The 72,089-nt window shown below is 32.1% G+C and overlaps 3 protein-coding genes across 3 annotated transcripts; all 3 read right to left on the bottom strand.

Annotated features, from left to right (window-relative positions):
- Positions 1-6,170: 6,170 nt before the first annotated feature.
- LOC139859777 (protein FAR1-RELATED SEQUENCE 5-like) lies at positions 6,171-18,889 on the bottom strand. Its single transcript, XM_071848550.1, has 7 exons — positions 18,784-18,889; positions 18,200-18,259; positions 7,886-8,786; positions 7,538-7,796; positions 7,130-7,452; positions 6,924-6,981; positions 6,171-6,761 (listed from the first exon to the last, which is right to left on the bottom strand). The coding sequence occupies exons 1-7, from the start codon at positions 18,887-18,889 to the stop codon at positions 6,171-6,173; spliced, it is 2,298 nt and encodes a 765-aa protein (XP_071704651.1).
- Positions 18,890-21,565: 2,676 nt separating this feature from the next.
- On the bottom strand, positions 21,566-24,297 carry LOC139857175 (V-type proton ATPase subunit c1-like). Its single transcript, XM_071845909.1, has 3 exons — positions 24,106-24,297; positions 23,229-23,514; positions 21,566-21,883 (listed from the first exon to the last, which is right to left on the bottom strand). Exons 1-3 carry the CDS (start codon positions 24,185-24,187, stop codon positions 21,751-21,753), a joined length of 501 nt encoding a protein of 166 aa, XP_071702010.1. The 5' UTR covers positions 24,188-24,297; the 3' UTR covers positions 21,566-21,750.
- Positions 24,298-65,600: 41,303 nt separating this feature from the next.
- Positions 65,601-69,762, bottom strand: LOC139857647 (alkaline/neutral invertase A, mitochondrial-like). The gene is made up of 6 exons (XM_071846466.1): positions 68,975-69,762; positions 67,939-68,098; positions 67,617-67,828; positions 66,905-67,398; positions 66,269-66,317; positions 65,601-66,182 (listed from the first exon to the last, which is right to left on the bottom strand). The coding sequence occupies exons 1-6, from the start codon at positions 69,620-69,622 to the stop codon at positions 65,850-65,852; spliced, it is 1,896 nt and encodes a 631-aa protein (XP_071702567.1). The 5' UTR covers positions 69,623-69,762; the 3' UTR covers positions 65,601-65,849.
- Between the last annotated feature and the right edge of the window lie 2,327 nt (positions 69,763-72,089).

A 72,089-nucleotide genomic window follows, 5' to 3' on the forward strand; every position in this document is an offset into this window, starting at 1 on the left:
AACGAATAAAACTAAAAAGGTAAAATCGAATATTTAAGTAAAAATGATTGTACAAGGGTAAAAACTGTAACAAAATAAAACTAAAAGGTAAAATTTTGAATATTAATCAACTCCAATTTATCACATTAACACATTTCTCATTTTCATTATTTCATCTGACACTCGAAATGTTTCCTTTTAGCGATTAGAAAAACGAAATCCTAGCTTCCACGATAAACCCAAAATCGAAGAAAGTACAATGGCCGAAGATAATAGAACCATCGATTTCAAAGTATACAGTAAGTAATCTATCACTGAATCATGTATTTTACATTATTTTTTATCGAAGTATAAAACCCTAAAATATAACGATTTCTTATTATCTAGCAGCAAGAAAGAAGGCAAACTTAAAGCTCAAATTCAACACGAGGAAAAGTAAGTTTATATATACAGTTTATTTAATGCATTATACTTGAAAATATTTAAAAATATCATGAATCATCTTATTTTTTGTTATTGTTGTTGTATAACATTTAGTAAATGTAATGTTTTATCTGGTCCTGAGATTAATAGTAACGAAATAACTTGTTTCAGTTATTTATTTATTTTTTTTTTAAATATATGTTGTATATGTAAAGTTTTTCAAAAAAAATGTTAAATTAGAGTTTTAAGGTAAGTAATTTAATATTTGTTGCATGCAGACACTATTGAAATGGTTGAAGATACAAATTCAATGGATCAACATACAGGTTTAAAACAATTACATATGTTGAATATTATAAATTGAATATATCTTATGCATTATACTCGAAATAGTTTAAAAATACTATGAATCGCATGTATGTCGAGTAATATAGGTACAGACGATCTTTCTCAAAAAGCACTTAAAAACCAAACTGGAGATTCATCATCTCGTGTTAAATATAGGAGAAAAATTCTTCAGGAAATAAAGGAAAAAATTTATTTAAACAGAGGTAAAGTTTATATTCTATGTTATTATATCATTCACTGAAAGTAATATTATATTATTTTGTAAGATAATTTATTTTAAATGTCAAATACCATAATGAAATGATGAAAATCAAAAAAGATTCAAAAGAAAGTTTGGTGCAAATAAAATTTATGCAAAAACATTCATTATATGTAATTTTTTACAAAAAAAAAAAGAGGAAAATGTCTAAATCTACTTTTATTAGATGAATCAAAACAGTGTGAAAGCAAAAAATAGTGAATGATATGATAAACACCCATGAATGTTTACATTATAGATGTCTCAAACTAATTAGATTAAGTATTATTATGAACTTATAGTTTGTTAAAAGTAGAAAATAACATGTATATTAAGCATTACTAGTTTATTACTTGTTGCATGCAGAAGGTATGAATATAGAACCTCTACAAGTTGAACAACAAGAGAATCAAGAAGAAGAACCAGGTACATTTTTCTATTATTTATAATTAATAAAAATATCATGATTCATTTATATATATACATTTTATTGTTATGGGTCGACACAAATATATATGTTGAATGTCATTAAGTTTGTTAAATATTATAAAGTTGCAGAAAACACAAATGCTCATACTGAAGAGGCAGCAAACAGTGATAGAACAGTGACAATATATGAAAATAATGAACAGGAATCAAATGAAGGTAGTACTTATAAATGTATATAAACATTTCGCATTACATATATGATACAAAAATAATGAAAACTTTTTGTTGATTATAATGATAATTGATTTCTAACAATGTTATAATATTTATATTATAGATGTGATCATCATTGGAGAAAATCTTCAAACTGATGCAAAGACAAAAACAAGGTTTATCAAAAGATTATATGAAGAGAAAATACTGGGTAAACGAAAGAAATCAATTCCTAGAAAGAAAGCAGTCAAAGCAAAGCAGGGGTCAAAGGTAAAACGTGAACAAAGCAAAAAAGCAATAAAGAAACGGAAGAGTAACAAGAAAGAACAACCTGTGGAATCAAATGAATCCCCTGAAGAAGGTGAAACAACTAGTAAGAAAAGGAAAAGAAACAATGAAGAAGAACCTGTTACAAAGAAAAGAAAATTGAAAAAAGGCAAAAATATTCAAAAGCAACGGAATAAAACAGATGTTGCAGATGGGTTCACCAAATTGTATCACAGAAACACGCCAAAAAACTTATACCAAGCAACAAGGTTGCGTCAAGAGAACGAATCAATTCTATAACAAAAATTGGCTTTGGTAAATTGTTAGAGATGCAGTTTGATGAAATTCCAAGGAAGCTTGCATTTTTCTGTCTTTCTATGTACAACCCTGATACAAGCTGCATAGAACTACCTGCTGGAAACATACAAATAACAAGAAAAAGTATACACGAATTGTATGGTATTCCAATAGGTGGAGATAAAGTTGAAGCTCGTGTAAGGGCACAAATAGGGGGAGAAATGAATGTAAAGTGGAGAAGCATATATGAAAAAGGAATGTAAATCAAAAACAGACACTAGAAAAGTTAAAGAGCAGCTCTGATAGTGATCTAATATTTGTTTTGGATTTCATGGTACTTTTTGCATCATCGATGATCGAGCAAACAAAATGTGGCACAGTATACACAAAGTTCCTAGGCGTTTTAAACGATGAAAGTGACATACCAAAACTTGATTGGTGTGATTACCTGCTTACATGTTTGAATGAAACTGTTCGAGAATGGAAAGAAATAAACAATCCCGATGGAGCATTCAATGGATCAATCTCCACAATTGTTGTAAGTCTAATAACTATTATATATATTATCTATTACATGTAATATGTGTTATACATAATGCGTGTGTAAAAATTTATATCTTAATTATTAACATGAGATTAATAAAAAAAAATGAAGCTTCATTATGTCCAATCAACAATTCTTGATGGAACATATGTATCACCTAAAAGATCAACAATTTATGAATGGTCATCAATAAAGTTGAAGGATAGAGAAACTGCAGAAGTTAGAAAATGTGTGTTTGGTGATGTTATTGTAGTTCAAAGAGAAAAGGAGGCGAAGAAAACAAAGAACCTCGAGTTTGGATCTGAGAAAGTAAGAAAAATGTTTATTATAATACTTATGATGGATGATGGATGATGGATGTTTTAAATCTTATGAAATTTGCAATTTATTATTATTACATGTGTTGAAATTTGCAATTTATTATTATTATATGTGTTGAATATTTATTATTATTGCCAAAATGGTGGATTTAAACAATAATAACACATGGGGTGATGATGATATTAACAATTAAATATCTTATATATGCTGGAATATGTGAACTACCTTGTAAAAAATCTAAAAGATGTGAAGGATTATGGTCAAATCCTAAGTGAAGGTTTGGGACATTATCCAGAAAACAAAATTATTGAAGAAATTTCAAAAGTTCTTAAAGATTATTTTAAAGGGATGGACATCTCAGATGATGATTTTTCACCTAGTGTTTCTCATAATAATGATGGAAAAGAATTTAATTCAACACAACCTATTCCATTTCATTTACATGATGAAGTCTCTCAAACGAATGAAGAGAGGGATTTAGAGAATGAACATGTGAATAAAGTGAATAGAGAAAGTGTGGAAAAAATTGTGAAATCAAGAGGAGGAAAAAAAGCTGCAAATGAAAATGAGGATCAAGATGTGAGTGAAACTGATAAGCAGAGGAAAGAAAGTAATAAAAGTGGAAAGAAAGCTGAAAAGGAAGTTGAAGCGATTGAAGGCGTTGAAGCGAATGAAGAAGATGTGGAAGAAAATGTAGAATTATCAGGAGGTAAACAAATTGTAGTTGAAAATGAAAAACAAGTTGTGGATGTCAATGAAAAGGGGAGGGAAGAAAATGATGAAGGTGAACGAACAATTGAAGAAGTAATAATGAACGTAGTGAATGAAATGGAAGAAATGGGCAATAATGAAGAATCGGGTGAGGAGGATACACGAGAGCAGGAAAAAACTGAAGAAAAATTAACAAAGAGACAGAGAGAAATAAATTTGGCTGCTGTATACCGATCACCATACATAAAAAGACAAGTAGACGTTGGGGCAGGATTTACTAAGGCAGAGTATAAAATTCTAAGATACATCAAGTCTTTCAAGCTAAGTGCATGGTAAAAATACTTGGGAAATTTTAATAATTTGAATTTTAAATACCTTAAATATGTATAAATATTTAATTATACTGATGTTGTTTCAGGGAACAAGTATTTGGAAGTGAGAAGGTGAACGGGCATTGCTTCAGCATGTGTATGGCTAGTTTGATATATCGAGCTAAGTTGTTTGCCTCTATTGTTGATGTTTGGTCATCAATATTGAATGAGGAAGAAAAGACAGCTGATCTGACCAAGCTACAAAGATTTTATTTGACAACTTCAATATTTGTAAGTTTATAAAAATAATATTCATTTATATAATTTATAACAAGGAAAAAAAAATGCATTGAGTAAAAATTGTGATTAAATTTTATGTTAACGTATAGGCAGAGGGAATGCTTGAGAATCAATCAGAGGAAAACCAAAATAAATTCAATTCAAGTGTTGATGATATTCTGAAATATTGGCCCAAGGCAGCAAAATTTGAAAATTATGATCTGGTATGAAATAACAAATATTTTGCTAACTAGCTAAATTAAATATACAATAATATTTTATAAAATCATGTATGATATTGCAGGTCTTCTTTTCGATATGTGTTGAAGATCATTACTATATTATAGTATTCAACATGAAGAACGGAAAGATTGAACTTATCGATAATGTAAAAGCTGACCTTCAATTCAAGGACCAGTATGGAAACGTTCCAGAAAATGTGGTATGTAGAATTTTTAAATAATATTACATATGCTGAATGATATTAAAAGTAAATAAACTTTATTATTATAACAAAAATTTTAATCAATTTTTATTATTACAACGATTTAATATATTGATTTGTACAACTTATAGGAGCTTTACTTCAAATTATTTAAAAAAGGTTGGAAGTATGTACTACAAAAGATTTTTCGGTAAAGACGTTGTGTTAAAGGAAACGAAATGGATGACTGAAGACAATCAAATTGACTGTGGTATTGTTGCTATGAGACACATGAAATGCTACAGAGGAGAAGAGAAGTGGTATTGTGGATAAGTGGATGAATCAAATTTTCAGAAAAAGCAGCTTATGAGCCTGAGATCGCATTATGCACTTAAGATTTTGACACACGATTTGAATGAACTAAAATCAGAGTTTTTGCAGAAAATGAAGAGTTATGAAGAAACAACAAGTGATAAAATCAAGAAGCAGACTGTGGATAAGGCGAAGGCACAAGCACTGAACAAGATTGATAAATGGCATAAGAGAAAATAGAATGTATTCTATTTCATCATTAGTATGTAAAACAATTTATATTTTGAATTCTGTATTAACCGTATTGTGTGAATCATTTAGCATGATATATTAACAGTATTTTGTAAATCGTTTAACCTGCGTATTATAAGATATTATGTTGATGTTACTTAGTTAATATGGTTCACATTAATATTTTACTAGTTACACGCTTTGTTATATGTAAAGTAAATTACACCAGTTGGTTATTATATACATTAATTGTTTTCTACTTAGCGATTTTGTAATCGTTGACTGAATTACACTAATTGATGCATACAGTATACACATTTGATGTTAAATAAGATGAAGCTAACTACCGTATTGATTAAAAAGTCCAAGGCTAAGTAACATTACATGCATTGAATATTATGTACTAAGTAAACTTAATACATAATAACATTACATACATTGAATATTATGTATTAAGTAAACTTAATACATACTAACATTACATACATTGAATATTGTGTATTAAGTACTTAATACATACTAACATTACATGCATTGCATATTATGTTTTAAGCATGAATTGAACATCAAGTATTAAGCATGATGACATAATAACTGTTGGTATAAGTAAACAAATGAGATGCAATAATACTCGATCTAAAACATAAACACATTTGAGTCTGAAAAACTTAAAACATTCAATGTAAGTAATGGTATGATCTTTAATAACACGCAGTCTAAAACATGTAAAAATTAAGGATAAAAAAACAATAAACAATCAATCTTGAGATTCACCAACTTCTTCATGTTGTTCATCCATCGAGTCATAGTCTTCATCATCTTCATCATCTTCATCAACAAGCTTCATCTTTTGTTTACCAGCATTTCTTTTGTCACAACTTCTCCTATTATGACCAAGAATACCACATTTTTGCATGCCCTCTGCTTCTTACCATTTCTCTCAATAGCAGGTAAGTATCTCTTGTTACTACTCTCACCTTTGTTACTTCTCTCACCTTTGTTATGCACGCCCTTTGGACCATGAACATTAGCAAGAGCAGGCCTAGGGAAACCATACAACTGCTCAGTTGCAGCAAATCTAGAAGGCACTGTATCATCATCCGAATTAAAAAATTCACTAATAAACACATCAAACTTGTCTCTTAACAGCTCAAGTTTTTCAGTATCATCCTTCAAGAAAAAGAGTGCTTTTCTAAATTTATTGAGCAGCTCTTTCTTAACCCTATAAGATGCAACAAACGGATTTAACTCAGAAGCTATGGAATTGAATACTTCAGACGCTCCCTTTGACCATCTCTTCAGAATATATCGATCAGGAATAGCATGAACTTCATTTATATAATAAACAACGAAAACATGACGACACAAACGTCCTTCACGTACAAACAACAAACACGAGCAATCACATTCAAATGTCTTCTCATTAAATTCAACCTGAAAAACAAAAATTGGAATGCAAACATTTAAAAATAATTTAAACAGCAAAACATGCATCAAAGATAATTATATTAAAATAAACATAAAAAGTTGAAAATATTGTATACTTACATGGTAATCCCACTTAGGACGTGGTTAAGGAAACTTTTCTTGAATTACACAAATTAGCTTATCTCCTTCAACTCTAGAATTTGTTTGATAGCTTGAAGAGGAAGATCTGCAGATTTCATCTTGAACAAGTAAAAAAAACACTAGGGGTATATATATATATATCCCTAGCATGTTTCTCAATGCGCTGAGTTGTTGCAAGTTTAACCAATTTGTTCTCCATTTCATATTCAAGAAGACGATTAGTATGTCTTTGCCTTTCCATTGCCGCCTCAAACCCTGAATAAAAAATAACTAAAGTAGAACATATGTTCTTGCATTTACTGAAAAATGCATTCTCACTCTCTGAAAGTGAAGAAGTTCTCATCAAAGCATTCATAGGGGTATCCATGAAGAAGCATGGTACCCACATTTCTTTAATTTTGTACATGTCATTGAACCATCTAACTTCATGCAATTTATAGTCATCAATCAATGATTTCCAACGAGTCTCAAACTTTTCAGGTGTTTGTTGCTGATTCCAGAAAATTAAATTCATACGATCCCGAAAATTAGGAGTATCATACAATTCGTGGTCAACCTAAAAAATATAAAACTAACATAAAAAAGTTGAAAAAAAGGCAAGTAATAAAAATTAAGAAAACAAAAAGTTAAAAACATAAAACCTTATCACGCAGCTTGGAACTTATATGCCACATGCACAATCGGTGTTTTGCATGTTTAAATTTCAAATCAATAGCCTCTTTCATTGCAGGATCATGATCGGTGACAACTAATGAAGGTTCATTCCCAAAAGTTTTCAAGAAACAGTCTAGAAACCAGTTAAACGATTCAATACTTTCACCAGTAAGTAGAGCAGCACCAAAACACACAAGTTTCTTATGATTATCAATTCCAGTAAGAGGAACAAACAGCAGCTTGTACCTGAAATACAATTTAACATAATTAATAATAATATTACACACATTGAATGTTAACAGAATAAATTAATAAAAACAAAAGTAAAGACTTACTTGTTTGTCTTGTAAGTTGCATCAAAAGACACGATATCACCAAACTCTTGATAATTAACTTTAGAGACATAATCAGACCAGAAAACTCCAAGTAAAGTACCATCATTACCACATCTATACTCGCAAGTGAAGTTTGGTAAAACTTCTTGCTTTCGAAGAAGATTCTCTATAAAAATGTGTGCATCACTTTCACCTACATACCGATTCATGTCACGCCTAAAGTTTTGAAAATCAATAGAAGAAGGACCAACCAGACTAAAACCACCATTAAGATCTGAGATAATGTTATAAGCGGTAGCAGCACCAACATTAGATTTAGTATTTAAATCAAACAATATTTGCGCGTCGTCTAAACCAATCCTTCTGTTTATCTTCATTTGCTGTCTATTACCTACAGAAACTAAATTATGATTGTGACCTTCATAGAACTTCCAAATCATCACCTTATCACCAACTAACTTACATCTAAGAGATGCAGAACAACCAGTCTTGATTGTGAAAACTTTACGAATAAGAGGTTTTTTTTCCTTCTTTCTTTTCTTCCTTTTATCAGCTTTAGAAAGTTCAACATTATATTCACCATTACCATCAACATCAACTTCTGAGTCACCTTCAACATCACCTTCCACACCACCTTCAACTGAATCTTTAACAATAGGTAGATTAAAATCTACAATAGAATCATAGGCGAGATGACTAGAAGCATCGGATCTATTACAACAAAAAACCTTGTAAATAACAATCCCAGCTGCATTTCTATTTTGCGAAGATATTTTAGTATCAAATCCACCAGCCTCGCCATAGGACTCATAGAACAATTGACATGCATCATATGATTGAAATAAAGTACCAATAACAGGTTTCAAATGATCAGGAACAACAGATAAATATTCTTGTGAACCTGATGTGTGCAGCAGCGTATACGAAATAGTTTTATTTTTAATACGAAATACTACGAAATATTACACAAGTTATTTATTTATTTATAGAGTGGATATACCTAAACCTTGCTACAACACTTACAGCCAGTGTACCTAATCGTAGAGTAGTGTAGTTTTTAGTAAGTCTGGTTCGTTCCACATGGAGCTAGCTGAGTTTAACGCTATATTTTTAACAACTAAATTTATATAAAATATATATAATTATATATAGTAATATTATTATAAAAGGGGTTTTTTTACCGTTTAATGACCAGTTTGTCGATTTTAAATAAAGCGTAAAGATAAATGACGATAATATAAATGACATAATTTAAATTGCGATAAAGTAAATTGCAGTAATTAAAATGACAGTAAATAAAGGTTCGATGAAATATGAAATAAAAGTATTATGCTTATTTAAACTTCCGTAATCATGATGTTCGACGTGTTGATTTTAATTTATTACCCGGGTTAATTGTCCTTTGTCCTGGTTTATTTGATACCTATTTGGTTTTTGTCCATAATAGTCCATTGGTCATAATTATAAAATGCTCGTTAAATTAACATTATTTCCGAAGTCAACTATTCCAACTAATTAGGGATTCGAACTGTAACAAGGTTTTAATACTTTGTTAATAATTACACCAGGTTATCGACTGCGTGTAATCCAAGGTTTTAATACTTTGTTAACAATTACATCAATTATCCTTGTATGTAATCCACCCCTGTTTTAATGAGATATGAATATTAATTTACCCACTTGATCAGAATGAATAATCAATTACCCAACCCAAATAATTAATTAAATGATCGTAAAAGATGTCGTATAAACGTCACTAAATAGAACATACATAATCATTTTAATAATTATTCGATTAACTAATTTGAAGATAGGATCGACAGGTTCCAATATGTTGTCATTCGATTAGACAATACCCCCTATCTATTAATAGTCAGTAGTCCAATGTCCACAAGTGTCGGTCTTTTGTCCAAACCTTAATTATGGTACAAAATCTAATAACCCCGTCATAATATTTTAGTCTAACATCACGATTACTTTGGCTCAAATAAGCATAATAATAACTTAGTTACGAGACATTAATTTAAAAAGGAAGAACATAGCTTACAGTGGTGATTAATCGCGTAGCGTTGCACGGACAGAATTTTGACTTAAAACCCGTAAAACATTCTTAAAATAACTTTATTATTATTAACTTAAAATTAAAATTAAAAATATAAATATAAATATATATAAAGACAGAGTGAGATTGAGATGAAAAATGGGTACATATTTTGGCCAGAAAACGTTGCATTTATAGGACTTGGGCTGGATTTTTCAGCCATGCGATCGCATGGAATTAACTCTTCCAGGCCATGTGATCGCATGGCCATCTGGGACAGCTCACATTGCTTTGTACTCTAGCTTGTCAACGTTATATTTAAATATATATAATATATAAATAATTTATATAATTATTTAAATATTATATTATATTCTTGTGCATAGTTGACTTGTAATTTTGGGTCCGTTAACTCACGCGTTGATGCTCGGTTTATGTCTCGGTTCTGGTTTCTCGAACGTCCTTTCGTACGCGTAGATATCTTGTATTTTGCGTTTTGCAATTTGTAATTTGCACAAAAAATTATTTTCCTTACCTCCCAAAATCCGCGCAAGTCTTTAACTCACTTTTAGTGGCACTTTCGAGTGCACTATGGCTTTAGTGGCACTTTTTCTTCAATTCTTTAATCTTCATGCTTTGTCTTCACATTTATTTATTTAATCGATTACAACTTAAAAATAGAATAATTACAACTAAAAACTTTACATATTGGGATGATATTGTGACTAAATATATGTTCGTTTAGAGCACTATCAAATATCCCCACACTTGAGTGTTGCTTGTCCTCAAGCAATATATAACTTAAAATTAAATCACACGAATCACTTCTTTATTCTTCACACTTTATACATTAGTGATTTCGATACGGCGATATAAACAATGATAGTAACGATGTGGTTTACAGTCCCACATGACTATAAAAATTTAGATCCTTAAGGAAATTGGATCTTTATGAAAACATTTGATCTTTTGAAAATTCATTCGAGCTTTTACCCTAGATAAGTTTTCCGAAATAAGCCTTCACCGGTGTTTGCAAAATATTTTTGTGGGTTTCAGATTTTAAAATTTTAGCTCAAAACTTGCGGTTTTGTGTCACCCACTTGCTATCCTTGTATTGGAAAAGCAACACGTCCAGTATACTTGCTCCGTATATTACCTTTCGGTAAACTACCGTCCGGTTGTAAAGGAAAGCATTGATCAAGCAACTGTTAAGGCAATGTCTCGTGACATGCTTTTGATTATGGTCTATAACGTGTTGGATGCAATTACTATCCTTTGTAGGAGCAATAGTAAAGATCACCCTATAGTTTTTCGGTCTGGCACAAGGTCCTGTCTTCGACCATGCTATGCAACCACCGTTCTTACGGTTGACACCCGATTTGGTTCAGATGACCTAATGAATTACGGTGAATTCTTAGGATTTTACGTTCAATGGTAATGAACGCATTGAAAATGGGTTTTCAGAAAACAAATCGATTTTAATTTGATCAAAATATTTTCTCGTTCAAGCTCGAGTTTAGATATCATCGAATTCCATGAGTTTGTAATTCTCAGTCTTTAAAGTCAATCTCAAGGATTGAGTAATATCAGTCTTAAAAGCTAATTTTTGATCTTTAAGGAGATTATCCTTTCTGGGGTCTGATTTATTAGTCTTATCAAGCTAATTTGCACGGCACCCTCCCCATTTTACGAGACAGATCCTCTCATGGTTAGGATAAGTCTGACCACTTGGCGACCCTGTTTGATGCTAAGGTCCGTGGATTTCCTGCTGATTTTAGAGATGACTTTTCTAGATTTTTCATCAACCTACAGCTGGTCTGGACGACAACTTTCTGACCTAAATCAAGAAGCGCGTGTCTTTTTCGGGAGACTTTACTTCCTTTTAATGATGGAATTGATTCATCGTGTAGATCCATCTTTCTTTCAAATATATTACAGTAAATCGGGTAAAACTGATTAGTTTAGTCCAAAGCAAAAGTACCTGCAATAATCTTGTACAAATATGTGATATATGTTTTGAAGAACTTGGTAAATTCTTCCCAAACTTAGCTTTTATTTATTTTTTCTTTGCCTTTTTATTTTCCTCTATTCCATTTTAAATGAATTCTAACGTTTTGGGTTGTTTGTTTCTCCATTTATGTTCTCTCCGAGATAACAATAATTTCGGTATTACAACCTAGTTTTATCGTTCATAAATATGTATAAACATGATTTTGAATTCATTTAGTTGAAAATTTTCAAATTTTCACAAAATTTGGCAATTAAACTAAGTGTAAATTCGAGAGAATTTATAACCCTTCCCCACACTTGAGATCATGCAATGCCCTCATTTGCATGAAATCAGACTATAATTATAAATTCATGAGGGTGATTAGTGTAGAAAAGTGATTAAAAATACCGAGTATGCAAACATATTATTTTATATCACATTTGATATTTTGCGTCTTGTCGTCAAAATTAGTAGCTTTTGCTGAACTTAATGTCAGTCTTTGAAAGTGCGATGTTTTACCATGTTTTGTACATAAGATAAACTACAAACATACATAATATTTTTTTTATTATTATTATTATTATTATTATTTTATAAAATCTTTAGTTATTAAAACAATTTAAATGAATAATTTTTTAAAATTTTGTTTCCTTTTACTTTAGGTAGTTTCGGTATGTTTACCTAGTTCGTCCCTCGACAAAATTTAAAATTTATCGTTAAAGCGATTGTTTTAAAAGTAAAGATTTTTGGGTTTTTTTTTTTTTGTATACTTTAGATCAATAAAATTAAAAATAATGATAACAAAATTTTTCGCCCCGCCCTCGGGTAAAGCAATTTCGGTTCCATGACCTAGTCTTCAACTTACGATGAATTTTAGAAATCATTTTTTAAACTTAATGAAATAAAGTAATTTGTTGTTTTTTAAAATCACACAAAAATTAAATTTAAAAATGCATATAAATTTCATATAAACCTACAAAACAAAATAAAATTCAGAATGGGGGGAGAAAACTAGTTCTTTAGTGTCTGCTAGTGGAAAAGACCAAACGGATTCCATTCTCGGAACTACACGAGAACAGAACAACTAATTCTAGACAGCATTTTCTTTTTAGAACATTTGAATCTCCCCACACTTAGGTAGCTGTGGTGTCGAAATTGTGATTAACTTTATCGTCAATTTCTCTTGGACCATAATCAACTTGCATATCTGTGACTTTTGCTTTAAGCCATTGGTCGGATTCCTGTGTAATATCCACAAATTCAACTAGTTTCGTCTTTTCTTTCGGCGATAGATTGGATACTAACTGGTTACATAACTTAAAGTTCCCCTTGGTTCTAGCATCACGAATCCATTTAATAAGTTTCTTCATTGAACTGTTAATAACGGGGTCATTTAATTTCGTACCAACAACGGGGTTCTTTGTTATCAAGTCATCATTAGGCGTTACTTCATCTTCCCCACACTTAGGCGTTTTATTACTGTTAAGCACTACCGTTGGAGTTGGTAAAACAACATGGTTCTTACCAATCGTTTTTGTTGGTTCAACAGTTTTGGTTGGTGGAGATTTAGACTTTCGACTCACAAAGGTGATCGATTTGTCATCATTACTAAGTGTCATTCTACCTTTTCTTACATCAAATAACGCCCCGGTGGACGCTAAGAATGGTCGACCTAAAATTAGAGGAATGTTTGAGTCCTCTTCTATGTCAATGAAAATGAATTCGACTAGAAAGGTTAAATTATCTACTTGAACGGGTAGGTTGTCAGCAATTCCAACTGGGTGCCTAATGGTTTGATCAAAGAGTCGGACACTCATCTCTGTTGGACTTAACTCACCTACTCCTAATCTCTTATATAATGAAAGAGGCATAACACTCACACTCGCACCTAAATCTGCTAGTGCATCATACATGACACAATCACTAAGTAGACAAGGAACAATAAATTCACCCGGATCACCCACCCTGGGTGGAAGTTTTGGTGGAACTGTCTTCACCGGGTTTATCTTTACGGTTTTTATTTCTTGTACTTTCTTATTCATCTTCTTCTTTCCAGAGGTATCACAAATTTTATTACCTATCACTTGCTCATACTCAACTCCTTTTCTTGGAAACGGGATGGGTGGTCTGTATGGTGCCACCACTGGCTTTACATACTCAGTTGGTGGTGGTGTTGTAACTTCTTCATTGTTACTCACATCTAAAACCTTCCCATCTTCTGGAGCTGGTTTTTCAGAATTTGTTGACACCATATTAACATTCTCATTCCGAGGATTTACTTCAGTATTACTTGGTAGCTTTCCTTGTTCCCTCTCACTCATCATGCTAGCAAGAGTACCTACATGTTTTTCTAGATTCAAAATGGAAGCTTGTTGAGTTCTTAGTGACTGATCAAACCTCTCATTTGTTTGGGTTTGAGATATAATAAATTGTATTTGAGATTCCATTAGCTTTGCCATCATTTCTTCTAGATTTGGCTTTTTCTCTTCGGTTTGTTTTGGTGGTTTATACAAGCTAGGTCTTTGTTGATTGAAAGTGTTGTTTTGAGTTGGTTGGTTATTCGAACCTTGTTGGTTGTACGAGTTATTGTTAGGTCCATTTGGATTGTAAAGAATGTTTTGATTTCGATTAAAGTTTGGCCTTGGCGGTTGATAATTATTTTGATAATTATTTCCCGGCCTTTGGTTCATGTAGGAAACATTCTCACGTTGTTCCATCGTTTGCTCAATGTGACAATCTTTCATTAAGTGTGGTCCACCGCATTGCTCACAACTGATTCGTATTGCGTGAATATCTTTATTCATCTTTTCCATTCGTCTCTCAAAAGCATCTATTTTTGCGAAAACGGAGTCAAAGTCATGGCTAGAATCGGCTCTAGCCGCTTTAGATGATCGAAAAATATCTTTTTCTTGATGCCACTCATGTGAGTGGGATGCTGTGTTATCAATGTCTTTGTGAGCTTCGGTTGCTTTTTTCTTCATAATGGAACCACCAGCTGTTATGTCGATGTCTTTTCGTGTAGCAATGTCGCATCCTTGGTAGAATATTTGTACTATTTGATAAGTGTCTAAACCATGTTGCGGACATCCTCTTAACAACTTTTCAAATCTTGTCCACGCCTCATATAGAGTTTCATTTGGCTTTTGTGTGAACGTAACTATTTCTCCTTGAAGTCTCACAGCTTTAGATGCCGGAAAGAATTGTTTAAGAAATTTTTCAACTAAAACATCTCGTGTATCAATCGCCCCTTCAGGTAACGATTCTAACCAATCTTTGGCTTCTCCCTTTAAAGTCCAGGGAAATAACATGAGATAGATTTGTTCATCCTCCACTTCTCGGATTTTAAATAGAGTACAGATCCTATTAAAGGTTCGAAGATGTTCGTTTGGATCTTCTTTTGACGTACCACTATATTGGCATTGATTAGTTACCATGTGTAGGATTTGTCCTTTGATTTCATAATCTGGCGCATTAATATCTGGCTTAATAATGGCGTGACCTTGGCCCGTGCGTGTGGCTCTCATTCGATCTTCCATACTTAGAGGTTCCGTTACTTCCATAATTGAATTTGTTGAATACGAATCACTAGAGAATTCTGATTTAACGGTTTGTGGTTCAGGAGGAATGATAAGTGGTTCTGGATCTTGGAATTGTCCTTGAATATCCTCCGGGTTCTCGGTAGTGAAGTCGGGTTCAAAAAATGGATTATCGGAAATTTGAGTTGGAGTACTTGGTAGACTAGATGACGATTCTAAAGAAAAATCAACGGCGACAATGTTGGCTAGATGTCTTGATCGAGTTACAGGTGGTGAACGTATGAAAGGTGGTGAACGTTTTGCTCGGTGCATTCACTGAATATCCTATTAGTTATAAAAATAAAAATTATATAAGTTATCAAATTAATAGACTTTTCTGATTTTGCCCATGTTTCGAATAGCCAATAGATGCAGCAGGTAGCCAGGACCCTTTAAATCGGAAGCCCACAACTCGCCACTAACAAATCCAACTATTACTACGAACCAGAAAATTTTGGATGTCTATCAATTTAACCGCTTAAAATAATTTTTCGTTGAAATTTAAAGAAATTTTAGAGAAGAAATAGAAAATTCTATGTCCTAAAAACTAGAGCGTCGAGAAATAAGAAAGAAAAAGAGTGCGTCTAAAAAACGTCGAAAAATAAAAATTGAAAAATAAAAGAAAGTAAAGCGTCGAAACTTAAAAGGTATTAAATACTAAATCTAAAAAGTTGCGCCTAAAGGTATTAAAGCTTAAAAGGAAATCTATATCCAAAACGACAATAACTTAAAAGGCACTAAAATATATAAACGGCGTCGCAAAATTCTAAAGCGCCTAAATCTTAATCTAAAGAAAAAGCACTTAAGGGATTTTACGGCAAAGTCTTAAAATCTAGAAATAAAAATTAACTACGGCAAAATACTAATCTTAAAACTAATTACAAATGAAAATTTATAAAATTACGAATTAAATGTTTAAAATATACAAATTATAAAAAGAAACAAAAAAATGATAAAATCACTTATTTTTATAAAAATATTATTTTTATATTATTATTTTATAAAAGTATTAATTTATTATATTAATAAAACTAAATATAAATTAAAAATACAAAATAAATAACAACTAAACTAAATTATTATTAAAATAAACCCTAATTAGGTAATTAATAATAATAATAATTAATTAACTTAACCCTAATTCGGCTGTCTTAGGTTTCAGACGTGTCAGACATCACCATGCGGTCGCATGGATTTGAAGCTTCCGGTTCATGCGATCGCATGGGCCTGAAATAAAGGTTCGATGAAATATGAAATAAAAGTATTATGCTTATTAAAACTTCCGTAATCATGATGTTCGACGTGTTGATTTTAATTTATTACCCGGGTTAATTGTCCTTTATCCTGGTTTATTTGATACCTATTTGGTTTTTGTTCATAATAGTCCATCGGTCATAATTATAAAATGCTCGTCAAATTAACTTTATTTCCGAAGTCAAATATTCCAACTAATTAGGGATTCGAACTGTAACAAGGTTTTAATACTTTGTTAATAATTACACCAGGTTATCGACTGCGTGTAATCCAAGGTTTTAATACTTTGTTAACAATTACATCAATTATCCTTGTATGTAATCCACCCCTGTTTTAATGAGATATGAATATTAATTTACCCACTTGATCAGAATGAATAATCAATTACCCAACCCGAATAATTAATTAAATGATCGTAAAAGATGTCGTATAAACGTCACTAAATAGAACATACATAATCATTTTAATAATTATTAGATTAACTAATTTAAAGATAGGTTCAACAGGTTCCAATGAGTTGTCATTCGATTAGACAATACCCCCTATCTATTAATAGTCAATAGTCCAATGTCCACAAGTGTCAGTCTTTTGTCCAAACCTTAATTATGGTACAAAATCTAATAACCCCGTCTTACTATTTTAGTCTAACATCACGATTACTTTGGCTCAAATAAGCATAATAATAACTTAATTACGAGACATTAATATAAAAAGGAAGAACAGTTGCACGGACAGAATTTCGACTTAAAATCCGTAAAACATTCTTAAAATAACTTTATTATTATTAACTTAAAATTAAAATTAAAAATATAAATATAAATATATATAAAGACAGAGTGAGATTGAGATGAAAAATGGGTACATATTTTGGCCAGAAAACGTTGCATTTATAGGACTTGGGCTGGATTTTTCAGCCATGCGATCGCATGGAATTAACTCTTCCAGGCCATGCGATAGCATGGCCATCTGGGACAGCTCACATTGCTTTGTACTCTAGCTTGTCGACGTTATATTTAAATATATATAATATATAAATAATTTATATAATTATTTAAATATTATATTATATTCTTGTGCATAGTTGACTTGTAATTTTGGGTCCGTTAACTCGCGCGTTGATGCTCGGTTTATGTCCCGGTTCCGGTTTCTCGAACGTCCTTTCGTACGCGTAGATATCTTGTATTTTGCGTTTTGCAATTTGTAATTTGCACAATAAATTATTTTCCTTAACTCCCAAAATCCGCGCAAGTCTTTAACTCACTTTTAGTGGCACTTTTGAGTGCACTATGGCTTTAGTGGCACTTTTTCTTCAATTCTTTAATCTTCGTGCTTTGTCTTCACATTTATTTATTTAAACGATTACAAATTAAAAATAGAATAATTACAACTAAAAACTTTACATATTGGGATGATATTGCGACTAAATATATGTTCGTTTGGAGCACTATCAGAACCATCAACACTTTCTCTAATTATTGAAGATATATCAACTTGTTCAACAATTTCTCCAGAACCTAAAAATACAAAATATTGATCATGCAATGTTATTAGCAATATATTTATTATTGGTGAATAGAAACATATCATAAACCCTTAAAAACAATAAAAAAGAAAAGAAAATTTATAATAATAATAAACATATGTAATGTTCATAAGAAAATCATGTATTTAAATCAGAAAAAAAAACAATTCACATTAAAACGTGCAGGGCATGTAATGTTTTTAGAAAAATATTTATCATTAATGAACAGAAACAATACATAAACCATCAAATAAAATAAAAACAGCAGACAATAGATAATAATATTCATCATATGTAATATTCATAAGAAAATAAAGTATTAAAAGCAGGAAAAACAAAGTCACATTAATACATGCAACGCATGTAATGTTATTAAAAATATTCATTATTAATGCACTGAAACATAACATAAACCCGAAAATAGAAGCAAACAACAGAAAACAGATAATAGATAGTAATATTGATCATACGTAAATAAAATTAAAAAATAATGAATGTAAATCAGAAAACACGTACATTCAGCATCAGACTGTGCAGAATCGAAACCAGATGAAGCAGCGACGGAAGTAGAACCTTCAACACGAGAGGTAGAATCTGAAGCACAAATAGAACTGGAAGTCATCGCAAACCTTGATTACACATAAAAAAGTAAAAACGAATCAGATACGAACGATATAGAACTAAATTGAGCAAAAAAAAAACGAATTAGATGAACATATAAACCGTAACTCAAACGTTTATGATGAAGACGAAATCACTGAAAAATTGTATGAAGATTCGTAATTGAATATTGACGAAGAGAGAACGAAACCCTAATTCAATGATGATCGACGATAAAACAAAATCAATTATATCAGTTAATAAAAGGAAAAAAGAAAAAAAAAATTACGAAATGACAAAATTACCCTTTCAATACAAATAAAGGATGCGGCCAGGAAGCTGGAACAAGAAGAGGAGGTGGAATATTACGGGCTGTTGGATCAAAAATCAAGGGTGGGATCATGAGCTTCCCCCCTAAAAATCACTTCCCTCTTGATTATATCCGTATATATATATATATATATATATATATATATATATATATATATATATATATATATATATATATATATATATATATATATATATATATATATAAAGTATGAATATATGAAAATATATAAGAATGATATAACTAAATAAATTAATATATTTGTTCGATTACAATTATGTGTATTAATATATATATACAAATTATATAGGTTCATGAATCTGAAGCCAACCCTGCATTGTTCAATGTCGTCATATGTATTTTTACTACAAAATACAATATAGTGAGTTCATTTGATTCCCTTTTACTCTTTACATTTTTGAGACTGAGAATACATGCGCTGTTTTTATAACTGTTTTATTAAATGCTTTTTAGATATATTTATTGAACTGAGAATACATGAACTGTTTTTATAAATGATTGACGAAATAGACACAAGTATTCAAAACTACATTCTATGATAGAATTATTTGGATTCAGAGGTTCGATTTCTTTAAAGATTGTATTATCGACCATCGGTGAGATGATTTTGCATTGCACTACGCATTAGCTACCGTTGTAAAATTATTGTTCGATTTCTATAAAGATTGTATTATCGACCATCGGTGAGATGATTTTGCATTGCACTACGCACTAGCTACCGAAATGGTTCGATTTAGTAGTTAGTAACGGTGAGATGATTTTGCATAGCACGACGCATTAGCTACCGTTTTAGCTACCCTCGGTGAGATGATTTTGCATTGCACGACGCATTAGCTACCGTTGTAATATTGTTTATGGTGAAATTTAGTAGTTAGTAACGGTGAGATGATTTTGCATTGCACGACGCATTAGCTACCGTTTTAGCTACCCTCGGTGAGAAATTTTTGCATTGCACGATGCATTAGCTACCGTTGTAAAATTATTTACGGTGAGATGATTTTGCATTGCACGAAGCATTAGCTACCGTTATTGAAATTATATTGTATTAACTACCACGGTGAGATGATTTTGCATTGCACGACGCATTAGCTACCGTTAGTGAGTTTGTTTTGAAAGGTTCCGGTGTTCTTCATATGAATGATTTTATAGCAGGAGTAGACCTGCACAGATTGTTTTCTAAATATAAGTATCTTGTGGTCTATTATATAATTGAAAATGATTGGTTATGATAAACTAATAAACTCACCAACCTTTTGGTTGACACTTTAAAGCATGTTTATTCTCAGGTATTAAAGAATTCTTTCGCTGTGCATTAGCTCATTTTAAGGATATTACTTGAAGTCATTCATGGTATATTTCAAAAGACGTTGCATTCGAGTTGTTGAGTTCAACAAGATTATTATTAGGTCATTGATAGTTTGATATAATATGAAATGGTATGCATGCCTGTTAATTTTCGATGAAATGAAAGTTTGTCTTTTAAAAACGAATGCAATGTTTGTAAAATGTATCATTTAGAGGTCAAATACCTCGCGATGTAATCAACTATTGTGAATCGTTTACAATGTTTATGAACGGGTCATTTCAGTTGGTATCAGAGCGGTAGTCTTAGCGAACCAGGTCTTGCATTAGTGTGTCTAACTAATAGTTGATTAGATGCATTAGTGAGTCTGGACTTCGACTGTGTCTGCATGTCAAAAGTTTTGCTTATCATTTCGTGTCGAAAATTACCTGCTTATCATTCTTAGGGAATCACTTGCTTATCATTCTTAGTCTAGACACATCTTACTGCATTGACTATATGAATAGTGTATAGACAAAATTATGTAGACTTTTCCTGACAGCTTCCGTAGATTCCTCCGTAACTTATGGGATCTTAGTATTCTATATACATATGAAAATTATGTGTTTCTAAGTCCTATAATCTATCTCATATCGAAAATCAATTCCCTGATCGTACGAAATGGATCCTTCAACTAGTTCCAGTTCCTCGGATTCCGACAGCTATTCCGATATGGATTTTCACACGAGCTCCGGCCGCAGTATAACCGGAATGGATCAACTAATTAGTCATCTTCAGTTCTGGATGAATTGGGGATGAGTTCGTAGCCTACTTAATCATTGGAGATAAGAAGAAGGCGATCCTTTCCATCCACCGACTTTCCCTTTTGACGAAGAACCTGAAACACTTACCGGCGAACCTGTTCGAAACACCATTTCCTCTCTCAGAGTATCTCACCACGACTATATCATAACTCAAATTCTAAACCTTATTCATTCGCTCGTTCCTATCGACAATCATCCCGGAATAATAGAAGAAGTCAACGAACTTATAGCATGACTCAAAAAGACTACATAGCAATAACATGTTTCCATCTCTTATTAATCAGGAATGCACATGAACCAAAAATACTACCAATACAAGTTTAGAGTTGTTCATAAGACGGAAAACTAAATGGGGACCAAACAAATTGGAATCAATCTTCAATTTTCAAAATAAGTACATACAAATATATGGCGTGGTTTTCATCTTAGTCTGCTCTAGATTGACCAGCACGGGAAGACAAGATGATACCCACAATGAGACCGTATAGGGCCAGAGCTTCAGCAAAGATGAGAATTAGGATCATTCCGACAAAAAGTTTTGGCTGCTGCGCATTTGCTCTGTGTAACAAATAGTAGAACGTTTTAGTAATTATCAGTGGCAAAATAATTAAACACATAAAGACGTAGATGTAAGAAATGTAATACGGAGTATGACTTTTTGAAGTATCGATGAGACTGTTAAGAAAGCTTAAGCCAATAGTTCTTATAATATCCAATGACCATGATGTCATGGAGACATTGCACGGTAAGATATAGTGAAATCATTAGCACATGCCATTTCTATGTGTAGTTACATACTTCGTAATACTTAATACTGTGAAGCTTAATATACCAACAGAAAAATAAATTTAATGGCTCGAAATAAAAGTTAAATACACATGGTATGTCCACTTACAGGCTTACATCATAGAAGATAAAAATAGTAATAAACAGATTTCATCACAAATAGACCACAAGTCTTCCTGGCTGAAGTAGTAACTTAGGGGTTAAAATTTCCAAATTCATGAAATGTTGAATTAATGACTTTCACACCATGCAAAAAAGTGTACATCCTAATTAAGTTATGCTTTCTTTGATTTATTTATTTTTTCTTCGTAAAAGAGACGGGAATTATGGATATAATTTACTAAAATCACTCGGATTCTTGACCCTTTATGGCCTTTTGTGCTTTGTTTTGTTAGTTTGCTAGTTTTTAGTTTGGGTCTCCTATTTACTTCTTGTAATATAGTTGGCTGTGTTGTTGGGTGCGGTTTTCTTTGGACGTAATTTTCTTTTTAATCTTTCTTTTTAAGAGCAAACACACACATGACACATCCTTTTTGTCCATGAGGGGACTCGAACTCACAATCTCAAGGTTGATGAGTTCCCTTGACACTACTGGGCCAGAAGCCCTTTTGGGTAGTTTACTTTTTCATCTAATGGTAAATGGCAATCTGCAGTTTCCAAAAACACTATTATCATTTAATTAAGAAAATAAGAAGAGAAAAAAAAATAAAAAAAGAACCACATGCTACCTACACATGTATCCCTTAATCAAATCCTTTGTATCTACCGTCTCTATATTTTGTTCATGTAATGCTTAATCCTTGCATTGCTATGTAATCCCTATCGATATATGAAGTTACTCAACGCTGCTCACACATACACAACACAGAAATGTGATAGCATCAATGACCCTAACAATTGAATTTCTACAATGCCACAAATTCCATATTGTGTTCACTAACTACAACATAGATGCACCATATACGGTTTTCTTCTAAAACTCCTAGAAAGATAACAAACCTACTACTATCTTCAATCATATATGTAACCTCATGCAATTCAAACTACAAAATCATTCTGAATTCTGAATATGTTATAATAACACAAATACAAATCAATTAAGAGTTAAAAACAGTACCTAACACCAGCATCACCTACAATCCCGATCGCCATACCAGCCGAAAGACCAGCAAGACCACAAGCCAAACCAGAAGAAAGGTGTGCATATCCATCAAACAAATAATAGGATTTTGCCTTAGGGTTAATACCAGTACTGATAATAACAGCAATGATCAAACCATAAATACCAAGCACACCAGCCATAACAACAGGAACAATAGATTTCATCACCAATTCAGGCCTCATCACTCCCATTGATGCCACACCTACACCACTCTTTGCTGTTCCATATGCAGCTCCCATACCTATAGATATACAAACAGGTATACATACATTTATAATATTACATTAGAGCAAATTTGGGGTACTATTGGTGAATAGTACTCTTTTCAAGCTTAATCGACTAGTACGTTGTGTAGAAACAGTTGTACCCAAAAAACTCATTACTAAACTACAGTGATTTTATTTTTTTATTTTTTTTAACATTTCCCTTTCATTATTCCCCACCATTTTTACTAAAGGCGGGCAAAAAAAGTATTACCATTTTGTTTTTAAACTTATTTTTCTCAAAAAAACGTTATTCTTCCTTCTTATTTAGCTATTTTTACCTTTCTTTTTCCTTACAATTTCCGCTTAACTTTCGACAACAACATTTCGTATATACTAAAATAGAAAGTTGAGATTCGCAGCAACGCGCGATAAGCCCTCTACTAGTTATATTTATATTTATATATATGAATTACAAATTAAACACAGATCATAATTTTCTAACAGATCTCTAATTATTACGTATACAAATTAACAATGAGATATGAATAAGTGGTTAATTAAGATATTAATGAAATAATAATAGTGAATTTAAAATCTAGGGTTTGAAATTGGGATTAAGGAAATACATGAGAAAACGAGAGCAGCAGCGGCACCGAGGAAACCAAAGAAAGGAGCGGTTTCATCACCACTGAAGGTTGAATCTGCCATTGTTGATGGAAATTGGGAGTGAAATTGATGAAATTATGTATCGGGGATTTAGAATCAGTGTGTGTATGTGGTAACGATGTGTATGGATGATTTGGGGATAGTTTATGAAGGTTCCTATCACCTTCTTACACTTGTCGTATTCGTATGCTCATCACGTCGTCAGGATCTATACAAATTTAAAATTTTATTGAAATTTTCTAATATCTTAGACACGCATCAAACAGTTTTTTTTTTTTTTTTTTTTTTTAAATATACATATTATTACTATTAGTATTACTACTATCTATTAGACAAAAATGATGAATAATAACTAGAGGCGTTTTCGTCTTTTCACCCTTTTTTTCCCCCTAAATTTAATTTCACTTACAAAGCCCCCCACCCCCTCCACTTTTCCAAACAATCAAATCGAAACGGAGATGCACATATATTGTTAATTTAAAATAACATTTAAGATTTCACGGATTATACCTTTTAGTTTGACTCAAGTTGCGCTTCAACGACATCATCGTTAGCCACGAAATAATATATAACGACCCTCATTTTTTTTTTCTTTCCATCTATATAATGCCAGAACAAAAGATTTAAGTAAAATGAATAAACTCTAAGTATTAATAAAAGGTCGTTATATAACATACGAAATTAATGAATGTTAAACGAATAATAAATTTTATTCAACAACGTACGCGTAAGAATTTTTATAAAAAAAGAAATTTATGTCATAACATGATTACATATAAAATACTTATATTACTTTTTTTTTAGTTAATATATTATACAATTAACTATATAATAAATACAAGTATATATAAATGTAGTAACATATATAAAACTAATAAAATTATAAAGTAATAATTTAATTAAAAAAAAACCACATTTATTATTTATAATTTTATAAATACCGAATATATATTTATATTTATCAAAATTCGTATTTAATAATAAAATAAAAATAGAAATTAATTTAGTTAACATTTTTAGAACTATGAAATATAAATATTCTATTTTTATAAATAAAATAAAAATATATATATATATATATATATATATATATATATATATATATATATATATATATATATATATATATATATATATATATATATATATATATATATATATAAACACCCAATAATGGACTTCGGCCGATTGTAAAAAAAAAGTATTTTTTATATATAAACTAGATCTAGATCCACTTTTATTTATTTTATTCCTACTTTTAATTTTACTTTTATTTATTTATATTTTGAAATGATGGCATGACTGGCCATAAATACTTTTAATTTTTTTTTACAAGACACTAGTTATTTTTTATAAACTTTTGTATTTTTTTATTTTCTCTTTACCAAAAATTGTAACTATAAATACCATAGCTTAGTTCACAAATTTGTACACCAAAAAACTTGAAGAATTCTCTCTCAAATCTCTGGAAATTTTTTTTTGTAAGTTCTCTATATTTTTTTTATAGTTTTATTTCAGTTTTTATTATGTTTTTATGTTAGCCGATTGTTAAATACAAATTAAATTTAAGTTAATTATAAATAAATAAAATAAATACATGATAATTAGTATAAAGTATCATAATGGTTATAAAAATTATTTTTATGATTTATATATTCGAAAACTATATTAATTTATATTTAAAAACGAATTATTAAATTATCGATAAATACATGTAAATGCATAATAAATATTAAACGAATTTATATAACTGATCTAATAATTTTTGAGTGTCACACATGATGTAAAAACATTTCTGGAACTGAATGTTTGGTTTATTTATCATTTTATATATTTATTTTCTATTTATCATTGTTTCGGTAATTATATGTAAATACATATAAATAGAGATAAATGTTTTTAAATAATGAGAAATATATGTACTGAAGGAAAACAGTTGGAAAACAATTAAAAATGATGTAAAAATTATTTTTAGAATTATTAACTATTTATTTATATTTAATTCCGATTATATACATAAAACAAAAAAAAAATTGAAATAAATAGTTAAGTCAGTAATATAAGTATACAAATAATTTTCCTGAGATTGTAATACTTAAACAAACAAGCAAAAATTATAAAAGTTGATTTTCAAAGTCGAATTATATTTTTTTTATTATTTAATATTAGAAATAATGAAAATTTCGAATTAAATATTTAAATCTGTAACATATATATATATATATATATATATATATATATATATATATATATATATATATATATATATATATATATATATATATATATATATATATATATAATAATTTTCTTGAGTTTAGTACACTTATGGAAGGTCACGAAAAATATAAAATATTTTATTTGAGTTAAATTGGTATTTTATACATAATTAACTATGAATTATTGTAAACCGAGAGCAAAATTTGAAATAAATACTTAAACATCATAACAATGAATTATAAAATTTTCCTATGTTTATATTGATCAGTAGATCCTAAGAAAAATATTAGATGTGATTTAAAACATATTTATCTATTTAATTGTATTTAGCTATTAAAACAATAATAGTAAATAATAATTAATGCATAAAAACTAGTATTAATGTATAGAAAATTTTTATAAAGTTTTAAACATGTTACCTTCTAATAAGAAGTCAATAAAATGTTAGTGAGCATTATTAGACAATTATTAATGCTTATATTGATCTAAAACTTAAATTTAAACTATATATATATATGTATCCTTACATGTATAATAAATATAAGATATAAATTAAAATACTAAACCCTAAACCCTAAACCTTTAATACTACCTCTAATTACTACTACACTAATTTAACCTACTTATCTAATACTACTATTATTACGTATAAGTATAACTTAAACTTTAAACCTAAAACGTATTGGAAGGGTATATTAGACGGGTATAGATCTTGATCTATCTCGGAGGAGTGGACGCTCGAAAGTCTAGGCGGAGAGTTTGGGCTTCCGATTTAAAGGGTCCTGTGGCTCAGAACCCTATGACCTGAAAAGGCCATTCGAATTGAAAGTGTTAGATTGGAAGTTCGTCTAATATGAAAAGCCTTTCCAAAACGAGAAACCTTCTTTAATAAGAAACTTACTAAACATGGAAACTTAGTAAAGGAAACTACACTTAAACATTCATAAATTTATCTTAACAAAGGGCAAAACATCTAAACTATTCTCAACTTATTCTTAAGTTGACTTCTCCGTGCTTCGATCACCTATACTTTCTCTTTAAGGAATACTTTCACTCACCGAATTACTTAGGTGACTTTCATAGCCCCACTCTTATTACTATAGCACTTTTTATACTTACTGGGGTGAGACACATGCTGCTTTTATACATTAAACAACTTAGATACAAGTACGAACTTAAACTGTGCTATGACTAGCTTATGCTACTAAGACCCCACAGTGATATTTTTTAATTGCTTTCAGGATAAGGCATTCTTAATTATTGGAGGTAGGCCTATCGTGTGACGACCCTGTCCTAATCCTCCTGGACGAAGTCGTCAACATTTGGTCCCATTGCGATGATCGACTCCAAGTAATGTCCTTAAAATGAGCAAATGCACAGCGGAAGACTTAATTCGTACCTGAGAAATAACATGCTTAAAAGTGTCAACCAAAAGGTTGGTGATTTCATAGGTTTATCATAATAATCATTTCAATATGTTAATAGACCACAAGATTTCATAAACATAAACATAATACACTCGCAAGTGTATGTAAAGCATTCTAAGTGGTTGAGCACTTGGTAACCATACTTAACATTTAATCACGTCGCATATTCCCTTTATTATGAAATCTCACTACACCGTACCAAGTGTAGTCACCGAAACGAAGTACTATGCAACCGTTGAATACTGGTCGTCTAGTCCGGTTGGGGTTGTCAGGCCCGATAGATCTATCAACAGGATTCGCGTTTACAATACCCATGTAAATAGTAGTTACCAAGCTACAGGGAAGTATGCCAGTGGTACAACTCAACGTAGAATATATTTTTAAGTACTTGTGTCTATTTCGTAAACATTTATAAAAGCAGCGCATGTATTCTCAGCCCAAAATATATATTGCAAAAGCAATTAAAAAGGGAGCAAATGAAACTCACCTAATGTATTTTGTAGTAAAAATACATATGACGACATTGAACATGTGTAGGGTTGGTCTCGGATTCACGAACCTATATCAATTATATATATTAACACATTGTAATCGTACAAGGTTATATATTATTATTATTAATAATATACTTGTTATATTTATATAGGTAGATTTATATTTAATCTATATATTTTATATAACTATTACTTATCATATTAAATTTTAATATAGTAATTACTCATTAAAATATTATTTAATATAATATATAATATTGATCTTAATGTAGTTATGTTTTATATCATAAATATATTTTTATATAGAAAATCTTTATTTGACACATTAATAATACTAATAATAATAATAATATAAATAATACAAACTATGATAAAAATGATGTTAATTCTACTAATAATAATAATGATAATTTTAATAATAAAATTGATAATGTTAATATCAATAAGAATACAAATTTTAACAAAATTATAAATTTAAAAATAATGATACTTTTAGTAATAATAATAATAATTAATAATAATAATAATAATAATAATAATAATAATAATAATAATAATAATAATAATAATAATAATAATAATAATAATAATATTACTGATAATAATAATATCTATAATAATAATTTTATTACTAATGATAATAATATTATTAATAATATTCATAATAATAATGATTATAATAATAATAATAATAATATTAATAATAATAATAACAAAAATAATAAAGATAATAATAATAATAAGTAACTACCTCAAAATAGGCTTAAAAAAAATAAACTACCCGCGATGAGACTCGAACCCACAACCTCTCGTTCCCTATCCAAACGCCCAACCATCTGCTCTACTTCTCATTTACGATTTATTTCGTAATTAAGTCTATATATGTGTATTCGGCCCAATTTATAAAGAATATATGGGACTCGGCCCAATGGAAACAACAGCCCAACAGCAAAGAAGGATGCCGGCCCAACAGCAGAATTTAGGACACTGCCCAAGACAACATAAAATAACAAAAATTTTCGCAGCAAGCAGGGATTGAACCGCTGACCTTTTGTTACATACACATACTCTTAACCACCCTTCTGTTGCCATATTAATTTGAATGATTCACAAACCCAGCGTATTTAATCCATTTAACGTGTCAGTTCGGCCCAATCATCAAATAACGGCCCAATGCTAGTGATAAAGGAATACGTTTACCAGCTCATCATGAGTCATTTTCCATTACTAATCATAACCGACACTTTACAAGACTTTTAAAAAGGTAATGCTTTGTATGAAGAATTAAATGATTGTGTATGTATCTTTTTCTGTTTCACGATTTATTAAACCGAATACAACTCATTATCATCATGTTCGTTGTATAACAGAAATATAAATAAGGAGTAGCAGCAACAAATTCAGTTTATAAGTGATTTAGTGGTGTGCTAAATGGTGGTTGTTCCAGCTGATCAAACGGCAACAAAAGAATCAGAAAAATAAAAACACAAGCGATCAAGGTGGTGGCTATGGTGGTGTTGTGGGTTTGATGGTTATATTTGATCACAGCAATAGCGAAAATAAATAGATAAATAAATAAATGATGAGATGATAATTAGTGACGGGTGTAGAGCTAAAGTGGGTTCCTAAAGTAATGGTGAAGATAGTTTCGGTGGTCATGGTGGTTTGTAGTAGGGTGATGGTGACTTCAAACGGAAAAGAAACGGTAACAGCATGTGTTAGTGGGTTGAGGTGTTCTTGGGTGGTAAGCCAATGAAAAGGGTTTCATTTTGGTTCGATGATTGTTGGGTTGTTGATGGGTCGTGGCAATGGTATAGAGTAGTAGCATCTTGGAACAGAAGGAGGGTGATGAACGTGTTGGTTTTGGGTTTGTGTTTCGATTAATGATGGTGGTGTATCATTCGATTAAGAAAGGTGGTGATGATATCAATCAAAGCAGAAATATGGAGGGTGTTTAGTGGTGATAGAAGATGGCAGTTGGGGTGCTCGGACAGAAACAGTAAGTAAGAAACATAAGATGGCAATAGGGTGTTTGGCTTCGGTTGAAATAGAAAACAGATGGTATGAAGTAGCAACACAATCGTAGGGTGATGATGGTCGTTGTAGGTGGTTGTTCATAGTTGTAGGTGACAAGAATTAGGGGAGAGAGATAAGAGAGATACAGAGAAGGAGATGATGGTTATAGATTTCAAATGGTGGTGTAGATTAGATGAAGGAGTAATTGATGTTGGTTTTTAAATGATTGAATTAGAAATAAAAGGGCAATCGATTGTTGGATACTTGAGGCTGTTATGTTAACCGAATCTCCCAAACAAAAAGAAGAAACAAAAACCTTAAAGCAGATAGTGATATATGTAACAGATATGGTTGAATATATACAGATATTTACAAAATTTAAATAAGGTTTGATAGAGATGTAAAACGAAATCCGTTCTTTATCAAAGTGGTATAATTTATATCATTATTCAATAAATATAATAATACTAATAATATTAATAGTAATAATAATCAATAATAATGATAATAATAATAATAAGAATAATACCAATTTTAATAATAAAGATAATAATATTTATTAGTAATAAGATTAATAATAATATTAATAATAATAATAATATTAATGATAATAATAAGTTGTATCTTAAAATAATAATACATATAATAACTTTTAATAGTTTCAGAAATGAAAATATCGATATTACTGTTGTTAATATGGATAGTGATAATGATAATAATATGACAAATTATGCATATTAAATGTTCATATGTATAAATATTATACATATTAGTATGACTTTCTTCTTATCGTGTCAAAAATATTAAATCGTATCAAGATTTTGGTTTAAAATTAGTCGAAATTTTCCGGGTCGTGACATATCGGGAGTAACGTCCCCGATACACTTGACCGCGATGTCTTTATATTACTTAATAATGATTTAAACATGGTGATAAGGTACTGTCAACTTATCATCGGGGCAACAAAACAAACGTTTATTCTAAAATATCACGAATCAGTACTACTTTTGGATCTGCGTGATCTACTTTTATAACAAATCTTGTGGTCTAAGAACAAACGGTCAATCATATTTGTTAAACCTATGAATTTCACTCAACCTTTTTGGTTGACACTTTTAGCATGTTTGTCTCAGGTACTGAATGATCAGGACCTCTATATCTACTGCTTATGTGATGACTTACTTGGCTAGGATCAAGACTTATCGCATATTTACTTTTCTGCATTTGAACAATTTATAATTCTTGTAACGACATTATTAATCCTTCCGCTGCAATTTGGTTTTATTCATATAGTTATTGTTCTCATTTTATAATATGTTGGTATGTATTATGATATTGAATCACATTTTGCCCAGGCCCTAACTGGGGGTGTGACAAATTGGTATCAGAGCTTAACCAGGCTGTTATAGAGAACCAGGATTGCATTTTATGTGTGCCTTACTTGTTAGCTAGGGTACCTTAGCAATCTAGGAAACTATAACATTTCCTGCCTTAGACTTTAAAGCACTTAGGATTACCTTAGAATGTTAAAGCAAAGAGTTCAACTCTACCTCTCATTCTTTACAATCCTAGCTTAAAAATCTAATCAAAATCTCTATCTTAATGTTAGGATGTCAAGCTATCATCAAATAAACAAAATGACTCTTTTCAAACCAGCTGAGGAAGATACTGAAGGATCTTCTACCGAAAAATCAGTTCGAAGCCCACTTTATAGTCCTCCTTCACCACCAATGAACTATAGCCCAAACACTCATTACAACTCGCGTGGGTCTCCCGAATATTATCCAACCCCGAGAAATGAAAGCAAAGGAAAACATCCTGCCAATTCTGCTGACTCTGACTCTCATCAACCGATGAATACTCCCGAATGGAATGCTCTTTAAGACCTCCCTAACTACGACAGTGACTTCTCAGATTATGAGCTTGAAGAAGAGCCTATTAAAGAATCATCTAAAAACTCATCTCAAAAGAGAAAACAAACCGAACCCGCCGCCACTAGAGAAGCCGGTCCATTATTTTGTAATAACATTGAGCACGTGATGGTGAAGAGTAACCTCCTCAACCTTCAGCGAAGTTGTGATAAGAATAAAGAGTATAGTAGGCGCCATGTTGCTCGGATAGAAATGCGTCTAAACAACCTAGAAAAAGAAAACACAATCTTGAAAGAAATCATCAAAGAGTCCTTCGACTCTCAAACGGAAAGACTAGAAAACTTGTGAAAAATAACATGGACAAAGTGATTGAGACAGTAATGAAAGTGAAGACTGAGGAAAAACGGAATACCCGTTGGGGAAAGCAATCTCTTGCCTACCTCCAAGAACTAGTTGAGTCTAAGATGAAAATAGAGAAAAACCGAATCAATCATCAACTGGCTATCAAGGAATTCAACAACAACTTTGTCAACAGCCGCATCACTAACCTCTACGATAATCTTAAATACCTCCACGAGAAACAAAAGGAGAAAAATGAAAAGATAGAGAAATTTATGAAGGAAGCTGAGAACGAGAAAAAGAAGAACTAAAACCTATCTTTTGTTTTCCTATTTTCCGTTTACCCATCTATGTAAAGGCTTATGTGTAATGACCCGGAAATTTCGGACCAAATTTAAACCTTAAACTCTATATGTTTCCGACACGATAAGCAAAAACCTTAATTTTGAGTCTAGAAAGTTTGAAATTTATATTCGGATAATCAGTTACCCTTTGACCAGTCCCGACGATTCACGAACATTCGTGGTAAATAAATAAAATTTTATAAGTATAAGTTATTATATTATTGTTATTAATAGTATATATCTATATATATATATTATTTATATATTAATCATAAAAACAGGAAGAAAAAAAAAAGAGATGTATGGTTTAGCATAGTTTTCAAACTGTTATTAATAGATTCTTAAAATCTATAATTTTGTACGATATATCAATTAGTCACAGGAACTATCCAAAAGCAGATAGAAATCGTTTTCTCTTTTATTTGTTTTATTCATTTATTTTTGTCTGATTGAGAATTTATACACACGTCCTTTATATAAATGATCGATTTCAGTGTTAATCAATTCAGACAAACTTTCTATCATCAACTATAATCTATATAGTGCAATATCTATAACTATCACCCTCTTTCTCCTCTAAACCATCTAACCTTCCACCACCATCGACATCCTAGCTCACCATCTATTTTGTTTCCAAATCTTGTAAGCAATAATGCTATTCGGTTTCTACTTCTTCGTCTAGGTTGACAAGCAGCCCCGAAAACCCCATCAAAGAACCACCTCAACCGAACTCATCATCTTCAACCATTTACATTTGTGTTTCTTTTGATCACCACACCTTTTGCTACAACTCGATAACCACTTCACCTAAACCACCTTTAACTGTTGCACCATTCGTTTTTCTTTTTGTTTTCAAGACCGTCACAACACACTCACAAAACACACACGTACACAATCACAACCCTCTCCTGTCACCACCATAACCGGCCCATGATTCCCTTTTCTATTATATTTTTTTTCTTCGAAGCATCACACCCTCGCCATCAAGATCAACTCCTATAACAAACTATCACCATAATCATGAAAAACACTATGTTCTATTTCTTTTTCGTGACACATCAATACGATACCACCAACCCCATAAGACATACAACCTTCTGTCGATTGCCACCACCCATAATAACCGCCATCCTCTCCACTTGAATCGGTATCACTTGTTAATTAATGATGTTATCGAACACAGGCTCCTTTCTTCTTTATGTTTAATTCACGAATACAAACACAACCATCAACACCCTTCAAACATCTTTTACTGATGTATTATTTATGCTTCACCTTAAATCAAACCCAAAACATTCACCCTGAAAGCTAATTAATGTTGCTTATTTTTCTTCGTTTCGTTACAGCAACTTTGCTGTTAAATTTCCTGATGCAAACTCATATCTTCGGTTTTCCCTTTTATGGATAATCAACACCAACCAAGCTGCTAATCTCCATCGAATCTTTATTGTTGTGGCCGACAAATACAACAGATAACCCACGCGTTTTTTTTATTTTTATTTTTGTCGGCTGCCTCTTCTTTTTTTTTTTTTATTGATTTCGTAAGGGTTCTTGGATAAAAATTTGACATCTTTAATTGAGTTAATTCAGCTTGGGCTCTATTTTATTAAAGGACTCTAAAGTGGACCGAGTTAATGTTGATGTTATTAAGTGGGCCGTAAAACCTAGGCTGCTGCTGTGTTCTTGTACGTGATAACTATCGGGTCATATAGTTATTAGATGCATACTATCCTAGAAAAACAGACATGGACTGGTGGTTAAGACTGTTGTGTGTTAAGCGAGAGGTCGCGGGTTCGAGCCCGGGCAAGGGCAGCTATTTTTTTTGAGACTCTTTTTATGTGAGGTAGTTTTCAATACCAAAGTTTATTATTATTATTATTATGATTATTATTTTTGTTAGTATTATGATTGTAATTATTAATATAAATATTATACAAGTATTAATTATCACATAATATTATGATTATAGTTACAATTATTATTATTATTATTATTATCGATATTAAGTATTAGGTTATATCATCAAGACTATTATTTTCATTATCTTAGCTAGTAAACTTTACATTTCTATTAAGAATTACTGATGTTAATATTATTATAAGTATTATTTTTATCATTAATCTTATTACTATTAATATAAGAATTATGATTATTAATAATATTACCATTTTGAAATAATACATTATGTTATTTTTTTCAAACATTATTATTTTTATTAGTAATAACAAGTATTACCATTTTTACCGTTACAAATATTAATTTAAGTATTATTACAAATACTAGTTTTGACAAACAAATGATATTGATATATATATATAAAAATATATTTAACATACATAACCTAACCATACAAATGCTTTTTATATACAAAAAGAATATACTAAATGAAATAATTAAAAATATATATATAAGTTAATAATATAAAAGTTAAATCACTAATGGTGAATACATATATTTTTGTTCGATTACAAATATGTATATTAATAAAAATACAAATGATATAGGTTCGTGAATCCGAGGCCAACCTTATACGTGTTCAATGATGTTATATGTATTTTTACTACAAAATACAGTATGGTGAGTATATAGTCCCTTTTAAACTCTAAATATTTTGGGCTGAGAATACATGCACTGTTTTTATAAATGATTTACGTTATGGACACAAGTGATCTAAAATATAAATTCTACGTTGAGTTGTACCATGGCATATCTCTTTATACTTGGTAGCTAATATTTACGTGAGGAGCGTAAACGCGAATCCTGTTGATAGATCTATCGGGCCTGACAACCCCAACCGGGCTGGACGACCAGTTTTAAACGGTTGCACAGTACTTCGTTTCATTACTACACTTGGTACGGTGTAGGGTTTATTTAAGAATATGCTGCTGTGATTTAAATGTTAAGTATGGTTACCAAGTGCTCAACGACTTTTTCATACACGAGGAGTGTATTATGTATAACATGAAATCTTGTGGTCCATAGTTATAACGCTGCTAGCATCAAACCTATATATCTCACCAACTTTATGTTGACGTTTTAAAGCATGTTTATTCTCAGGTACGTATAGAGTCTTCCGCTGTGCATTTGCTCAAATTAAAGATATTATTTGGAGTCGATCATCGCAATGGGACCAGATTGATGATTCCGTCCAGGGGGATAAGGACGGGGTTTGACAGAATGGTATCAGAGCGTTGGTATTAGCGAACCAGGTCTTGCATTAGTGTGTCTAACTGTTAGTTGTTTAGATGCATTAATGGGTCTGGACTTTGACCGTGTCTGCATGTCAAAAGTTTTGCTTATCATTTCTAGTCGGAAATCACCTGCTTACCATCCTTAGAAAATTACCTGTTATTCATTCCTAAGTCTAGACACGTCTTACTGCATCTAGTGCATCGATAGTGTATAGACAAAATTCATATCTTAGCATATCTGTTACTTTGGACTTTAGTTGACATCTTTTCAAAGATTCTCCGTAATTTACGGGATTTTGGTATTATATATACATATGTAAAGTATGTATTGAAGAGTACCAAATCTAACTTCTATAATCTATTTCATACCAAAAATTCATTTTTCCGATTATACAAGATGGATTCCGCATCTAGTTCGAATTCCTCAGATTATGACAGCTATACCGATATGGATTTTCATTCAAGCTCTGAAGGCAGCGTCACCGAAATGGATCAACCAATCTCCCATCATCTATTCTGGATGAATTGGGGGTGGGTTCGTAATATACTAAGTCATTGGAGACATGAAGAGGGTGATCCCTTCCATCCACCAAATTGCCCTCTTGGCGATGAACCTGAAGCACTTACCGGCAAACCTGTTCGAGAAACCATTTTCTCTCTCATTTCTAGAGTATCTCGTCATGATTATATACTATCCCATATTTCAGATCTTGTTCATTCGCTCACTCCAACCACCAATCATCCCGGTGTACTAGCAGAAGTTAACGAACTTCGCGCTCGCGTGACGGCTTTGGAGAATATGGTGCGAAGGTTACAAACACCAGCAGCAGCACCAGCAGCATAATCCGTACCACCATCATCAACACCGACAGTACCCATATCACCCTCAACCACAACCGCGTCGTAAACCTCAACATCACAATTTGTACCTCGGATATCAACATCACACACCTCAATATCACTATCTTTACTTCGAGTATGATCTTCGTTTTACATATCATTCTATATCGATTATCTTCGCTTTACTTATCGTTCTATCTCATTTATCTTCGTTCGACATGGTAATTATGTAATCTTTAATGTTTTAGAGATCATGTAATCAAGTATTAACGATAAATCAAAAAAAAATTTAATATCTTATTGACTCATTAGATCCATGATTACATCTGAAGAAAATATATATACAAGTATATTTTCATAAAGATTGTAATTAAAAATTCTTTCGTACAAACTGTTATTGATGAAAATATTTTAACGGGTAGGTAGTACCCGAGGAATATTTAGATCTCACATTAATAAGTTACCGTGTATATTCTTCGAATCTGATTCAACGGTCATTTGCTATTCTACTTACAATCACCGATATTCGTATCTGTTCACCACCGAATAACCATTTTTATTCAAATTTCATATTTGGATTTTTATCTATCAGAATCCAACAAGTGGCATAATGAAGAAAACATTGGACAAAATAAAAAGTGTTAGAAACAAACAAATTAATTATGAGAAATTCTGTTAGGAATCCACGCTAACTGTTCCTAGTTAACTGTTCCCAGCTAACTGTTAATTCCGTATTACATTTTATCGCAATTTAATTTATTGTCATTTAAGTTTTGTTATTTATTTTACGCACTTTAAATAACGGGACACGTATACAAGGTTTCGACCTATCATATCGACCCATCTATATATATATTTCGGAACAACCATAGACACTCTATATGTGAATGTTGGAGTTGGCTATACAGGGTTGAGGTTGATTTCAGAATATATATATGGTTTGAGTTGTGATCAATACTGAGACCGGTACACGGGTCACGATACGTATTAATTAATTCGAATATTATATATGAATATATTGGACTAGTGGACAACTGGACTATTGGACTGCTAACTTTGGACAATTAAAATGAATTAAAATATTGATTATAACATATGAAACTAAACAATTCTTCAAGTTTGCCACTTGATTTCATCCTAAACCTCATTTGTATCTCGACGTTTACAATCCACGTACAAACCTATCAGGATTCTTGAAAATACCTCAATCGAGAAGTTGAACCGACCGCACTTCATCTACTGAAGAAAAGATCTATACACATGAAAAACTCTTGAACCCAAAGTCATAGTTTAACACGTACCGCGACGAATTCTTTAGCATTTATTAGCAAAAACAACCTTACGATTCCTTTTCAAAGTAGCCAATTTTGTCACAGCTTCAGCAGAACAACTTCGACCTTTCATTCGAGTAAGTCTTATTATAACTTTGATATATACGATTGGTTTTCCTCATCGTTACCGGGGAACCTTTCATACTCCGCCATGTTATCATCAGCATTTAATCATCTAAAAACACAATTCGCCCAAAAACACCTCGGATTGATAATCGACGATTCAGATATGACTGCATTAAATGCAGAGGAAACAGTAAAATTTTAGATGGCCTAAATGGCCAAAAGTTTGATGATAAAGAAGGGAATGTTAGGAACGCTCGATAGAAAATTTAGTGCTGAAAAATGGATTGAGCTAACCGTGAAGGAAACAAAGAACAAATACAAGGAATGAACCTGCCTTCAAATAATGCAAATGATTCAGTGTCTGTTGAAACCATCAGTATGAACCCTACTCCTTATTCTAAACTTTTTCAGATGATATTATTCATCATCATCTTATCTTAGATATTATAAGATATCTTCATATTTTCCGCTATACATATTCTCCATATTTCTAAAGATATTTTCACAACTATTCCTATCTGCAATCATCTATCTCCCCGTAATATCTGCGTTACAACATAAAAGAAACTGTGTTAGTTTCTAAATTCTGAAATCTTCAAGTTTAAAATATGAATGTTTTGAAGCAGTGTTGGGAACTGATGCGTGAATTAGTATAATATAATGAAACTTGATCAACTTCATTATATTACAGTAAGTCATGTTGAGTTTCTAATGGAATGTGATGATTCACAGTACCATCATCATGTGCCAGGTTACACGGCTCTTACATTCTATTAAATTTCCAAACATATTAGAAACATATCATCTTGATAGTTCTAACTTTTCAAGGATAATCTGGTAATTTGACAAATCAAAACCGTGCCATTACCATTTCTTTCTGAGAGCATTAGCTATGTTCATTCCAAATTTCATACCTACAAATTCCGGATCATTGCTTGCTTGACTCGAGGACGGGAAGAGGAAACGAAAGAATAAAACTCCAAAAATAGAAATTGGAGTATAAATCGCAGCAAATAGGAGAGCATTAACTGTGGATGACAATGATTATAGAAGACAGAAGTAGGGACATCGAAGTATAAGGGAAGATATAAAACCCAACAACCACCCAGAAACTACAAACCGTGTATATCAATGCATATAGCAATATAAAGACACGGGAGAACTAGAAATACTATAAACCCAAGAGTATAGTAGAAGTAAATAGTTTCTTCGGGTAGTAGATGAAAGAGAAGGATGACAGATGTGAAGATTAAGAGTATATCAAAAATCAGGAATGGGATGGAGCATATTGGCGAATGTCTTAAAGAAAGAGTTAAGGAGAAAGGATAGGATGTGAGATATGGAAATAAGGAAACGAAGGGGGATGGATTTATAGTGAAATATCCGACAGAGGAATCGAAACAGATGGCCGTATTAAATCAAAGAAGATCCTGATCGCCGAAAAACCGAATCTTATTACGTAAGATCTTCATTAAATCCCTTAAAATCCAGAAATCAATCATAACCACGTCATCGGTTAAAACAATTCCATATTACTCATTTCACTCTTTTATGATAGCTTCACTCGTACGCTTCACATGGTCGAATCGTTTTATCTATATCTTTCAATAATGATAAAACTCTATTATTACCTCATATTTATCATGAAAACATCCCTATTGTTATTTATGACAACCTCTATCAAATTTCGGGGACGAAATTTCTTTAACGGGTGGGTACTGTAATGACCCGGAAATTTCCGACCAAATTTAAACCTTAAACTCTATATGTTTCCGACACGATAAGCAAAAACCTTAATTTTGAGTCTAGAAAGTTTGAAATTTATATTCGAATAATCAGTTACCCTTTGACCAGTCCCGACGATTCACGAACATTCGTGGTAAATAAATAAAATTTTATAAGTATAAGTTATTATATTATTGTTATTAATAGTATATATCTATATATATATTATTTATATATTAATCATAAAAACAGGAAGAAGAAAAAAAGAGATGTATGGTTTAGCATAGTTTTCAAACTGTTATTAATAGATTCTTAAAATCTATAATTTTGTACGATATATCAATTAGTCACAGGAACTATCCAAAAGCAGATAGAAATCGTTTTCTCTTTTATTTGTTTTATTCATTTATTTTTGTCTGATTGAGAATTTATACACACGTCCTTTATATAAATGATCGATTTCAGTGTTAATCAATTCAGAAAAACTTTCTATCATCAACTATAACCTATACAGTGCAATATCTATAACTATCACCCTCTTTCTCCTCTAAACCATCTAACCTTCCACCACCATCGACATCCTAGCTCACCATCTATTTTGTTTCCAAATCTTGTAAGCAATAATGCTATTCGGTTTCTACTTCTTCGTCTAGGTTGACAAGCATCCCCGAAAACCCCATCAAAGAACCACCTCAACCGAACTCATCATCTTCAACCATTTACATTTGTGTTTATTTTGATCACCACACCTTTTGCTACAACTCGATAACCACTTCACCTAAACCACCTTTAACTGTTGCACCATTCGTTTTTCTTTTTGTTTTCAAGACCGTCACAACACACTCACAAAACACACACGTACACAATCACAACCCTCTCCTGTCACCACCATAACCGGCCCATGATTCCCTTTTCTATTATATTTTTTTTCTTCGAAGCATCACACCCTCGCCATCAAGATCAACTCCTATAACAAACTATCACCATAATCATGAAAAACACTATGTTCTATTTCTTTTTCGTGACCCATCAATACGATACCACCAACCCCATAAGACATACAACCTTCTGTCGATTGCCACCACCCATAATAACCGCCATCCTCTCCACTTGAATCGGTATCACTTGTTAATTAATGATGTTATCGAACACAGGCTCCTTTCTTCTTTCTGTTTAATTCACGAATACAAACACAACCATCAACACCCTTCAAACATCTTTTACTGATGTATTATTTATGCTTCACCTTAAATCAAACCCAAAACATTCACTCTGAAAGCTAATTAATGTTGCTTATTTTTCTTCGTTTCGTTACAGCAACTTTGCTGTTAAATTTCCTGATGCAAACTCATATCTTCGGTTTTCCCTTTTATGGATAATCAACACCAACCAAGCTGCTAATCTCCATCGAATCTTTATTGTTGTGGCCGACAAATACAACAGATAACCCACGCGTTTTTTTTATTTTTATTTTTGTCGGCTGCCTCTTCTTTTTTTTTTTTATTGATTTCGTAAGGGTTCTTGGATAAAAATTCGACATCTTTAATTGAGTTAATTCAGCTTGGGCTCTATTTTATTAAAGGACTCTAAAGTGGACCGAGTTAATGTTGATGTTATTAAGTGGGCCGTAAAACCTAGGCTGCTGCTGTGTTCTTGTACGTGATAACTATCGGGTCATATAGTTATTAGATGCATACTATCCTAGAAAAACAGACATGGACTGGTGGTTAAGACTGTTGTGTGTTAAGCGAGAGGTCGCGGGTTCGAGCCCGGGCAAGGGCAGCTATTTTTTTTGAGACTCTTTTTATGTGAGGTAGTTTTCAATACCAAAGTTTATTATTATTATTATTATGATTATTATTTTTGTTAGTATTATGATTGTAATTATTAATATAAATATTATACAAGTATTAATTATCACATAATATTATGATTATAGTTACAATTATTATTATTATTATTATTATTATCGATATTAAGTATTAGGTTATATCATCAAGACTATTATTTTCATTATCTTAGCTAGTAAACTTTACATTTCTATTAAGAATTACTGATGTTAATATTATTATAAGTATTATTTTTATCATTAATCTTATTACTATTAATATAAGAATTAGGATTATTAATAATATTACCATTTTGAAATAATACATTATGTTATTTTTTTCAAACATTATTATTTTTATTAGTAATAACAAGTATTACCATTTTTACCGTTACAAATATTAATTTAAGTATTATTACAAATACTAGTTTTGACAAACAAATGATATTGATATATATATATATAAAAATATATTTAACATACATAACCTAACCATACAAATGCTTTTTATATACAAAAAGAATATACTAAATGAAATAATTAAAAATATATATATAAGTTAATAATATAAAAGTTAAATCACTAATGGTGAATACATATATTTTTGTTCGATTACAAATATGTATATTAATAAAAATACAAATGATATAGGTTCGTGAATCCGAGGCCAACCTTATACGTGTTCAATGATGTTATATGTATTTTTACTACAAAATACAGTATGGTGAGTATATAGTCCCTTTTAAACTCTAAATATTTTGGGCTGAGAATACATGCACTGTTTTTATAAATGATTTACGTTATGGACACAAGTGATCTAAAATATAAATTCTACGTTGAGTTGTACCATGGCATATCTCTTTATACTTGGTAGCTAATATTTACGTGAGGAGCGTAAACGTGAATCCTGTTGATAGATCTATCGGGCCTGACAACCCCAACCGGGCTGGACGACCAGTTTTAAACGGTTGCACAGTACTTCGTTTCGTTACTACACTTGGTACGGTGTAGGGTTTATTTAAGAATATGCTGCTGTGATTTAAATGTTAAGTATGGTTACCAAGTGCTCAACGACTTTTTCATACACGAGGAGTGTATTATGTATAACATGAAATCTTGTGGTCCATAGTTATAACGCTGCTAGCATCAAACCTATATATCTCACCAACTTTATGTTGACGTTTTAAAGCATGTTTATTCTCAGGTACGTATAGAGTCTTCCGCTGTGCATTTGCTCAAATTAAAGATATTATTTGGAGTCGATCATCGCAATGGGACCAGATTGATGATTCCGTCCAGGGGGATAAGGACGGGGTTTGACATTATGCCTAAACTTTTTCCATTCCAAACTCGTGTAATAAAGGCTTATATAATGCCTCGTTTCTAATAATGTTAAGTGTTTATTTAAGCATATTGTCTTATTCACCTATGTGTGTTGTGTAAACGTTATAAATCATGATTGTAAACTTATAACACCTTGATTCTTCAACTAATAATGTATTTATGTATTGAAGATCAATGGCTCACTCAACTCGTGGCAACAACAACAACAACAACAATCTTATACCAAATGTCACTCTTTCTACTGAGCAATTTCAATTGCTGCTAGCGGCCACCCAAGGCAATAACAATAACAATCATAATGTTCCTTCTAAAACTTGCTCCTATAAAGATTTTAAGAACTGTAAACCACCCACTTTTAGTGGAAAAGAAGAAGCCGTAGAACTGGTCCGATGGTTTGAAAAGCTAGAATCAATCTTCCGTGTCTGTAACTGCGGAGATAATGATCGAGTGAAGTTTTCCACAAGTTCACTCACTGGCAATGCTATGACATGGTGGACTGCTCATAACAAATCTGTGGGAATAGATAATGCTAATGCTACCCCATGGGATGAACTCAAAGGCATGATGATCACTAAGTTTTGCCCAAGAAGTCAAGTCCAAAAGCTCGAAGCTGAGTACTGGAACTCAGAGTTAAAGGAACCGATATCAAAAGCTATACCAATCATTTTTTGGAGCTTTCTACCTTATGTCCAGAAATGTTCCCAACTGAAGCTCGCAAGATAGAGCGGTATATCGAGGGTCTACCCGAGGATGTTCAAGGAAATGTGATTTCTGCCGAAAAGGTTACTGTGGATGCTGTGATCCACATGGCACAGAGTTTAATGATGGCTAAACGTAGGAGAGTTTTGGCTAATAAACAAGTCGAAGTTGAAAACGGTGACAATAAGAGGAAATTTGAACCATCTCAGGGTTCAGCTCAAAATGTTAACAAGAAACCGGGGAATGGTACGAGACCCGGTTATCAGGGTACTAGTCCGTTTTGTTCTAAATGTGAAAGGCATCATCCGGGAAAGTGCACTGCTGTGTGTACAATATGTAATAAGATAGGCCATGCTGCAAAGACTTGTAGAACCCTACCTCAGAATAAAGCCATTGTTCCGGCTAGAGCTCCTCCAACATGCTATACTTGTGGTGAAAAGAGGCATATTAGCCCGAATTATCCAAAGAAGAAAGATACTCCAGCTACTGGAGCAAATGCTACTGCCAAAGGTCGTGCTTTTGTGATTACTGCTGCAGAAGCCAGTGATGAGGATGAGGTCATTACCGGTACGTACTTCGTCAATAATTGTTATGCCACTATTTTATTTGATACGGGAGCCGATAAGAGTTATGTGTCAAATGAGTTTTGCACCTTTTTTACTAAAAAGCCCCAAACCCTACAAACCAGACGATTAGTAGAAGTGGCTAATGGGAAGTTAATGAAAGTTGATAAAATATATAAAAACTGCAACCTAATTCTAGCCGATAAGGAATTCAAGATAGACCTTTTGCTGGTCGAGCTAGGTAGTTTCGATGTAGTGGTTGGAATGGATTGGTTAGGTCCATTGAGAGCAGCCATCATGTGTTTCGATAAGACAGTTCAAATTCCGTTAGGAAGTAGAGAAACTCTTATTATCCAAGGCAAACGGAGTTGTTCCAATATTAATATCATCTCATGTCTTAAAGCCCGTAAGTACCTTGTGAAAGGTTACTCCGCCATACTAGCTCACATTAAAATGATCGAATCCGAAGAAACGCGTATTGAAAATGTCCCGGTTGTTAAAGATTTTCCCGATGTGTTTCCCGAAGATCTCCCTGGTCTTCCACCGCCTCGTCAAGTTGAGTTTCAAATCGATTTATCTCCAGGTGCTGCACCCATTGCTAAAGCACCGTATCATTTAGCACCTTCCGAAATGAAGGAACTTTCTAACTAACTCCAAGAACTTTTGGATCTAGGTTTTATTCGTCCAAGTTCGTCCCCGTGGGGAGCTCCTATCTTATTTGTCAAAAAGAAGGATGGTACGTTGAGAATGTGTATTGATTACCGAGAACTAAACAAGCTTACCATAAAGAACCGTTACCCGTTACCTCACATTGATGATCTATTCGACCAACTTCAAGGGTCAAGCGTTTATTCTAAGATTGATTTAAGATCCGGTTATCACCAGCTCAGAGTCAAGGAGTCTGACATTCCTAAGACTGCATTCCGCACCCGATACGGACATTATGAATTTTGTGTTATGCCTTTCGGTTTAACCAATGCTCCAGCCGTATTTATGGATCTTATGAACCGTGTTTGCAAGCCCTACCTTGATAAATCGTTATTATTTTTATTGACGACATCTTGATCTATTCTAAAAGCGAGAAAGAACATGAGCAACATTTACGATTGATTCTTGAACTCTTAAGAAAAGAACAACTCTATGCAAAATTTTCTAAGTGTGAGTTTTGGCTTAGAACCATACAATTCCTTGGACATGTTGTAGATAGTAATGGAATACATGTCGATCCCGCTAAAATCACCGCTGTTCAGAATTGGGAAGTGCCAAAGACTGCGAAGCATATTCGCCAATTTTTGGGACTTTCCGGTTACTACCGAAGATTTATTAAAGATTTTTCTCTTCTTGCAAAGCCTCTCACCAAGTTAACTCACAAAGGGAAGAAATTCGAGTGGTCCAAAGAACAAGAGTCTGCGTTTAAGATTCTAAAAGAGAAGTTGACCACTGCTCCGATCTTATCTTTACCTGAAGGTTCCTACGATTTTGTTGTCTACTGCGATGCCTCGAAACAAGGGTTCGGTTGTGTTCTAATGCAACGCAAGAAGGTTATCGCTTATGCCTCCCGACAATTAAATAAACATGAAGTTAATTACACCACACACGATTTGGAGTTAGGTGTTGTGGTATTCGCTCTGAAGATGTGGCGACATTATCTATACGGTACTAAGTTTACGATATTCACCGACTATAAGAGTCTTCAGCATGTCTTTAATCAGAAACAGCTAAACATGAGATAGAGACGATGGCTCGAATTGTTAAATGATTATGATTGTGAACTAAGGTATCATCCGGGAAAGGCAAATGTAGTTGCCGATGCTCTAAGTTGAAAGGACGAAGTTAGGCGTGTTCGTGCCTTGAATCTTAAGATCAAATCGAATCTCATCTCTCGAATCTGCGAAGTTCAAGTTGAAGCTATCAAACCTACACTTATCGAAGGAGAAGGACCTATAAATTTCGAAAACCAACTGCAAGTTAAGTCCAATGGTACAAGATACTTTAGTAATCGAATTTGGGTTCCTCGTTATGGTAATCTCCGTGAACTAGTCTTGGATGAAGCACATAAGACTAGGTATTCTATTCATCCTGGTTCTAATAAAATGTATCAGGATATGAAAGAGTTCTACTGGTGGCCCAACATGAAAGGCGACATTGCTACTTATGTGAGTAAGTGTCTTACTTGTTCGAAAGTCAAAGCCGAGCACCAAAAGCCTTCTGGTCTTCTAACTCAACCCGATATTCCACAGTGGAAGTGGGATGGTATAGCTATGGACTTTATCACAAAATTGCCTAAGTCTGCATATGGCAATGATACGATTTGGGTCATAGTTGATCGTCTCACTAAGTTTGCACATTTCATACCAATCAAAGAGACTGAAAGAATGGAAAAGTTAGCTCGACTCTATGTTAAAGAGATTGTTACTCGTCATGGTGTCCCTACTTCTATTATCTCGGATCGCGATAGTCGATTTACTTCCAATTTCTGGAAATCCTTGCAAGCGTCTCTTGGAACTCGACTCGACATGAGTACAGCTTATCATCCGCAAACGGACGGTCAAAGTGAACGAACTATCCAAACTTTGGAGGATATTCTACTAGCATGTGTTATCGATTTCGGTAAAGGGTGGGATAAACACCTACCTTTAGTCGAGTTTTCTTACAACAACAGCTATCACTCTAGTATTAAAGCTGCACCATTCGAAGCTTTATACGGTCGCAAATGTAGATCTCCATTATGTTGGGATGAACTCGAGGACAGACAATTAACTGGTCCTAAACTTATTCATGAAACTTCCGAAAAGATCGTGCAAATCAAGAAGCGTTTAGAAACCGCTCGTAGTCGACAAAAGAGTTATGCCGACCCTCACCGAAAACCATTAGAATTCCAAGTTGGAGATAATGCTATGTTGAAAGTATCTCCTAGGAAAGGTGTTATCCGCTTCGGTAAACGAAGTAAACTCAGTCCGCGTTATGTTGGACCTTTCAAAGTTATTCAAAGAATCGGTCCCGTTGCGTATCGATTAGAACTTCCAGCTGAACTAAGTCAAGTACATGATGTGTTTCATGTCTCAAATCTGAAAAAGTGTCTCGCCGAAGATACTCTTGTTATTCCTTTGAATAATATCCGCATTGATGAGCAAATGCACTTTGTCGAAGAACCTATAGAGATTATGAAAGAATAGGTCAAAGAGACTCGTAAGAGCAACATACCTATTGTTAAAGTTCGTTGGAATTCGCGTAGGGGCCCCGAATATACCTGGGAACGCAAAGACCAAATGATACGGAAATACCCCCATCTCTTCCCAACTGTTGATGAAGCAGACGGGAACTCCACTTAAAACTTCGGGACGAAGTTTTCATTAACGGGGAGGTACTATAACGACCCTCATTTTTTTTTCTTTCCATCTATATAATGCCCGAACAAAAGATTTAAGTAAAATGAATAAACTCTAAGTATTAATAAAAGGTAGTTATATAACATACGAAATTAATGAATGTTAAACGAATAATAAATTTTATTCAACAACATACGCGTAAGAATTTTTATATAAAAAAAAATTTATGTCATAACATGATTACATATAAAATACTTATATTACTTTTTTTTTTAGTTAATATATGATACAATTAACTATATAATAAATACAAGTATATATAAATGTAGTAACATATATAAAACTAATAAAATTATAAAGTAATAATTTAATTAAATAAAAACCACATTTAGTATTTATAATTTTATAAATACCGAATATATATTTATATTTATCAAAATTCGTATTTAATAATTAAATAAAAATAGAAATTAATTTAGTTAACATTTTTAGAACTATGAAATATAAATATTCTGGTTTTATAAAAAAAATATATATATATAAACACCCCATCATGGGCTTCGGCCGATTGTAAAAAAAAGTATTTTTTATATATAAACTAGATCTAGATCCACTTTTATTTATTTTATTCCTACTTTTAATTTTACTTTTATTTTTTTATATTTTGAAATGATGGCATGACTGGCCATAAATACTTTTAATTTTTTTTTTACAAGACACTAGTTATTTTTTATAAACTTTTGTATTTTTTTTTATTTTCTCTTTACCAAAAATTGTAACTATAAATACCATAGCTTAGTTCACAAATTTGTACACCAAAAAACTTGAAGAATTCTCTCTCAAATCTCTGGAAATTTTTTTTTGTAAGTTCTCTATATTTTTTTTATAGTTTTATTTCAGTTTTTATTATGTTTTTATGTTAGCCGATTGTTAAATACAAATTAAATTCAAGTTAATTATAAATAAATAAAATAAATACATGATAATTAGTATAAAGTATCATAATGGTTATAAAAATTATTTTTATGATTTATATATTCGGAAACTATATTAATTTATATTTAAAAACGAATTATTAAATTATCAGTAAATACATGTAAATGCATAATAAATATTAAACGAAATTATATAACTGATCTAATAATTTTCTAGTGTCACACATGATGTAAAAACATTTCAGGAACTGAATGTTTGGTTTATTTATCATTTTATATATTTATTTTCTATTTATCATTGTTTCGATAATTATATGTAAATACATATAAATAGAGATAAATATTTTTAAATAATGAGAACTATATGTACTGAAGGAAAACAGTTGGTAAACAATTAAAAATGATGTAAAAATTATTTTTAGAATTATTAACTATTTATTTATATTTAATTCTGATTATATACATAAAACAAAACAAAATTTGAAATAAATAGTTAAGTTAGTAATATAAGTATACAAATAATTTTTCTGAGATTGTAATACTTAAACAAACAAGCAAAAATTATAAAAGTTGATTTTCAAAGTCGAATTATATATTTGTTTATTTAATATTAGAAATAATGCAAATTTCGAATTAAATATTTAAATCTGTAACATATATATATATAAATAATTTTCTTGAGTTTAGTACACTTATGGAAGGTCACGAAAAATATAAAATATTTTATTTGAGTTAAATTGGTATGTTATACATAATTAACTATGAATTATTGTAAACCAAGAGCAAAATTTGAAATAAATACTTAAACATCATAACAATGAATTATAAAATTTTCCTATGTTTATATTGATCAGTAGATCCTAAGAAAAATATTAGATGTGATTTAAAACATATTTATCTATTTAATTGTATTTAGCTATTAAAATAATAATAGCAAATAATAATTAATACATAAAAACTAGTATTAATGTATAGAAAATTTTTATAAAGTTTTAAACATGTTACCTTCTAATAAGAAGTCAATAAAATGTTAGTGAGCATTATTAGACAATTATTAATGCTTATATTGATCTAAAACTTAAATTTAAACTATATATATATATATATATATATATATATATATATATATATATATATATATATATATATATATATATATATATATATATATATATATATATATATATATATATGTATCCTTACATGTATAATAAATATAAGATATAAATTAAAATACTAAACCCTAAACCTTTAATACTACCTATAATTACTACTACACTAATTTAACCTACTTATCTAATACTACTATTATTACGTATAAGTATAACTTAAACTTTAAACCTAAAACGTATTGGAAGGGTATATTAGACGGGTATAGATCTTAATCTTTCTCGGAGGAGTGGACGCTCGAAAGTGTAGGCGGAGAGTTTGGGCTTCCGATTTAAAGGGTCCTGTGGCTCAGAACCCTATGACCTGAAAAGGCCATTCGAATTGAAAGTGTTAGATTGGAAGTTCTTCTAATATGAAAACCCTTTCCAAAACGAGAAACCTTCTTTAATAAGAAACTTACTAAACATGGAAACTTAGTAAAGGAAACTACACTTAAACATTCATAAATTTATCTTAACAAAGGGCAAAACATCTAAACTATTCTCAACTTATTCTTAGGTTGACTTCTCCGTGCTTCTATCACCCATACTTTCTATTTAAGGAATACTTTCACTCACCGAATTACTAAGTGACTTTCATAGCCCCACTCTTATTACTATAGCACTTTTTATACTTACTGGGGTGAGACACATGCTGCTTTTATACATTAAACAACTTAGATACAAGTACGAACTTAAACTGTGCTATGACTAGCTTATGCTACTAAGACCCCACAGTGACATTTTTTAATTGCTTTCAGGATAAGGCATTCTTAATTATTGGGGGTTGGCCTATCGGGAGTAACGTCCCCGATACACTTGACCGCGATGTCTTTGTATTACTTAATAATGATTTAAACATGGTGATAAGGTACTGTCAACTTATCATCGGGGCAACAAAACAAACGTTTAGTCTAAAATATCACGAATCAGTACTACTTTTGGATCTGCGTGATCTACTTTTATAACAAATCTTGTGGTCTAAGAACAAATGGTCAATCATATTTGTTAAACCTATGAATTTCACTCAACCTTTTTGGTTGACACTTTTAGCATGTTTGTCTCAGGTACTGAATGATCAGGACCTCTATATCTACTGCTTATGTGATGACTTACTTGGCTAGGATCAAGACTTATCGCATATTTACTTTTCTGCATTTGAACAATTTATAATTCTTGTAACGACATTATTAATCCTTCCGCTGCAATTTGGTTTTATTCATATAGTTATTGTTCTCATTTTATAATATATTGGTATGTATTATGATATTGAATCACATTTCGCCCAGGCCCTAACTGGGGGTGTGACATAATATTACAAACCAAACGCAATTTTTTTTATTGAATCATAATTTGCGTGTTTAAAATCACTAACAATAAATCTTCGTCATTTTTTTATTGTTCTTTCAAGTTTATTCTTGTTTTCTGGTCTATTGCTATTGGAAATTGGTCATGGGTAAATCGTCGGGGGGTGGAAAGAAGAAAAATCTCCAAAACACCCAACCTAGGGTTTTAAGGAGTCATACAACTGGGGGAGATGAAAAATCTGAGTCCAGCAGCGATGATTCTACTTCTAAACCTATTTTGACAGGTAAGGAATATATTAATGCTGATGTGGACGCTGGTAATTCAGGAGATAACCATGTAAATGAAGGTGTGCATACTGACTCTATTTCCTCTAATATGCATGAGAAGGAAAAAGATAATGATATGCATAATGTCCACACTGCGTCTGATTCATCTGATGATGAAGAAGGGGTCGTGACGGTTAACAAATCAAAGCTTGAAATGCATAAGTGTTTTGTTGGAAATCGTCCGTGGGTTATGCTTGGTGATTTTAACGCTGCTCTTAATGTGGAGGACGCGTCAAATGGTCCTTCTTCTATGACTATTTGTGACAACCCGTAAATTTCCGGCAAAATTTAAACAAAAATCTTTATATGATTTCATTTAAACTCGACTAATTCCGACGATTCACGAACAATTATTTGTAAATAATTACGCATTAATTTGATATATTAATATTATTATTATTAATATCCTTTTTAAACAAGATATCAATAATTAATATCTTTATTATCAGTATTGTTATTATGAATAAAAAAAAATATTGACAAATATTCTTGAAAAAGTAGTAAATCAATTTGTTTATTTTTAAAAAAATATATATAAAAAAAATCCTTAAAATAAATGATTTTTTTAATAAAATAAATAAATAAATAAATAAATTACTTTTTAATTAAAAATTATAATGGAAAACTACTTTTATTATTTTATTTTGTGCATTATCCCATGACCTAACATTTAATACTTTTGAATTGTAAAATCCCATTAAAAATTAAAATATTTCTTTTTCTTTTAATTATTTTATTCTTTTTACCTAATTTTTCAAGTATAAATACCCCTCATTTCTCATTCAAACTCACACTAAAATTTCTCTCATTCTCTCTTTGAAGAATTACTACTAGTAAGTATTCTTTTTTTACTTTTTACTTTTTACTTTTTACTTTTTACTTTTTAATTTTACTTTTTACTATTTACTTTGATTTATTATTTTTTTTACCGAAACATGTAAATAATGTTATAAATTATATGCAATTAAAATAAAAATAAATAACATGTTATAATTAGTAATATATGTTACTAAAAATTATAAAAGTATTTTTATGAATTAATATATAGGAGTTATAATTAAAATCGAATTAATGAATATATATGTATATACGCACCTAACGTGAAGGTTATAATTAAAGATAACATGCAAAGACTACAAACATCACCGCTACTTGTGGCCTAGGGTGATCCTTGTTACCATTATGGGACGCTTGTGGATCTCGAATGCCAAGACTTAGATTCTGGTCAAGAGATCCTGGGCCGCTCGGTAACAATAGATCATTCGAGTAACTTGCATGTTAGCGACGAAGTTTGGGCGAGATTGTACAACATCTTTGTTAAGGATTATAACCCAAACATTCTTAAACTAGAAGCTTACTATAAGTGGAAGTTTTTCATAAATAGTAGGTTTCCAAAAATAGAAACTTTTGAGAAATAGGAACTTTTCTCGAAAACCGTCACTGTCAATATAGTTGCTATATTAATAAACATACTTTATGTCAAGTTAGACATTAACTAATCAAATGTTATACCTCAAGGTTGATATCCAGATCACTTACTTGCTTTACTTTCCTTCTTGCGTGGAATACTTCAACTGCTATTTAATGTGAGTTCATCTGCTCCCTTTTTATATTTTTTTGGGCTGAGAATACATGCGCAACTTTTATAACTATTTTACACGTATCAACTATTAAACTGTGATATGTTGGGCTATGACCAGCGAGTCCCCAACCGACAAGTATAAACGATAACTTGTACGGGGCAAACTTGAAAGTCTAGTCTAAATATCAGTACCAACTATTAAACTGTGATATATTGGGCTATGACCAGCAAGTCCCCAACCGAAAAGTATAAACGATAACTTGTACGGGGTAAACTTGAAAGTCTAGTCTAAATATCAGTACCAACTGTTAAACTATGCTATACCCGGCTATGTCCGACTAAGTCCCTACAGTGATATTTTTAATTGCTGCGGCATTCTTAATTATTGGGGATAGGCCTATCGGGAGTAACGTCCCCAATACATTTGACTAAGTCTTTGTATTACTTGATAATGAAATTAAAACGACAAGGACAGAACAACTTGTCACGGGGCAAACAACGTTTAGTCTAAATATCACGCACTGGCATAACTTTTTGATCCTGCGGGAGATCAACTTGACTGGATCTAAGTGATCTACTTATGAAAACAAATCTTGTGGTCTAACACTATTACCTAAATTATTATTTATGACAAACCTATGAACTCACTCAACCTCGTGTTGACTTTTTTAAGCATGTTTATTCTCAGGTACTTAAATATTGCTTCCGCTGTATATCTACTGCTTTGATGATGATTGCTTGCTATGCTTGGAGTCTTCATTACATATCATATCAATTAAAGACATATTTATCTTCCACTGCAAAACTCAACAAAATGTCTCATGTAGAGTCGTTCTCATTTATACAACTATAATTTGATATAATTAGTCACAAATACCCCATGTCCTATTTGAGGGTGTGACAGATTGGTATCAGAGCAGTATTGTTGTAGAGAACCAGAATTGCATTTTATGTGTGCCTTATACAATTAGGTACCTTAGCAATGTAGGACTACAACTTTCCTCGACCATAGTGCCTTTAATTGTTGCCTTTAATTGTTAAATGCTACATTATATCTTAGAAACTATGCTTATTAAATTCTTTAATCTTCCTTAGAATGCCAAGCCAATCTAAGAACTCTGCTCACTTTCCTAAGTACTATCCAATTCCGCCACCATATTTAAATGCGACACCATGATTTCTGAAATTCTTGACATTCCTTTGTCATCTATCATGGTTTTGTGTATTACATATGTAATACATAAAATGTTATCCATGATTCTTGAAATCTCTACTATTCATATTCATTACTTTCAAAATCTTTGCTTTCTCGTTATTTTTGATCATTAAATTTTCTTGACGAGTGGCGTTTACGAAACTCTAGAATGGAAGGGTTTGGATTACCGATTTAAAGGATCCTATAGTTCAAGCCCCTAGACCTGAATAGGCCACTAAAAATTGAAAGACTTTAATCGAAAGTATATCTATCAATCCTTGTTGGAAATCATTTTCTTAATAATTAAAGTCTCGACACGTCATACTGCGATTATTGCATAGATGATGTACAGACAAATTCATATCTTATCATATCTATCCCAGTAAACTTTGTCTAACACTTTTCCTAAATTTCCTCCGTAAATTACTGAAATCTTTTGCTATATATACGTATTCAAGGAGACGAATATATTATTCAATATTCAACACCCATTTCATATCAAAAACCCTATTCCAAATCACATAATATGAATTTCTCACATGATTCTTCAAATTCCTCTAGTTCCGAAGACAGCATGACGGGGATACACCAACCGATCAACCACCATGATTTCTTCAGAAGATGGGAATGGGTTCGTGAAATACTCACCCTAGGGAGAAATGAAGAAGGTACTCCTTATCGCGAGCCAAACTTACCACCAAACGTCAGAGTACTCGATCCGCTTATCGGCGAACCTGTTCGCAATACCGTTTTCACTCTTTTCGCAAGGATTTTCCGCCTCGAAGGTCAACTCGATGTAGCCCAAGACATTATTCGTCCTCTGCTCCTGAACTCTAACCAGATAGGGTTATTAGAAGAAGTTAGAAGACTTCGAACTAAATATCAATAATTGACAAACCTTACGGAGGAATGGGTAGAACAAATCCATAGACTCGAGCGTAAAGTAGAAACCCTGGAGGAAACAGTGTACGATTTGGAAGCTAGGCTCACACCTACTACCCAAATACCACAAGCAACACCAGTAACATAACCAGAACCATTAGTACCACCAACATCACCAACATCATCAACACCACAAGCAATACCAATAGCAACCGCAACACCACCAGTAGTATTGTCAACATCACCAGTACCGACGGCACTACCAGAATCAGCAACAGCCTCAACAGTACCGCCAACATCATCAACACAGCAAGCATTATAAGCACCAGCAGTTGCATCAGTATCAGCAACAGCATCAGCACCATCTGCTTCATCAACAACAACATCCGCATCACACGCCTCAACATCACAGTCTATGCCACGAGCATCAACATCATACGCACCATAGATACCAAGGAATACATGTAACAACAAACGAAGAAGTATTGATTCATAACTACATTGAAGAAATACTCTGCAGAGAATATGTAGTTTCTAAAAGTTTTTGGAGATTATTTATTCTTGTTCCAACCTCAAATCAAAGGAGTTTAATATTATATTAACTCATTAAATCCATGATTACATCTGAAGGAAAATATATATGTATGTATATTATCATAAAGATTGTAATTAAATATTCTGTTGTACAAACTGTTGATGGTGAAAATATTTTAACGGGTAGGTAATACCCGAGAAATATTTATATCTCACATTAATATGTTACATTGTACATTCTTCAAAATTCTTGAAAACACCTTAGAACTATAACCAACGATTCAGATTCGTGAACCCTAATAATGCTGATGAAGCAGCAAAGGCCGTAGATGGTCTTAATGACCAGAAGCTTGATAATAAAGAATTGTGCGTTGGAAAAGCTCAAAAGAAAATCTAGTATTGAAAGACGGATTGAGCAAAACATGAAGGAAGCTGTGGACAAATCTCAAGGACTAAACCTGTATTCAAAGAATCTAGATGATTCAGTATCTGCTGAAATCATTAGCAATTACCCTGCTCATTACTTATCTTAAATCCTTACAGAAGAAGTTTCCTCATTATCATTTGATCTTAGAAAATTCTAAGATATCATCGTATCTTTCATCATAAATATCCTCGATGTTTCTGAAGATATCTTCATAACTATTCTTGTCCGCAATAAATTATCTCTTTGCGATATCTTTGTTACATAATAAAGGAAACTGTTTTAGTTTCTATATTATGTAAAATTCAAGTTTAAATTATAAATGTTTTGAAGAAGTATTGGGAATTGAAGCATGAGTTAGTATAATATAATGATGTCAGGCCAACGTGATTATATTATAGTAAGTCATACTAAATTTTTAATGGAAGATGATGATTCATAGACTTATTAATCATCATTTGCCATGTTACACGACTCTTACATTCTACTTAATCTCTGAACATATCAAGAACATATATTCTTGATAGTTCTATCCTCAGTAATTCTTGTAATATAACAAATCAAATCATGATATTACGTTCCTTCCTGCTTAGAACATTATGTTCATTCGAAATTTCATACCTACAAATTCTGGACCATTACTCGCTTTACTTAGAGTCGAGAGGAGAATAAAAAGGCAAAGAGCTTCGACAAATAAGGGAAAATATAAAGCCCGATAACAATACCGAAATTACAAACCGTGTATATCAATGCGTATAGTAATATAAAGACATGGGAGAACTAAAAACACGATAAATCCCAGAGCATAATAGAAGTAAACACACTCCTCTGGTGGGAGTTAAAAAAGAAGAAAGATTGTGGCGATAACCAATATAAGGTCAAGAACAAGAACTGGATTGAGCATATTAAGAAATCTTTTGGAAGTATGAATTGAGGAAGAAAGTATAGAAGTGGTGAAGATAATGAAACGGAAGAAGCTAATTTATAGCGAAATTCTAGACACAGCAATCGAGACAATTTACCGCATTTAATTAAAGAAAATCCTAATTTTCTTAATTACCGGAGAATCAAATCTTATAAAGATTATGAAGACTTCTTTAAATCCCTTGAATTCCGGAAATCAACTTTAACCATATCAAAAGTTAAGGTGAACATTTAATTTTCTCATTTCACTCTTTTGTGATAGTTTCATTTATACTCTTTCTATAATCGAATCGTTTTATCCATATTATTTAATGTCGATAAAACTCTATTTTTCAACTCATATTCATCATTCTTGTTGTAAAGAATGACGATCTCTATCAAATTTCATGATTATGATTTTCATGAACTCCTCTCTATTTTGTCTACCCTAATATTGTGGCATAAACGCTCAAGGTTTAAATAAGCTCACTATTATTCATCACACATTTCATGTATATTGAAATGCTTGTATAACGTCATCATCTCTTTCTGAGGAAAACCTAATCAATGACACTCTTGTTAAATCCTTTAGATAACCTCCGCATTAATAATAAAATGCCCTTCGTAGAATTTATGGATCGTAAGATTTAAATGCTAGAAACAAAACAATATCATATTAGTTGGAATTCACGAAAGGCCCCGAGCATATACCTGGGAACGTGAAGACCAAATAAAACGAAAATATCCTCACCTGTTTACAAACAACGCCGACTGATGGCAACAACTAAATTTCGGGACGAAATTTCTATTAACAGGGGGATACTGTGACAACCCATAAATTTCCGGCAAAATTTAAACAAAAATCTTTATATGATTTCATTTAACCTCGACTAATTCTGACGATTCACGAACAATTATTCGTAAATAATTACGCATTAATTTGATATATTAATATTATTATTATTAATATCCTTTTTAAACAAGATATCAATAATTAATATCTTTATTATCAGTATTGTTATTATGAATAAAAAAAAATATTGACAAATATTCTTGGAAAAGTAGTAAATCAATTTGTTTATTTTAAAAAAATATATATAAAAAAAATCCTTAAAATAAATGATTTTTTTAATAAAATAAATAAATAAATAAATAAATAAATAAATTACTTTTTAATTAAAAATTATAATGGAAAACTACTTTTATTATTTTATTTTGTGCATTATCCCATGACCTAACATTTAATACTTTTGAATTTTAAAATCCCATTAAAAATTAAAATATTTATTTTTCTTTTAATTATTTTATTCTTTTTACCTAATTTTTCAAGTATAAATACCCCTCATTTCTCATTCAAACTCACACCAAAATTTTTCTCATTCTCTCTTTGAAGAATTACTACTAGTAAGTATTCTTTTCTTACTTTTTATTTTTTACTTTTTACTTTTTACTTTTACTTTTTACTATTTACTTCGGTTTATTATTTTTTTACCGAAACATGTAAATAATGTTATAAATTATATGCAATTAAAATAAAAATAAATAACATGTTATAATTAGTAATATATGTTACTAAAAATTATAAAAGTATTTTTATGAATTAATATATAGGAGTTATAATTAAAATCGAATTAATGAATATATATGTATATACGCACCTAACGTGAAGGTTATAATTAAAGATAACATACAAAGACTACAAACATCACCGCTACTTGTGGCCTAGGGTGATCCTTGTTACCATTATGGGACGCTTGTGGATCTTGAATGCCAAGACTTAGATTCTGGTCAAGAGATCCTGGGCCGCTCGGTAACAATAGATCATTCGAGTGACTTGCATGTTAGCGAAGAAGTTTGGGCGAGATTGTACAACATCTTTGTTAAGGATTATAACCCGAACATTCTTAAACTAGAAGCTTACTATAAGTGGAAGTTTTTCATAAATAATAGGTTTCCAAAAATAGAAACTTTTGAGAAATAGGAACTTTTCTCGAAAACCGTCACTGTCAATATAGTTGCTATATTAATAAACATACTTTATGTCAAGTTAGACATTAACTAATCAAATGTTATACCTCAAGGTTGATATCTAGATCACTTACTTGCTTTACTTTCCTTCTTGCGTGAAATACTTCAACTGTTATTTAATGTGAGTTCATCTGCTCCCTTTTTATATTTTTTTGGGCTGAGAATACATGTGCAACTTTTATAACTATTTTACACGTATCAACTATTAAACTGTGATATGTTGGGCTATGACCAGCAAGTCCCCAACCGACAAGTATAAACGATAACTTGTACGGGACAAACTTGAAAGTCTAGTCTAAATATCAGTACCAACTATTAAACTGTGATATATTGGGCTATGACCAGCAAGTCCCCAACCGACAAGTATAAACGATAACTTGTACGGGGTAAACTTGAAAGTCTAGTCTAAATATCAGTACCAACTGTTAAACTATGCTATACCCGGCTATGTCCGACTAAGTCCCTACAGTGATATTTTTAATTGCTGCGGCATTCTTAATTATTGGGGATAGGCCTATCGGGAGTAACGTCCTCGATACATTTGATTAAGTCTTTGTATTACTTGATAATGAAATTAAAACGACAAGGACAGAACAACTTGTCACGGGGCAAACAACGTTTAGTCTAAATATCACGCACTGGAATAACTTTTTGATCCTGCGGGAGATCAACTTGACTGGATCTGAGTGATCTACTTATGAAAACAAATCTTGTGGTCTAACACTATTACCGAAATTATTATTTATGACAAACCTATGAACTCACTCAACCTCGTGTTGACTTTTTTAAGCATGTTTATTCTCAGGTACTTAAATATTGCTTCCGCTGTATATCTACTGCTTTGATGATGATTGCTTGCTATGCTTGGAGTCTTCATTACATATCATATCAATTAAAGACATATTTATCTTCCACTGCAAAACTCAACAAAACGTCTCATGTAGAGTCGTTCTCGTTTATACAACTGTGATTTGATATAATTAGTGACGTTATTCTTCCAGGCCCTATCTGGAGGACGCCACACTATTGCTATGTCAGAGTTCAAAGAGTGTGTGGATAATATTCATATGTCGAATGTGAATCATACAGGGTTGCAATTTTCGTGGAATCAAAGGCCGAATTCCAATTCGGGTATATTGAAGAAGATTGATCGAGTTATGGCAAATGACTTTTTTATATCTTCGTTTATTAATGCTTATGCTGTTTTTGCCCCATATAGGATTTCAGATCACAGCCCGGCTATTTTGAAATTGAATACGTAAGGTACTACTCGTCCCAAGCCATTCCAATTCGCTAACTTTGTCACTTATCATGATGATTTCAGCGAAACAGTGAGTAATGGGTGGAATATGGAGGTTCGAGGGGTCAAAATGTTTCAAGTTGTCAAGAAACTAAGGGGTCTAAAGAAACCACGTCGTAAACTTGCATGGAGAAAAGGAAATTTGAATGATCGAGTTGTTCGTTTGCGTGGAGATTTAGATGTGGCGCAGACTAACCTTGACAAAAATCCTGAGTTGATTATGCTTCGGGATGAAGAAAGTAGGATTTTAAAAGAGTACAATGAAGCTTGCTTAGAGGAGGAAAGGTTTTTGAAGCAGAAAGCCAAAATTGATTGGTTACGAGAAGGCGATAATAACACTCGTTACTTCCATAACGTGGTTAACGGGCGTAAACATAGAAATCGAATTCAAGCTATCCTTGACAATGATGGCCAGCTTCGTGAAGGAAGTGATGTTCCTAAACTTTTTGTGAACCATTACGAAAACTTTATAGGGACTACATGGTATGTAGAGAAAATTGAGCTTCCTGATTTGCTTTTCTCTAAATCTATTCCAAATGATAAAGCAATGTTTATGATTAGAGAGGTCTCGGTTCAGGAAGTTAAGGAGGTGGTGTTTGAGTGTGGTTTAAACAAGTCTCCGGGTCCCGATGGTTTCACGACAGAATTTTTTCATGCTGCTTGGGATGTAATTGGTCATGATGTTACCGCTGCTGTTCGTAGTTTTTTTTCATAATGGTAAATTACTTAACGAACTTAATCATACCATCATTGCTCTGCTCCCGAAAGTCTCTACTCCGAGCAAGGTTACGGACTATCGTCCAATTTCGTGTTGTAATGTTCTTTACAAGTTTATTAGTAAAATTATCACGAATCGTATAAAAAGCTGTCTGGACGACGTTGTTAGTGTCAATCAGTCGGATTTTATTCCGGGAAGACGTATTTCGGATAACATTTTACTTACTCAGGAGTTGATGAAAAATTATCATCTAAACTACGGTCCGTCTCGTTGTGCGTTCAAGATTGATATTCAAAAAGCGTATGATACGGTTGATTGTCATTTTCTAGAAGTGATATTGGTCCGGTTTGGGTTCCCAAGCAAGATGGTGGGTTGGATCATGATATGTGTTCGATCTACATCATTTTCTATATGTGTTAATGGTGAGCTTCACGGTTATTTTCGTGGTAAGCGAGGGCTTCGACAAGGTGACCCGTTGTCTCCTTATTTGTTTATGCTTGTGATGGAAGTTTTGACTTTGATGTTAAATCTTCGTGCTAATGAAGCTGATGAGTTTCGCTACCACCCAAAATGTGAGCATCATGATATTATTAATTTATGCTTTGCGGATGATTTGTTTATTTTCTCTTATGCCAATGTTGGGTCGGTTTCTGTTATTCAAAGCGCTTTGGATGAGTTCAAAAAATGTTCGGGGTTGATTCCGAGTTTAGCAAAAAGTACGGCATTTTTTGCCAATGTGTCTTATGGGGTTAAGGCATCGATTTTGGGGATTCTGCCTTTTGAAGAGGGTGAGTTGCCTGTTAGGTATCTCGGTGTTCCTCTTGTGTCATCCAGTTTATTGCATAGAGATTGCAAAATTCTTGTAGATCGTGTGCGTAATAAGGTTTCAGACTGGAAGAACAAGTTCCTTTCGTTTGCGGGCAGGGTACAGTTAATTAGTGCCGTTCTCACTTCTATGCAAGTATATTGGCAATCAATGTTTATTATTCCCGTCGCAATCATTAAGGAGATTGAAGGCTTAATGAGGGGTTTTCTATGGTGTCAAGGAGACATGAAACGGGGAAAAGCAAAAGTGAAGTGGTCTCGTGTCTGCCTTCCAAAGGAAGAGGGTGGTCTGGGTATCAAAAGATTGAAGGAATGGAATATTGCTCTTATGGCCTCTCATATTTGGCGTATTTTGACGAATAAACAATCTTTATGGGTAAAGTGGGTACATACGTATCGTCTTAAAGACAAAAGTTTTTGGGATGCTCCACTTGTTAATAATGCGAGTGTTAGTTGGCGCAAGATTATGGCCATCAGAGATACTATTCGGGATCATTTTGTTTATTGTATAGGTGATGGTGCTTCTATATCCGCGTGGCACGATGCATGGAGTGATTATGGTCCGTTATCTATAATTATTTCTAACAGGGATATATTGCACGCTGGCTTCACTAGAGAAGCGAAACTATGTGATATTGTGTCACAAAATGGTTGGAGGTGGCTAAGTACATGGCTTGGAAAATATCCAGGTTTGAGTAACATTGTGCCACCTACCTTATCAAATGCTTCTGACTGTATTCGTTGGCGTGATTATTCGGGTAACCTTTGTCATTTTTTGGTTGGGATTGTTTGGAATACGATTCGTACTAGAGCAGATGTTATCGATTGGTACCCTATTGTTTGGTTCCCGCAATGTATTCCGAGGCATTCGTTCTTGGTATGGTTGCTTTTTGGTGAGAATCTTAAGACTCAAGATAAGCTAAAAAAATGGGAAGTTGGGCCAAATGTTGTTCTTTTATGTCCTTTATGCAGATCAGAACCTGACATCCATATGCACTTGTTCTTTCGTTGCACATTTGCGTCTAGAATATGGAAGTGTGTTAAGAATAATGTACAGTTCTCAATTGTTGGTGATGATTGGACCGACTTTGTTGCTGCGATCAGCAGCTTTGCTTCACGAAGAACTGTTCGTAGTATCGTTGCAAAATTACTGTTTGGCGCTTCTGTTTACATGGTATGGCAAGAACGCAACAACAGGCTGTTTAAAAGGGATTCAAGATCGTGTGAGAAGATTGTTGCTGCTATTTTTTCTATGGTTCGTCTCAAGATTATGGCTCTCAAATGGAAGAATTCGAGTCAAGTTAGATTGATGAAAGATGCGTGGAAGGTCCCTTAAGTAGGGTGTCTTGTGGCTTGTTCGAGCCTGCGTTCTCTTGTGTTTGGTTTTGGCCGTTTGGCCTGGTTGGTTGCTTTGAGTTTTTCTCTAAGCATTTTTGTGCCTACTGTGTAATCTTTGATGCTATTTAATACATTCACCGGGTAGAATTACCCTTTACCCAATACATATATATATATATATATATATATATATATATATATATATATATATATATATATATATATATATATATATATATATATAAAGATCGGATGATCTTGTAGGGTTACAGTGATACAGATTACACGCTTTGATGAGCTTACAAAGCGTTCTACTAAACGCGTCCGTGAACCAATACTAACAACACACCCGTACTGATGAACGCTACACTATCGAACATCACCTAAACAAAGTGTTTTGTAAATACCGTGATGTAACCACACATCAAACAGTTATATATACCGAACTAAAGAAAGTTATGATATGATGTGTTTAATGGAGCTGAACTAATGGCTTAAGCTTTCTTTATGTTATATATACCGAACATAAAGAAAATTAAGACATAGAAAGTTTAGATATGATGTATTTAATGAGGCTGAACAAAAGAAAGTTATGGCTAATGAGAACCTTGCTGAGATGGCTTTAGGAGACCTAAAGAGAGTCAATACGCATATTAATTGTTAATCACCTCTTGGTTCGTTCCATATTAAATGTTTTGCTTTTCGAAGAAAAATTAAATGTTTCATTGGCGGTTAACATTTCTCTTGAACTAAAGTGAAGTCAATTGTAGCATTACATATCTCACAAATCTACGACTTCATTAATGTGCAACGTGCTGTACAAAGTGGTTAATTTTGACTTTTACATGGTAGTTATAAAAAAGTACAAGTCTTGTTTACATCTTAAGCCCTTACTACTAAGGTTGTAAGTGAGTCGATCTACTCTCGAGCAACTCGCGAGCTACTCGAACTCGGCTCGTTAAAAATTTGATTTGAACTGAGCCTAAACAAGCTAGCTTGAACATATTTTGAAACTCGTTTTGTAAACGTGCTCGAGTTTGAGTTTCATATCTCGAGCTCGAAGAAGTTTGCGAGCTTAAACAAGCTTTTTATTTATATATAGTGTTTATTCTTTATAAAAAATAAAATGTATAATATAATATATAATTACATAACAATACAACCATATATGATAATCATATATTAATAGTATATATTGTAACTTATTATACGTGGATAAACAATACACAAAGATAAATATGAATGACAAATTAAATAATAGCAACAAAAAATATCACCTAATAGTCGAGTCGAGATTGAGTCGAGCTATAACTTCTATAATATCAAACGAGCGGAGCTCGAACTTGAAATATCATGCTCAAATCATACCGAGCTCGTTCCTAGTAGAGCTTGTGCACGTCGGCTCGTTTTCACCAATGCTTATGGCTTTCGTTAGAAAATCTAAAAATCTATAGTACTTTCCTACATCTAAAAAACGCATTAGCAAGTAAGTTGTTCTGAAACACGAATTTTAAATACCTTCAATCCTACTACTTAAAAATATTGCTATCTTCCTTAGAATTTTGCTAGTCGCCTTCCAGCAGCACGTTCAAAAGAAAGGAAGATGGGTTACATATCTGAAATGGAAAACAAGTTAGGTTCAAACTTTACAGACTGATGTTACAGCATTGTCGTCACAGCTTACATTACTGCAGGTGGGAGTAATTGCATTGTAAAAGTATAATTATTTTGTACTTTATGTTGATTCTGACTGTTTATTTTCAGAGAGATTCAGATACGTTAACTAGTCAAAAGGGTTTCCATATTTTTTTGCTTCTGGTTATTATTTTCAGGTTGATTATCGCGGGTGGAGGTGGGAGGGACATGGTGGGGAATCTTCGCAATTCTCCCATAGAAGATGGTTGGTTTTGTAAGGAAGAGGTTGAGCTGGGTGGTTAGAATTTGAGGTGGCAAATTAGATAGATTGGTCGAACAGGTCGGTTGGTTTAAGATGTTCGAAAGTGTTTTTTTGTCCATTTCTTTTGTATTTTAAATTAAAATTAAAATTAAATTAATTAATGTACTATATGAAACTGTATATGCAGTATTTATACATCTGATTCTTAATCTTTGACACACTATAGATGCCGGTACAGATGTATTTCTACATTTAGGATCAAAAAAGTCACACACAAAACAAAGTCAAGTAGTAATTACATTCCTGAAAGTATATAGTATTACAGCTTCAATAGCTTAGGATAAAAAAAAAAAAAAAAAAAAAAAAAAAAAATTGTATAGATGCATTTCCACAGTTGGGATAAAAAAAGTCAAACACAAAAACAAAGTCAAGTAGTAATTACATATTCCTGAAAGTATATAGTATTACAGCTTCAATAGCTTACAGAGCACCAAATAATCAACTCCCATTCCACGTAACAAGTTAGCAACTAACTATTCGTGTATTAATCGATTAACAACCTTAATCGAACAACAAAACAATATTGAGTATAAATAATCTCAGAGACCCCTCCCCAAATAGACAAAAAGAAAAAAAATTATGCAGTATTTCGTTTTTTAAATACTGCTGTATAATCTGTTAGTATTAATATACACCATCAAGTGTACTTATATCCATCTTTAAATTTGACGCTATCACACTAAAATCTGTGATTTAGCAGCGCCACGTGAGCATTTCTTCCTGCTACCAGATTTGCTACTTAAAGCACAAACACATATTTCAAGAAGATCATAATCTTCTTCCCAAAACAAAAGAGACGCTTTGTCGGGATTTTCTAAAAGCATTTTTGATGTTAAAAATCCAGCAATTGTCCATGTTTGGTAAAGTCTAGATTGTTTTCCGATGAACTTTCCGCTTTTTGTGTCGTAATATTCCGGCCAGTGATCGGTGTATAACCTATCTTCGGCAAGATTAACTGCTTTCCTTGCTAATTCTATTCTTCCCATTTTGATGCATGCTAATGTAAACTACGATACACAGAAATGGAAAATCTTGATTTTTTAAATTACCGAATACACGAAAAAAGAAGAAAGGTGACGATGATTATAGTTACCTGCCATAGAAGAGTTGGCCAAGAACCACCATTGTGATAAGACCAAGGTCTGCAATTAGTCATGAGATTGTTATAGCTTGAAATAAGATATTACTAGAGGTGGCAATTTCAACTCCTTTGATTAGAAATGGGTTGGTAGTTACTAGTTAGTATGTTTCATCTTTAACAGGTCAAATGAAGTAAAAATTAAAAAAAGTCAAATAAAACGGGTCAAATAGGTCAAGCATGTTATGTTGTTATCAAGTACAATACCCTTCTTAATCTATTTACTAAATTGTACTCTCTCCGTCCCTATTTTACTGTCCAATGTTCAATTTTAGGATGTCCCAAATTAACTGTACACTTCCATAAATAGATAAAATTAACTAGGTTAAGCTCTTTTTATGCCGTTAATTTATGAACGTACGACAAACAAGTAAAAAGTAAAGGGTGGATATGTAATCATTACAAAAAGTAGAGTGTGATAATAACATTTAATATAACCCGTGTTTCTTGTAAGACAATAAATTGGGATGGAAGGAATATATTTAGTCATCATACGAGATGAATCTTACCAGGACCCGTGTAAAACTCCGTTTTGATCCCAATCCAATTTGATTCGTTACATAATATGCATAATAGTTGAAAAAAACTCACGTGTTCTTCGGGTCACTCCCAGTGATTATACGCCACTCTTCTTTTTCCAAGGCAGGGTAAATGAGCTTAAGAGGCATATGACCAACAATATCATCCCATTTGGATTCTATCAGATTCAGTATCGCATTGTTCTGTTTTGGTGTGCCCAAAGACGAAACAATTGACCAAATGTTACCAAGCGTAAAAAATCTAAAATCCATATGAGCGGGTTGTACGTTACCGATCATGTAACCTCCTTCTTCTGGGATCCAATCCATTAACCAATGCGGAATTTGTTCCGGGTAAATGTTGAATTTGTTTGTTGCTTCGGTTGAGTACTCTTCGGTTTTATATCGGTAAATTTCGTTAATTTTCTTCATGTCAACCCAATAATATTCTCGTATATGAAACGAGAGTGCGCTAAGCCTATTGTTGACGGTCCTCACCAAATTCTTGGATCCTTCGTCTAAAGCAAGCATCTCACGAGCACATCTTAGTGCGGAGTAAAATAAAGACTGCAAGTAGGAAAATTAACCAATAAAACTTTAAAATAAGGATTTTTCAAAAGGATGTCGTTAAGGTGCATTAATGTGTTGTAGAAAGTGGTTAATGTTGACTTTTACATGTCAGTAATTAAAAAGTACTAAGTCTTTTTTGCACATTAATGATAGGATGTTGTTAGATAAATCCTTCAAATAATAAAAAGAAAAAGTTTAGGTAAAATAGGGCTAACTTGGATCTCCAAAGGATGTCCATGGATACCCATTCTTCGATCAATCATGCACGACCCATCAGTAACTAAAAGAGATGGAAACATATCGAACCCATCAGATAAACACAAGTTCAAAATCAGTTTAATCCCCGTTTGAACATCGACCCGTTCTTGCATTGCATAATCACCAGTGATTTTGGTGTATGCTCTCAACATGATTATCCACCACAATCCTGCATTCAAGTCAATACGCAAACAAATGGACGTTAGTTTCAACAATCATTATAACAATAGCTTATCAACAATTCGACATCGTACATGAACGAGATATATTGACTTTTACCAGAGTCAACTGGTGCAACACGGCCTATAGCTGATTCACCAAAATCCGGGTCTAAAACTTCTTCAACTTTTGTATCATCAAGTGGTACCGTTCTTATTTTAAAACTTGCAGGCATCAACCCCTGCCCCGGGCTGTAACAGTCCACTGTTTTCTCCCAACTCTTAAAAAAAACAAACAAAGAGACATCAATGGAGTCTCGCATATAACAGGACAAACAACCTAAATACGATACACAATTTATACATCAATGATCATCTCATGAATCTAAAGAGCAAAAGAATGTATTCAAATACTGTAGTGGACATTAAAATTAAACTATAAAATGTTGTATTGTAGGTATTAAACTTCTCAAAACATACTATCGCATGCACCCGGTGACCTCTTGATTGGGTGGCCGGACTTTTGAATGCTACAGAAGCCATATACAATGCCATGTCATTATAACCGTTATCACTTACTGTTTCCTTGTTATAGGAAGTAAGATACACACAATAGCAAGTTTTTGATACCTTTATATATACAAAACATAAAAAGGTAACATTGGATATATTCTTGTGTTATTCACCTGGTCCAATCAATACTGTGATAACAGTGGCGGAAATAGCATAGGGCAAGGGGGGCAGATGCCCCCAGTCAATTTAAAATTCTTAGGCTTTTTAATGCTTAAAATTTCGAATTTTTGATTTTTTTCTCAATGGATTAGAAATTTTCAAGCTTAAAATTTGATTTTGCCCCCATAAGTGTTCATATTTTGCCCAAAAGCTTCTAGATTTTGCCCTCAACCCAAAAGTCCATGACCCAAAATTTTTTTTTGCCCCTGGTGAAAAAATTTCTGTTTCGCCACTGTGTAGTAAACACCTACCTAAACCGTAAACATTACAATTATGCCACAATTGCTAATGACATTAGTTGGATTCATATAAAGCTTTTTCGACAGCCCTAACGAATAAAAATCTTGTACAATTTCATAACCGCCATTTTAAATTAAATAAATATCAACACAAACACAACAGCATTACAAAATCAGCAAAAATACCTGCAACTGCAAAGTATGCAACAGAAAGTTTTTAACAATTTCTCCTTCACCCTTCAACAAGAATGCTAAAGCCGATGGTACGAAATCTCGAATAAAAACTTGATCATAATTCAATGGCATTTTATCACCAGGATCATTCGCAGCAACCGTACCAACCGGACTACCACAATACGTTACAACCGAATCTTTCAACAACTTCCATGCTTCTTTTTCTGCTTCAGATTCTACCCTTTTATCACCATCATTTGATAATAAAGTTTCATTCTTTCCTACACCTAACGGTGTCGTTTCATCTAAATTACCACCCCTATTACCATTACCACCCTGAACATAAACATTTTCAAAATTCTTGTCATTCAAAGTTGTAGAATAAAGTTTTTTATTAACATAATTGGATTTTTTACTATTGTTGTTAGAATTACAACATGTGATTGACAAAACCCTAGATTGACCCCAATTTGGGGATGAAACAGAATAGGGTTTGTGGGTTTGATTAATTGTACATTGAAGACCTAAATTTCTTAATGGGGAGATATGAAAGTTTGGATTTTTAATAATTGGGGATTTCATTAGCCCTAAAACAGTTTGGCTTTGAATCAAAAGCCTGGAATTGAGCTTCATATTGAGGATCTTAATTATGGTGTTCATGAGAAATAAAAATGTGAAATTGAGGATCCTTTTGTGAATGGAGGAAGGGATTGTGTATATATAATTGAATCAAAATTGGTGTATTTTAGAGAATTAAGGAGACGAAATTGTGGTGGTGGTGGTGTGGAGATATTTTTGGTGGCAGAAATAGAGATGTGATTTTTTATTCAAAGAAAATGAAATATGTAAGGATTTTCAAGTTGGTGGAAGGCAAGGAGAAGAATGCAAACATTTTGTTTATTTTTAATTAAGATTAAGATTAAGATTAAGATTAAGATAATTATTATTCTCTCCCTACCAAATCTATTGCGCTACACAATATAAACCGTTTTTCTTTCTTTCTTTGACTTGAAAACTTTGCACCGGAGTGTTTTCTTCAAAGTTTGTCCTAACCAGCTTGGTCCTCCTCCCTTTGCCATCGTCCTCCGCCTCTCACCACCTTTAACTCCTTTTCATTTACTACTCTTACCGATACCATCTTAAATTCCTTTTCATTTCCTTTTCTTTGCATCTATATATATGGATTCAAATCAATGGGTTCATAGGGGTTCCTCTTGCAACCTCTTTTCGATTTTCTGCTCCGTCTCCGGTACACCTTCAATACTTAATGATGATGATACGCATAACGATCCGTCTCAGACAGACACACTATTAATAACACTTCGGCTAGAGCGTATCCGGCATGAACCATCCCGGGCAAAGAACATCTTCCCGGCCTCACCTTAGTAACCTGATCAGAAGGTTACTTACGTACGCATCCGGGAAGAAGCATACCAAACAAAGGCTAGCCGAGACGCTACATAAAACTCATACGACCCGCCCAAGTGTACAGGCTACCGGCATCACTTAGCCGGGTACAAAGGCATTGAGAAACCAAGAACCATATCGTCACATAAAAAGGCCTGCTGAACTATGAAAGTCGGGCACCCGACAACCTTTACCAAGTTACTTATGAATCGGCTACAATATTGCCCGGTCATAACACTACCGTGAAGAAACACTTGGAACAAACATCAGATGAAACTCCTTTTGCTTGAGCGAGAGCAAGACATTCGTCCGTTACAATCTAGATGGATCTACCACACTCTCGAAATTGCCATGGCTTTCTAGTTTAGGTGTCCAGTCCCGGGACAAGCACGTTGTCCCGGAACAAGTGCACCGCCCCGGAACAAGCACACTGTCCCGGAACAAGCACATGATCCCGGGCCAAAGACCAACAAGTTGCACGCCACGTCAGTACACGAATCTAGAAAAGTTGTTAGGATCTGTTTGTTATTCCCATGAAAGGGACAGATGCCATGTCGACCCTCGAGATTAGCAAAAGTTTGTTATAACCATGAAAGGGACATGTGCCACGTCACCATTCCCTCATAACACCTATAAATACACGAACAAGATCACTCATTCAACAACACTGGAGGCATTAATGTTACTCTGCCCAAATCAAATACGATAACGTTTCTCCAGCTGATAATTCAGCTCCGATAAAGATTCCGGTCGATATCGGAGTTAGCCATTACTCTAAGATATTAACTTATTCGATCCCAATCAAATAAGCTTAATCCCATCGATTGTTTTATGTGATGACCCGGGAATTTCCGACCAAATTTAAACTTGATCTTTATATGATTTCAAATACGATAAGCAAAGTCTATTAAACTGAGTCTCATAATGTTTGAACTATTTCCATGAATGCATTTGACTTTGACCATCTCCGACGATTCACGAACGATTGTTTGTAAACAACTAATTATATAGATATAAATATGTATATAATTATAAATGTACGTATTATAAATTATAAAATATTATTAACTCATTAAAATTAAAAATGTAAAATATTATACAATATACGTTGTAATATACGTTGTTACTAAAATAAATCTATGTATAAATGAATTTCTATAATAATTATTATCATATGTATATTGAAATATATATATATATATATATATATATATATATATATATATATATATATATATATATATATATATATATATATATATATATATATATATATATATATATATATAAGTTATAGATACTATATGTTAAAATTTATTTTTACTAAAAGGAAATAACATATCAAGTAAATATATATAATATTTATAAATATATAAGACATTTATATTTAATATGCAAACATTTATTATATAATGTATTTATATTAAAATGTATAAACAATAAACATATGTTATTATTTAATATACATGGTATAATTATAATATATAACATTAATATAATGAATGTAATTACAAATATGATTGTTATTCTAATATCAATATTAATACTAATATTAATATTAATATATATAGTGAAAGTATTACTATTAGCATTATTGTTATCATTATTATTACCATTATTATAAGTATCATAATTAATAATAAAGTTGTTATATTATTGTTATTTTTTTTTATCAGAATTTATAATATTAAAAGTATTAATATTACAAATAAAAAAAATT

Source organism: Rutidosis leptorrhynchoides, chromosome 7, assembly GCF_046630445.1.
Source record: "Rutidosis leptorrhynchoides isolate AG116_Rl617_1_P2 chromosome 7, CSIRO_AGI_Rlap_v1, whole genome shotgun sequence".
Lineage (NCBI taxonomy): Eukaryota > Viridiplantae > Streptophyta > Magnoliopsida > Asterales > Asteraceae > Rutidosis > Rutidosis leptorrhynchoides.

What these genes read in the sequence shown, in the direction of transcription:
- LOC139857647 (XM_071846466.1), bottom strand. Translation starts at nt 69,622, where the DNA reads ATGAACACCATAATTAAGATCCTCAATATGAAGCTCAATTCCAGGCTT. An exon ending in GGGAGTGACCCGAAGAACAC is followed by an intron (nt 66,318 to 66,904) that starts GTGAGTTTTTTT and finishes GACTAATTGCAG; the next exon opens with ACCTTGGTCTTATCACAATG. An exon ending in GGCCAACTCTTCTATGGCAG is followed by an intron (nt 66,183 to 66,268) that starts GTAACTATAATC and finishes TGTGTATCGTAG; the next exon opens with TTTACATTAGCATGCATCAA.
- LOC139859777 (XM_071848550.1), bottom strand. Translation starts at nt 18,889, where the DNA reads ATGACTTCCAGTTCTATTTGTGCTTCAGATTCTACCTCTCGTGTTGAA. An exon ending in AATTAGAGAAAGTGTTGATG is followed by an intron (nt 8,787 to 18,199) that starts GTTCTGATAGTG and finishes TGCACACATCAG; the next exon opens with GTTCACAAGAATATTTATCT. An exon ending in GCAACTTACAAGACAAACAA is followed by an intron (nt 7,797 to 7,885) that starts GTAAGTCTTTAC and finishes ATTGTATTTCAG; the next exon opens with GTACAAGCTGCTGTTTGTTC.
- LOC139857175 (XM_071845909.1), bottom strand. Translation starts at nt 24,187, where the DNA reads ATGGCAGATTCAACCTTCAGTGGTGATGAAACCGCTCCTTTCTTTGGT. An exon ending in TGCTGCTCTCGTTTTCTCAT is followed by an intron (nt 23,515 to 24,105) that starts GTATTTCCTTAA and finishes GTATATCTATAG; the next exon opens with GTATGGGAGCTGCATATGGA. An exon ending in GTAGGTGATGCTGGTGTTAG is followed by an intron (nt 21,884 to 23,228) that starts GTACTGTTTTTA and finishes TTTGTTACACAG; the next exon opens with AGCAAATGCGCAGCAGCCAA.